Raw genomic sequence first — 72,089 nt, 5'->3', positions numbered from 1 at the left:
GGCTGATGGCTCAGAGCCTGGAGCCTGTTTCAGATTCTGTGTCTCCCTCTCTCTGACCCTCCCCCATTCATGCTCTATCTCTGTCTCAAAAATAAATAAACGTTAAAAAAAAAATTAAAAAAAAATAATCTGGATCACTTGAAGCAAACACCTTATTCTATGGGATATCATGTTCCAACCTTTATGTTGGAAGAGTTGAAATAAATAATCGCTAAGATCACTTCCAGCCCCAGGTCACATGTTGTAAGAATACTCTGGACCAGAGGTTAAGGAAGCTCTTCCTTTTCTGAACTGTTCACCAGTTGTGGTCACTAACAGAAATATCCTGCATTGTGGGAAATACATTCATTCATAATCAGGTTAAATCCTTTGAGATTCATGTAAGTGAATCACAAATAAAAGCCCCTATATTTTTGCCATTAACTTGTTGATGTCTGTTTTGACAGCAAAACTTTTATTTACCTTCATTTAAATCCTTTAAAACAAGATGATAACCCAGTGACCCTGATAGTATGTCCTCCTTATATAAGTTTTAATCCCTAACTCATTAATGAATCATGTACTTCATGAAAGAAAACAAATTGTGAGCAAGAAGTAGAAGAAAAGGGTATTACTGAAACAATATGCTGAGCACAATGCAGTAAAAAATTATTACAGATTCCTCCTCTCTTCCTTATGGGTTCATCATGCATGGTAAGGTAAAGAAAAATAAATTTAAATATTGCCATGATGCACAAACTCTTATCTAAGTCAAAATGGAGCATCCATAGACAAAGCATGAGTGTGGTTGTGTTCCAATAAAACTTTAGTTACAATGACAGTGGGTCATATTTGGCTCTGGGAGCTATGGTTTGCTCACGCCTGTATTAGTATGTACTTTATTAGGCAGACGTCATATTTGAGTAAAATGAGAATAGGACAGTATTCAAGTTACAGAACCAGACATATTAAAAAATGATTGATTTTTCAAAGCCACTTTCCGTAACACTGTAATTAGCAAGTCCCTTGTTTGCAAATCACTCCTGTCTCCAGAATTTCAGTGATGTCTAAAACAGATTTACCAAGTCATGGAACCTAAAGAAAAATGTCTGTGGAAAAGAAACATATATTATCAACATAGTTAAAAAGTATGTAGAACTTAATATTTAGCATTTCAATTTACATCATGGAGTGGAGAGCAACATTCAGGAAAGGAGTCAACACTGCATTCAAGAATGGTGTCTATTTTAATGAAAGATCACCTTAGCCTCCATTTTTCCAATGCACAGTATGGAATGTTAAAGAATAAACATACATATTTGGTGCCCCAGAGAGCAAGGCTAATTGTAATAATTTATATGTCAAAGCATAAGAAGCTCATGGGAAATATTAGTCTATGAGGATGTAGTCATGGTGTTCTAAACAAATGGTAGATTGATTCCAAATGGAGGAGATAGACCAATATAGTGGCAGGAGAGAGATGAGGCTAAACTGAATATCAAGGAGGATACAAAATGAGAGAGCAAAGTTCTATTCCAAGATAATTTGTATGTTAGAGATATTATGTTAAGTTGCCTTTTTATTTTTAAGCAGATCAACATTCTGTTGACTTACATTTCTGGTGGCAAATAATAAGATATGTTTGATTTTTCATTTGGCCAGCTTCTCAGGATCTCAATATTTTCTGTCCTTCTAAAAAAATATATTTTCTTAAAGTCTGACTTACAAAAACCATGGGAGGAAGGTGATTCATTTTCAAATAACAGATACATTTTCTAGTATAAACATCCTCATATTGATAACACTGAAATAACTCATCACCTAACTAGTCGTGTTTCCTATTCAATATGGTCTTGAAGGCTACCTTCGGGCTTGAAATTTCTATTATTGAGTGTTTTTTGCAACTCTTTTCTCTCCTTATGACCTTCACTAATAGAAGATTGGATTACTGATAATGGCTGCATGCCAGAATAATTAGTGTGTCACTCCAGTTTCTCAAAAGGTCTTCCACTCTATCATTTAAAGCTGCACTTAGTCAAGTGTCATCAACATTAACTCAAGGGAAAAGATGTATAGTTGATTGGTTACAGCTGCATAAAAACAAGTCCTAGATAAACAAGCTGAAATTTTACTCCATTATATGGACCCTGAGTGGAGAAACATTTGAGCAGTTTACTTAACCCTTCTATATATGGGGTTTTTTTCCCTATAAAATAAAGAAAATATTAATCACCTTGCCTATATTACAGCTCCAAACTAATAGGTGTAGCCTTTAATTCCTTAGAGAAGTACAAGATGACCACATAAATTTTATACTGCTCTTTGGTAGTTTTGGCCAAGAAAATAAAAATTTTAATAAGACTATAAAATGAAAATACAATAAAATATTAAGATGGAAATAAAAACTACGATTTCTTTTTATCTTTGCTTTTTCTAAGAAAGTAGAGCTTGAGACAAGGGCTTGCGTTTATATGGAAAGAGCAGGAGAAAACCAACACAAAAGGGCATTTTCAGATTGGTTGCCATGAACAGAATCCTGCTGGATCCTTCTGGGAGCTATGTAGAATGTGCCACAGAATGATTTATCTGTGGACTGGAAGAAGAGACCATTTGTCCATTGGCTGTTTCCCCCCAACGGTCTAGGCTTATACAAGGGGTGATTACCTTCCTAGCGCATTTAGGTTGTGCAGGCATTGAATGATCAGGATTACTTTGGGTTTCCACATTGAGTGTCAAAGAAGCCCCAGAATGTCAGAGTCTGCTTCTGAAGTGAAGTGCGGCGTGGTAATATGTACCTAAAGACAACTGTCACAGAAATGGCTGATAGAAGAGGTGCTAAGAGATCATGAGTCAGCACACAACAGGAACTCAGTATACTGTACAAAAGTAGTATTAAATAAGCCTTCCTGACTCTGCTAACAACCTGGGCATGTTCCTTCCTCAGTGGATTTTTATCTTGTTCTTCCCCACTTTGCTTGGAATCTTTTGCCACCTGTGAACACTATATATGTTCTCCATCACATTTTTAATTATTATTCATTCACAAATATTTATTGAGCACAGACCATAGGCCAGATACTTTCCCAAGCACACATGGTTGCATCCAGTGTCTCTCTGATTATTACTGAGGTGGAACTTCTTTTCATAAACGTATTGTCTATTTTATAGTATTTTTCTCAAAAAGTAAATAGGTACATAAATATAGGATGGTAGGTATCTCTCAGGCATATTCCCCTCAAAATTGATATAGATACCATCAGGGAGGTGGAGCATAATTCCTTAAATGTGAGCTGCACATAATAACATCCTTTAAGAAAGCATATATTGAACCGTCTGGGAAAAGAGTACCTTAATGGAGGCAGGACCTGATAAACCTACCTCAGCTGGGTGATCAAGTTTAACAACCGTAATAACACATCTTCAGAGCACATGCTGTTGATAGGAAGTGTTGTGAACTATACCTGTCCCCTGTGGTCTTATTTCCCAGTAACATAACTCTAGGCTCATCATAAGAGAAACATCAGGCAAAGCCTAACTGGAGAACATTCTACAAAATTTCTGACAAATACTCTAGAAATTACTAAGGTCATCAAAAACAAGGAACACCTCAGAAACTCTCACCAAGGGAGTCTTAAGGAGACGTGATTGCTAAACATAATGAGGTATATTGAATGGGATCTTAGAGTTGAAAGATGTAAAACTAAGAAAATCTGAAAAAAGAATGGACCATAGTTAATAGTAATGTATTATTGTTGGTTCATTAATTGTGATAATGTACTATAATAAGAGATGGTAATAAGATAGGAAATTGACCCAGTCTACTTGTGAAATCCTGCTATGATCTTTGCAAATTTTCTATAAGTCTGAAACTATTTTAAAATAACAAAAAGTATTAAGTAATATTTTTATATTTTAACACACATTATTTTTTAATTATTTACCAGAAATTACTATTAATTCCCACTGTCACCTATTGTTTTGTTTCTTCAATATAGGGTTTATGTCACAGAGAAGTAAACCCAGGACAATATATAATTTACAATAACACCTATTTTATAGATTTTATGTTAAATTAATAATGCATACTTATATTTACTTCCTATATATTATGTCATTTGGGAGGTGGGATTTTTGTTTGTTTGCTGGTTTTTATTTTTGTTTTTGTTTTTGTTTTTAAACTGGTGTGGTTGTGTCCTGGGTTCAACTTCTAAAAAGCTTGTCACCATAGATGCAGGTCAGGATTCAGACTTTAGTGAGTCTGTTTCACTTCATGGTGAATATATTCAGAAGACCAGTTTCTAAAAAATAATAAATAGGTAGGTAGGTAGGTTGATCGATGTAGTTTTAAATACTATTATACTTTTGAAATTATTGAGCAAACCATTAACAATATTTAATCCTTCCAAAGTCTTAACATAACATTTTCTTCTACCTTGATAAGAATTTATTCAAAATATTGGATGAAGATTTTTTAATTATTGGTGTAAATGGCTAGGAGAAGAGACATACCCTACCGTAAACTTTAAGAAAACAAATAGGAAACAAAGGCAATATTTGCGAATATCAGATGATATTTATAAAACCTCTACACAAAACATAAGATCATTATTATGGTAAGACAATGAAATATGTAAAAATTTATAAATTAAAATAAAATGTTGACTTTTTGACCATCAATGGTTGACACTAAAATAAGTATGGCAAATGTATCCTTACAGTTTTAAAAATATAATAATGCTAAAACCTCTTCATATGTTATAATCGTCCATTGTAGTCCACCAAAAATGAATTAACTGATTATTAAAAGGAATTAAATTTTAAGTAACAGGAGTAACTTTCTGGTTATGAAAATGAAAGTATGAAGTTTGTTATTAAGGGAAGTTGAACAGTGTTACTATCTGGAAATACTCCTCATCTATGCACCCTGGTTCTTGTGTATTGTGGAGAACTGTGCCCCAAAAGTTTACATTTCTAGGCTTCTTTGAAAACTGGTTTCTGGATAGAGCCAGCCAATGGGAGATTTGCAAGAAATTGAAAGGCAAGAAGGAGTATCTCAGAGAATTTCTTCCCACTGCCGTTTATCTCTTCATAATTCTAATTCCCTCCAGGTGATTCCAGTAGTAGGCTATGACTCTCACTGTTTCCCTCCAACCTCTAGGAAAGACACTGGCCTCCTGCCAGTACTTATTCCTGCATTTGGCTTTCAGTTTTTCCAATATCTTTGTAAACAAAATCCCTCTATCTGTTGGGCTTTCTCATCTTCTTGGCCACTGTGAGTACCCTGAAATCAGAGTGCTCAGAGAGGCGCTATGCAACCCGCTGCCTGACTTCCCCAGACTCCAATATGCTCACATTGTGGTCCGTTACTTCTAGCTCTGTGTCTTCCCATTGTTCTGATATGCCACTATAGCAACATCTGTGCTGCCTGCTGCAGACTTCACCTTAGGGAAATCTTCACCACTACAGGAAGGCAGGCTTTACCTTGCAGAGCTCTTTGGCTGTTTGGGAAACAAACGTGTTCTTCCAGATGGGTTAGCAGAGCATTTCAGAATTGATTCCATGTTGGCTATTCTCCAGAAATCTCAGGAAGGCAGCTGCAAGAGAACAAGTTCAGAAGATTCTGACCCCATAGCCTACCTATACTATATGCATGTTCTGAGGCATGTGTTCTTTCTCTTCCATAAACCATAAATTCCAGCAAAAGTCTCCTGACCTAATGTCAAAACATGTTTGAGAAAGAAAACTCAAAAGAAACAAAATCTACTTTGACAGTTAAAATCACTCTATAATTTAAAAAAATAGTATATTTACTACTATTGGCAAAAACTTGATACAATGATTTTTTTTTTTTTTAATGAAGCTAATGTTTAGTTTTTCGGGCCATACAAACTGTGGAAGTTCATCTTGATAACATGGATAATGTGGACTGGAATAGAAAGTTACATAAATAAATATGTCAGAGTCTCCAGTCAATTACTATTAGTTACTAAAATTAAACAGGTATCAAAAATGATGAGTTTTAAATTACAATTGTAAAAAAATAACTGTTAGGAAGACCACATCTTTCTGAATATCAGCAATCTGGTTCCCCTTCTGCCATACATAGTTATGGTTAAGTTTAATCTGGGGCTTAGACACAATAAGACATGATGTTTTCCTGCTCCTGTGATGTGACACTGTTACGAGATTGCTCTTCTTCCCTTTTATGCTGTATAGAATGGATGATGACAGTGTGAGGAAGGAGGTGACATTAGCATGCACTTAAGTTTACATCATGCCGATAATGGCAGTATAGAAAATGGCCTCTTAACCTTCAGTTCTAATGCTGATAAACAATAAAGCTAAAAGGTCTTGCAGTATCAAATGATCCTAAAGTCTTAGAACTGAGAATCTTTATGGATGGATCAGACCAAGATTAAAAATAGAGTGTTTTGATTAAATATGCAAAGAAGTTCACATTCATGTTAGGTGATAATTACTAATGCTAAGGATCGGTGAAAATTTTATCAAATTATACATAAAGGTTTCCTTTACAAATGGGTTTTTTAAATGTATTTGAAGTCTTTTTAAAAAATATTTTCAATGTTTGTTTATTTATTTATTTATTTATTTATTTATTTATTTATTTTTTGAGACAGAGAGAGAGGAGGGGCAGAGAGAGAGGGAGACACAGAATCCGAAGCAGGCTCTGTGCTGAGCTGTCAGCAAAGAGACCAATACGGGGCTCGAACTCACAAGCCATGAAATCATAACCTGAGCCAAAGTCAGACGCTTAACCAAGTGAGCTGCCCAGGGACCTCAAAGTCTTTTTTTTTTTTTTTAATGTTTATTATTTTGAGAGAGCCAGAGAGCACGACTTGGGGAGAGCCAGAGAGACAGGGAGAGAGAGAATTCCAAGCAGGCTCCAAACTGTCAGCACAGAGCCTAACCCTGGGTTCCATATGACGAACCTGAGAACATGACCTGAGCCAAAATCAAAAGTCAGATGCATAACCATTTGCGCCACCCAAGCACCCCTAAATGTATTTGAAATCTTGACATGATGTGAGGAAATTAGTAAGAGTAGAACTTCTAAAACACATTAAATTAAGAATGAAAACTGATTAATGGTACCTATTTGGTTTTAGGTAAGCATACTGTATATTGGTACCTGGAGACTTAAACCTCTTAACCAAAGTATCTACTTAATAATATAAGAGGTGTAAATGTATTTTTTCCTTTTCTTTTCTCCTTTCCTCCTTCATTTCTTCCCTTCTTGCGGCCTTTCTGTGGTAGTCAGTCATCTTCAAAGTGAATCCATAATCTTAAACATTTAAAGTTATAATCACATTGTCACTGTGCATGCAAAAGCAATTATCCTTATAGTCAAATTAACTGTCTGGTGGTTGTAATGTGCTTGGCACTCTTGTTGAGGAGATGACTCTCTCATTAACTAGTGACAAATGTGAAACATATTAATAAAGTGATTCTTGGAGCAATAATAATAATTAAGATAATAATAAATGTGCTAACTATCATATACTATGTAAGTAGTTTCAAAAATATTATCTCGGTTGCATAAACCTTGGGTATAATTTGACCCAAATTTCAGATCAGGAATATTTCGGGAGCCCTTATTGCCTATCTCCTGTGTTTGCATATTGAGATACCGCTGTTGGAGTAATTCCTTAGTATTTCTTCACAGTTTCACAACCTCACCCCTACAGAAGTAATGTCATTTGTTAAATTTTGAAGAAAGAATTAGACATGCCTGCTTCAACATTTTTCTCTCACCCCTCTTCTGTGATCGGCTGCTTACAGATAGGATATAAAAAGCTCATTAGCTCTTTTGGCCACAGAGTCAATTCTCATTGAGGGCTTTGTCCCCAAGGTGTAGGATTGCAGCTTTCCAGTTTTACCTGTGACCAAGCTGGTAATATTTCAGCAGTTGCAGGTGGTGGGGGGGGCAGGGCTCACAATCACCATTTGTCTGCACCTGAACTTTGTCCTGCTGACAACTTTATTAGTAATATAAGGGCTTTTTGATGTCTGTCTGAACAACATCTATTTCTATCTTGCATTCAGATGGGAATTCAGAGAAGAAACTTGCTTTCCAAGTTACATAACAATGAGTGACAGAACAACTGTAGCAGCAAAGGATATACACGTTTTATAGAGATTTTAGATAGAGAATGATTGACCTGGGCCAGCCTATAATGATTATCAAATGGTGTTCTACAAAGCCCCAAGATTTAAAGGTGGCATTTTAATATGTCCTGGAAATAAGGAAAGGGCTGAGGGAGGGGAACAGGGCAATGGATGCTCTTTTTATGTTTTAATTTCCATACAACTTAGTTGACATATAGTGTAATAATGATTTCAGGAATAGAATTTAGTGATTCATCACTTATATACAACACCCTGTGCTCACCCCAACAAGTGTCCTTCTTTTTTTTTAAATTTTTTTTCAACGTTTATTTATTTTTGGGACAGAGAGAGACAGAGCATGAACAGGGGAGGGGCAGAGAGAGAGGGAGACACAGAATCCGAAACAGGCTCCAGGCTCTGAGCCATCAGCCCAGAGCCTGACGCGGGGCTCGAACTCACGGACCGCGAGATCGTGACCTGGCTGAAGTCGGATGCTTAACCGACTGCGCCACCCAGGCGCCCCAACAAGTGTCCTTCTTAATGCCCCTTGCCCATTTACCCCATCTCCCCACTCAACACCCCTCCAGCAATCCTGTATTTAAGACTCTGTATTTAAGACTCTGTTGTGGTTTGTCTCCCTCTCTCCTTTTGTATTATTTTTGTTTCCTTTCCTTTATGTTCATCTGTTTTGTATCTTTTTTTTTTATATGAAATTTATTGACAAATTGGTTTCCATACAACACCCAGTGCTCATCCCAAAAGGTGCCCTCCTCAATACCCATCACCCACCCGCCCCTCCCTCCCACCCCCCATCAACCCTCAGTTTGTTCTCAGTTTTTAACAGTCTCTTATGCTTTGGCTCTCTCCCACTCTAACCTCTTTTTTTTTTTTTCCTTCCCCTCCCCCATGGGTTCCTGTTAAGTTTCTCAGGATCCACATAAGAGTGAAACCATATGGTATCTGTCTTTCTCTGTATGGCTTATTTCACTTAGCATCACACTCTCCAGTTCCATCCACGTTGCTACAAAAGGCCATATTTCATTTTTTCTCATTGCCACGTAGTATTCCATTGTGCATATAAACCACAATTTCTTTATCCATTCACCAGTTGATGGACATTTAGGCTCTTTCCACAATTTGGCTATTGTTGAGAGTGCTGCTATGAACATTGGGGTACAGGTGCCCCTATGCATCAGTACTCTTGTATCCCTTGGATAAATTCCTAGCAGTGCTATTGCTGGGTCATAGGGTAGGTCTATTTTTAATTTTCTGAGGAACCTCCACACTGCTTTCCAGAGCGGCTGCACCAATTTGCATTCCCACCAACAGTGCAAGAGGGTTCCCGTTTCTCCACATCCTCTCCAGCATCTATAGTCTCCTGATTTGTTCATTTTGTCCACTCTGACTGGCGTGAGGTGATACCTGAGTGTGGTTTTGATTTGTATTTCCCTGATAAGGAGCGACGCTGAACATCTTTTCATGTGCCTGTTGGCCATCTGGATGTCTTCTTTAGAGAAGTGTCTATTCATGTTTTCTGCCCATTTCTTCACTGGGTTCTTTGTTTTTCGGGTGTGGAGTTTGGTGAGCTCTTTATAGATTTTAGATACTAGCCCTTTGTCCGATATGTCATTTGCAAATATCTTTTCCCATTCCGTTGGTTGCCTTTTAGTTTTGTTGGTTGTTTCCTTTGCTGTGCAGAAGCTTTTTATCTTCATAAGGTCCCAGTAATTCACTTTTGCTTTTAATTCCCTTGCCTTTGGGGATGTGTCGAGTAAGAGATTGCTACGGCTGAGGTCAGAGAGGTCTTTTCCTGCTTTCTCCTCTAAGGTTCTGATGGTTTCCTGTCTCACATTTAGGTCCTTTATCCATTTTGAGTTTATTTTTGTAAATGGTGTGAGAAAGTGGTCTAGTTTCAACCTTCTGCATGTTGCTGTCCAGTTCTCCCAGCACCATTTGTTAAAGAGGCTGTCTTTTTTCCATTGGATGTTCTTTCCTGCTTTGTCAAAGATGAGTTGGCCATACGTTTGTGGGTCTAGTTCTGGGGTTTCTATTCTATTCCATTGGTCTGTGTGTCTGTTTTTGTGCCAATACCATGCTGTCTTGATGATGACAGCTTTGTAGTAGAGGCTAAAGTCTGGGATTGTGATGCCTCCTGCTTTGGTCTTCTTCTTCAAAATTCCTTTGGCTATTCGGGGCCTTTTGTGGTTCCATATGAATTTTAGGATTGCTTGTTCTGGTTTCGAGAAGAATGCTGGTGCAATTTTGATTGGGATTGCATTGAATGTGTAGATAGCTTTGGGTAGTATTGATATTTTGACAATATTTATTTTTCCAATCCATGAGCAGGGAATGTCTTTCCATTTCTTTAAATCTTCTTCAATTACCTTCATAAGCTTTCTATAGTTTTCAGCATACAGATCCTTTACATCTTTGGTTAGATTTATTCCTAGGTATTTTATGCTTCTTGGTGCAATTGTGAATGGGATCAGTTTCTTTATTTGTCTTTCTGTTGCTTCATTGTTAGTGTATAAGAATGCAACTGATTTCTGTACATTGATTTTGTATCCTGCAACTTTGCTGAATTCATGTATCAGTTCTAGCAGACTTTTGGTGGAGTCTATCGGATTTTCCATGTATAATATCATGTCATCTGCAAAAAGCGAAAGCTTGACTTCATCTTTGCCAATTTTGATGCCTTTGATTTCCTTTTGTTGTCTGATTGCTGATGCTAGCACTTCCAGCACTATGTTAAACAACAGTGGTGAGAGTGGGCATCCCTGTCGTGTTCCTGATCTCAGGGAAAAAGCTCTCAGTTTTTCCCCGTTGAGGATGATGTTAGCTGTGGGCTTTTCATAAATGGCTTTTATGATCTTTAAGTATGTTCCTTCTATCCCGACTTTCTCGAGGGTTTTTATTAAGAAAGGGTGCTGGATTTTGTCAAAGGCCTTTTCTGCATCGATTGACAGGATCATATGGTTCTTCTCTTTTTTTTTGTTAATGTGATGTATCACGTTGATTGATTTGCGAATGTTGAACCAGCCCTGCATCCCAGGAATGAATCCCACTTGATCATGGTGAATAATTCTTTTTATATGCTGTTGAATTCGATTTGCTAGTATCTTATTGAGAATTTTGGCATCCATATTCATCAGGGATATTGGCCTGTAGTTCTCTTTTTTTACTGGGTCTCTGTCTGGTTTAGGAATCAAAGTAATACTGGCTTCATAGAATGAGTCTGGAAGTTTTCCTTCCCTTTCTATTTCTTGGAATAGCTTGAGAAGGATAGGTATTATCTCTGCTTTAAATGTCTGGTAGAACTCCCCTGGGAAGCCATCTGGTCCTGGACTCTTATTTGTTGGGAGATTTTTGATAACCGATTCAATTTCTTCGCTGGTTATGGGTCTGTTCAAGCTTTCTATTTCCTCCTGATTGAGTTTTGGAAGAGTGTGGGTGTTCAGGAATTTGTCCATTTCTTCCAGGTTGTCCAATTTGTTGGCATATAATTTTTCATAGTATTCCCTGATAATTGTTTGTATCTCTGAGGGATTGGTTGTAATAATTCCATTTTCATTCATGATTTTATCTATTTGGGTCATCTCCCTTTTCTTTTTGAGAAGCCTGGCTAGAGGTTTGTCAATTTTGTTTATTTTTTCAAAAAACCAACTCTTGGTTTCGTTGATCTGCTCTACAGTTTTTTTAGATTCTATATTGTTTATTTCTGCTCTGATCTTTATTATTTCTCTTCTTCTGCTGGGTTTGGGGTGTCTTTGCTGTTCTGCTTCTATTTCCTTTAGGTGTGCTGTTAGATTCTGTATTTGGGGTTTTTCTTGTTTCTTGAGATAGGCCTGGATTGCAATGTATTTTCCTCTCAGGACTGCCTTCGCTGCGTCCCAAAGTGTGTGGATTGTTGTATTTTCATTTTCGTTTGTTTCCATATATTTTTTGATTTCTTCTCTAATTGCCTGGTTGACCCACTCATTCGTTAGTAGGGTGTTCTTTAACCTCCATGCTTTTGGAGGTTTTCCAGACTTTTTCCTGTGGTTGATTTCAAGCTTCATAGCATTGTGGTCTGAAAGTATGCATGGTATAATTTCAATTCTTGTAAACTTATGAAGGGCTGTTTTGTGACCCAGTATATGATCTATCTTGGAGAATGTTCCATGTGCACTCGAGAAGAAAGTACATTCTGTTGCTTTGGGATGCAGAGTTCTAAATATATCTGTCAAGTCCATCTGATCCAATGTCTCATTCAGGGCCCTTGTTTCTTTATTGACCGTGTGTCTAGATGATCTATCCATTTCTGTAAGTGGGGTGTTAAAGTCCCCTGCAATTACCACATTCTTATCAATAAGGTTGCTTATGTTTATGAGTAATTGTTTTATATATTTGGGGGCTCCGGTATTCGGCGCATAGACATTTATAATTGTTAGCTCTTCCTGATGGATAGACCCTGTAACTATTATATAATGTCCTTCTTCATCTCTTGTTACAGCCTTTAATTTAAAGTCTAGTTTGTCTGATATAAGTATGGCTACTCCAGCTTTCTTTCGGCCTCCAGTAGCATGATAAATAGTTCTCCATCCCCTCACTCTGAATCTAAAGGTGTCCTCAGGTCTAAAATGAGTCTCTTGTAGACAGCAAATAGATGGGTCTTGTTTTTTTATCCATTCTGATACCCTATGTCTTTTGGTTGGCGCATTTAATCCATTTACATTCAGTGTTATTATAGAAAGATACGGGTTTAGAGTCATTGTGATGTCTGCATGTTTTATGCTTGTAGTGATGTCTCTGGTACTTTGTCTCACAGGGTCCCCCTTAGGATCTCTTGTAGGGCTGGTTTAGTGGTGACAAATTCCTTCAGTTTTTGTTTGTTTGGGAAGACCTTTATCTCTCCTTCTATTCTAAATGACAGACTTGCTGGATAAAGGATTCTCGGCTGCATATTTTTGCTGTCTAGCACCCTGAAAATCTCGTGCCAATTCTTTCTGGCCTGCCAAGTTTCAAAAGAGAGATCAGTCACGAGTCTTATAGGTCTCCCTTTATATGTGAGGGCACGTTTACCCCTTGCTGCTTTCAGAATTTTCTCTTTATCCTTGTATTTTGCCAGTTTCACTATGATATGTCGTGCAGAAGATCGATTCAAGTTACGTCTGAAGGGAGTTCTCTGTGCCTCTTGGATTTCAATGCCTTTTTCCTTCCCCAGTTCAGGGAAGTTCTCAGCTATGATTTCTTCAAGTACCCCTTCAGCACCTTTCCCTCTCTCTTCCTCCTCTGGGATACCAATTATGCGTATATTATTTCTTTTTAGTGTATCACTTAGTTCTCTAATTTTCCCCTCATACTCCTGGATTTTTTTATCTCTCTTTTTCTCAGCTTCCTCTTTTTCCATAACTTTATCTTCTAGTTCACCTATTCTCTCCTCTGCCTCTTCCATCCGAGCCGTGGTGGTTTGCATTTTGTTTTGCATTTCATTTAAAGCGTTTTTCAGCTCCTCGTGACTGTTCCTTAGTCCCTTGATCTCTGTAGCAAGAGATTCTCTGCTGTCCTGTATACTGTTTTCCAGCCCAGCGATTAATTTTATGACTATTATTCTAAATTCACTTTCTGTTATATTATTTAAATCCTTTTTGATCAGCTCATTAGCTGTTGTTATTTCCTGGAGATTCTTCTGAGGGGAATTCTTCCGCTTGGTCATTTTGGATAGTCCCTGGTGTGGTGAGGGCCTGCAGGGCACTTCCCCTGTGCTGTGGTGTATAACTGGAGTTGGTGGGCGGGGCCGCAGTCCGACCTGATGTCTGCCCCCAGCCCACCGCTGGGGCCACAGTCAGACTGGTGTGTGCCTTCTCTTCCCCTCTCCTAGGGGCGGGATTCACTGTGGGGTGGCGTGGCCCGTCTGGGCTACTTGCACACTGCCAGGCTTGTGATGCTGGGGATCTGGCGTATTAGCTGGGGTGGGAAGGCAAGGTGCACGGCGGCAGGGGGGGCAGGCTTAGCTCGCTTCTCCTTAGGTGATCCACTTCAGGCGGGGCCCTGTGGTAGCCGGAGGGAGTCAGATCAGCTGCCGGAGGTTTGGCTCCGCAGAAGCACAGAGTTGGGTGTTTGCTCGGAGCGAGCAATTTCCCTGGCCGGAACCGGTTCCCTTTGGGATTTTGGCTGGGGGATGGGCGGGGGAGATGGCGCTGGCGAGCGCCTTTGTTCCCCGCCAAACTGAGCTCTGTCGTCCGGGGGCTCCGCAGCTCACCCTCCCTTTGTCCTCCAGCCTTCCCGCTTTCCGAGCAGAGCTGTTAACTTATGACCTCCCAGACGCTAAGTCGCGCTTGCTGTGGGAACACAGTCCGTCAGGCCCCTCCACTTTTGCAAGCCGGGCTCGGGGGCTCTGCTTGGCCGGCGAGCCGCCCCTCCGCTCCGGCTCCCTCCTGCCAGTCCGTGGAGCGCGCACCGCCTTGCTGCCCTTCCTACCCTCTTCCGTGGGCCTCTCGTCTGCACTTGGGTCCGGTGACTCCGTTCTGCTAATCCTCTGGCTGTTTTCTGGGTTATTTAGGCAGGTGTAGGTGGAATCTAAGTGATCAGCAGGACGCGCGGTGAGCCCAGCGTCCTCCTACGCCGCCATCTTCCTGTCCTCCCTGTTTTGTATCTTAAACTCCACATATGAGTGAAGTCCTATGATATTTTTCTTTCTCTGATTAACTTATTTCGTCTAGCATAATACACTCTAGTTCTATCCACATTGTTGCAAATGGCAAGATTTCATTGTTTTTGATCGCTGAGTAATATTCCATATATATATATATATATATATTCTATATATATTCCATATATTCCATATATTCCATATATATATATCTCCATCCCACATCTTCATCTTCTTTATCCATTCATCCATCGATGGACATTTGGGCTACTTTGGCTATTGTTGGTAGTGCCGCCATAAACATTGGGGTGCATGTGCCCCTTCGAAAAGCATTCCTGTATCCTTTGGATGAATACCTAGTGGTCCAATTGCTTGGCTGTAGGGTAGTTCCATTTTTCATGTTTTGAGAAACCTCCATACTGTTTTTTAGATTGACTGCACTAGTTTGCATTCCCACCAGCAGTGCAAAACGGTTCCTCTTCCTCTGCATCCTTGCCAACATCTGCTATTGCCTGAGTTGTTAATGTTCGCTCTTCTGACAGGTGTGAGGTGGTATCTCACTGTGAATTTGATTTGTATTTCCCTGGTGATGAGTGATGTTGAGCCTTTTTTCATGTGTCTGTTAGCCATCTGGATGTCTTCTTTGGAAGTTTCTATTCATGTCTTTTGCCCATTTCTTCACTGGATTATTTGTTTTTTGCATGTTGGGTTTGATAAGTTCTTTATAGATTTTGGACACTGACCCTTTATCTGATATGTCATTTGCAACTATCTTCTCCCATTCTGTCAGTTGCCTTTTAGTTTTGCTGATTGTTTCCTTCGCTGTGCAGAAGGTTTTTATTTTGATGAAAGACCTAAACGTAAGACAGGAAGCCATCAAAATCCTAGAAGAGAAAAAAAGCAATGACCTCTTTGACTTCGGCCACAGCAACTTCTTACTTGACATGTCTCTGAAGGCAAGGGAAACAAAAGCAAAAGGGAACTATTGGGACCTCATCAAGATGAATGCTCTTTTATTTGCTATATATAGTACATGTATAATGCTTTTTTATTACATATAATACTTATTTTCAAAATAAAGGATGTGACATTTCAAAAACCACTTTAAAGTTACTCAACTAGAATAACTAATATTGTTGGAAGAAAGAAAGCCTTGGTAGCCCTTGAGTGCTCCTTGTTTTTGAGGATTCATTTATAATTTATATATGTTATTAGCAGTTGTTTAATTGTTCCTATGGAGGCCCCAGAAACAACAGGACTATCTAGACAATATTTCCATCTTAAAGAAATAACAATCCAGAAAAAGTATGAGTAGGGGTACCAGTTCTCTTACATCTTTAAGCATTTTGTTTTTAATTCAAGAAATGGATATAGAAACAACACTTACAGAAGGATCAGATGCATAGTATTACTACATGAAAGGTACACGGGTTCCTTATTTTTTCTTTTATTTTATTACTTAATTTCTTTTATTATTACTATTTAGCTTTAAATATATGCTCACAACTTTCTAGTAAGCAATAATCACAGCATGTATTATTGGCATTTTCTGCATTCCCCTTGCATTATGCTTATCAGTTAAATCATATTTCCTGACATACACTGTTTTGACCTAAAATCCCTGATCTCACATGAGTTCTGCCTTCTTTCTGCCCACATCCTAATCACATCTACCCAAACCTGTAGTCACTCACCCCCTGGATTGTTGAAGCTTGGCGCTGTTTGGGACTGGAAGAAACTAGAGGCCAGCAATACCAAGTTCTCTTTCCTCACTCATAATTTCTAGATTTGAGGTGAGTTTTGGTTCTTTTGTGGTCACCAACACCCTAAGATAACGTTCAGATTTGGATGTGAAAAGCAGTACAAATAAGGCTACTCAGTTCCTGAAAGGAATTAGTCATTTCGTGGGTATCATCTTTTTTTATTATTTTTATTTTTTAGAGAAATAAAGCTGTGGGATATTGAAGGAACATGATTAAAGTAGACAAGGAATGGTGCTCTGAGATCCACACCCCTGTGGTGGGAATGATCAGTGTTAGACTAATCCAATCTACACCACCTCTTTGCCTACACTTTCATATTTGCTCTACCAAAAAGAGGGGAGAAAATCATCTCTATTTCTTATATATAAAAATCTCAAATGCAATATATATATGGAGAGAGAGAGAGTAAGAGAGAGACATATTTCAGTCCCCTTTCAGTTCTGTCTATATCTTTTTTTTTTTTTTTTTTTTTAAAGACAGAGTGTGAGTGGGGGAGAGGAGCAGAGGGGAAGAGAGTGAGAGAATCCTAAGTAGGCACCAATGTGGTGTTCAATCCCACCACCATGGGATCGTGACCCAAAATAAAATCAAGAGTTGGATGCTCAACTGACTGGGCCACCCAGGCACCCCGATCTGTTCTTGATCTAAGCATTTCTTCTTTTTTTTTTTTAATGTTTTTATTTATTTATTTATTTATTTATTTATTTATTTATTTATTCATTTAGAGAGTGCAAGTGGGGAGGGGCAGAGAGAGAGGGAGACAGAGTATCCCAAAGTGGCTCCACATTGACAGCTGTGAGCCCCATGCAGGGCTCGAGCTCACAAACTGTGATCATGACCTGAATTGAAGTCCGCTGCTCAACCGACTGAATCACCTAGGCACTCCTTGATCTAAGCATTTATATCCTTGTCATTGCAGGGCTAAGGAAACACAAATACGACACTGATTTGGGAATGTTTCCCCCACATTTGGCCAATGTGTTGGGAAAGGCACACCTTGATTATCCTTTTGCCTTTTTTAAAATCATTTTTAAATCCTTTCCATAATTATATATATATACATATATGTATATATGTATATATATATATGTATATGTGTATATATGTGTATATATGAATATATATGAATTCTAGTGAAAAAGGAAAACAAATCTGAGGGGAAAAAAGACATGGCAACAGGTCATAAAAACTAGAAATTAGTAGGATTGCAATATGCTGTAATTAGAGAAGGTGACAGGTGAGTACCTCCTTGGTCCATTTCACATTTTGGCTTGCGGTTTAAATTCTTTGAGAATGAAAGTCAAAACTAATAATTAATTTATAGTTAAAATCTCAATAAGTAGTGCAAGGAAGGGGGAAGGAAAAATATTCTTTTCTTCTAATGTGAAACAATGAGAGTAAATTGAAGAGAAACAAATTGTGTTTAAGAACTTTTAGTTTAATTCTGATAATGAAATTAGAAAATAAAGTTATTAATAGAAGAGAGAGTTATGAAGGCTGAGAGAATCTAATAGAACAGAAGAAGAAGGGAGCCAGGCCTATAGACACAGAGGGCTTAAAATGAGAGATTATAGGTGCACCTGGGTGACTCAGTTGGTTAAGTGGCTGACTCTTGATCTCAGCTCAGGTCTTGATCTCAGTGTTGTGAGTTTAAGCCCTGCCTTGACCTCTATGACCAATGTAGAGCTGACTTTAAACATAAATAAATAAAATAAAATGAGAGATTAGGATGGATGACAAATATGATTTTAACCTCAACCAAATAAAATATATCTTAGGAAAATATACTTTATTAAAAATGGATAATAAGCTTGAAAAAATATTTATGGAAAGTATTTTTTAGAAAGTTTTAAAAGGTCTTCGACAGTGTAGGACAGGGCTAGATTGTCTTATAGGCATATTACTTATTTATTTATTTATTCAACAAGCTCTAATTAAATCAAACAGAGCTCTAAAGAACTTTCAGGGAAAGGTAATTCTCATGCTTTAGAAATTATATAAGTTGTTCCAGAGAAAATCCTCCTTTCTGTTAGAAATATTTGCCTCCTCCAAGTTGCATTGACCATAACTTATGTGCTTCTCAGCACATGAGATGGACTCAATCCCAAGTTTCACTCTTAGTAGACTAAGGTGTGCTGGGTTATTTGAAAAAAAAAAAAATGTTTGCAATGATTTTGCCCATCCCAATTTGCACTCCCCTTTTGCAATATGACTGTCCTACTCCTTGAGTTTAGGCTGTCCTGTCATTTTCTCCAGCTGACAGAATATAAGAGAAGTGATGTTACGTGAATTCTTTGCCTAAACACGTAAGTGTCCTTGAAACTACTGCTCTCACTTTCTCACTGCTGCCACCATGGGAACAATCCTGTGTTAGCCTACTGGACACAAATGGCCCAGTGTCAAAAAGCCTTATCAACCACCAGACCTGTGAACGAGACCAATTTGGATTATGAAGCTGTAGGAATTGAACCACAAGGCAACTGCAGTCACATGAGTAAGCCCAGCCATCACAACACAGGACATAGACAAGTCATGTTACCTGAGGCCTTGCTAAACTGCTCATCTGTGGATCATGAGTAAATGAATTGTTTTACATCTGAACTTTGGAGTGGTTTATTACATAGCAATACACAATTGAGAAAGAAATTAGATCTAAAAATAAGGTACTGCCTTAATAAACATCTAAACTTGGGGCATTGGCCTTGGGATTAGGTAGCAGGTAGATGCAGGAAGGGCAGCAAAGAGGCTGCCCTAAGAGGTGTGAAGAAGTACAGTAGTATAGAGTAATGTAGTTGTAGCAATTATCATGACTGCTGCTTACAGTAACTTGGAGGTCCAGATATCTACATGACTATTGATACTTCATATATGCTCAGATACATCTTTCCTTTGCTAGTGACTAGTAGCTCATTTATTGAATGACAGAATGCATGACTAGTTGAGAATGAATGGAAAGGAGAGATGAGCAATTCACATTGAAGATGACATTTGAATTGGACTTGGATCCCAGGGATCTTTTTTTTTTCCCCTAGTAGATGAGAGCATTCCTATGAGAGGATGTAGTGGAATGAGCATGAACAAAGCCACAACACCCTAAAATGTCCAAGCATGTTAGGAATTAAATTAGATATGGTGAGGAGGAGAGTGGTGGGAAATGAGATTAGAAACACAGTTCAGCACTTGGGATGATTCTTGAATGTCATGGGTCATGGTAGGTAATTTGAGTTTTGTTTTGTAATTGGTAGAAAGATATATATATATTTGCCTCTTCCTTTTGTAATATTGCATTGGAATGGGCTTTGGTATTTATATATTTGGCACTGCTCTTGTGTTATTACCTGTATTCAGCAGTTATTTGTTTAGCACATGCATGTACCCTAGACAATAATAGGCATTCTGAGAGATTTCTTTTATTTTCAATTAAAAAAATGTAGTCCTAGCTTCGGAGAAGAACTTGTAGTTGCATTAAGAAAAGGCACAGATAAATAATTTTATTCATTTCAATATCATATCATATTTTTAAACCATTTTGCGTTTATCCTCAGTTGATACTCATAAAAAGTAATTGTGCAATAAGTAGAACAGGTGTAATTAATACACATTGTTAACAAATAATATAAAGCTTCAAGATATTTAAGGATTTGACCAAGTCAGCACAGGATTGATTCAGAGATAACACCAGTCCCTGGTTTCCTCTTCTGGCGTTCTTTACGTCATAATAACAAACAGTGAGGAATACTTATCAGTGTCTGTACTACTTTAAAGATGCATTACTACTGTCTCCATGCATCCTCTAGTTATGTGTTTATATCTACATTGTCTATTTTAGATTATAAACTCCAAGAGGGTAGAGAATATATTTTGGAAATTCTTTTTCTAGGGCATTAAAAACTTTAATAAATTACTTTTAAAAGTTACTTTCCACAAGGCAAAAGATTTTCAAGAAGAAACTGTTTTCTTCTCTTAAAAAAAGCTTGCATCCCGTTATACCATTTCTGTTTATATGTCAGAAACCTACTGAAAGAAATAAAGGAAGGAGAAAGGAAGGAAGAAGAGATGGAGGAAAGGAAGGGAGGGAGAGCAGGAGGGAGGGAGGAAAATGAGAGGAAAAGGCCGTAAGGGGGAGAAAAGAAAGAGGAAGGGAGGGATAAAAGAAGAAAGGAAGGAAGGAAGGAAGGAAGGAAGGAAGGAAGGAAGGAAGGGAGGAAGGGAGAGAGGAAGGGCTTGACAAAAATTAAAATACTACATTCGCTAGGCCTTGGATATTTTAGTATCAAATGATCTTTGCATTTCATTAACAAGTGGTTCCATACATTAAATGTAATTATAGCTAAGCAGATAAAGCATGTTGATTCAGCTATATGAATCCAAGGGTTATGCTAATGCTTTTCCAAATCCAAGTGAAATATCCAGTTGCTAAATCACTTCTTCTTTTTCAAATTCCACAAATAAATATTATTTATGGTGCTTTGACTATTCCTAATAACTTTGTACCGTGTTAAGAGACATGATGTTATGCTTACAAAACCAAAATGTAATGAAATTTCTCAGATTATTTGTAGAAGAATACAATTCTTTTTAGTTTTGTCTAACAAGAAATGTAACTTTTTATTTTCTTTAATATTTTTTTATTTTATTGTTTTAACATTTATTCATTTTTGAGAGACAGAGAAAGACAGAGCATGAGGAGGGGAGGGACAGAGGGAGAGGGAGACACAGAATCTAAAGCCAGCTCCATGCTGTGAACTGTCAGCACAGAGCCCAATGCAGGGCTCTAACCCACAAATCTGAGATCATGACCTGAGCCAAAGTGGGACACTCAACCAACTGAGCCACCCAGGTGCCCCTTTAATATTTTTAAATATGTATTGTATTTATTTTGAGAGTGAGCAAGCAAGAGAGAGAGAACATGCATGTGTGTATGTGCAAAGGGGAGAGGGGCAGAGAGAGAGGGAGAGAGAGAATCCAAGCAGGCTCTGTACTGTCAGTGCAGAGTTCGATGCAGGACTCAATCTCATGAACTGTGAGATCATGGCCTGACCCAAAATCAAGAGTTGGGTGCTTAACCAACTAAGCTACCTAGGTGACCTCAAAAATGTGACTTTTTAAAACCTCCCTATCTTCCACTGATGGAGGAGAAAACCATATAGCTAAGTTAATTAATTAATTAATTAACAAGTAAATAAATTAGGAATCTACACAAGTGGATTAAATGAAGTTATTTTCAAAATAATTATTCAAAGAACAGTACTTAATAAAATGAAAAAAATATGTCTGAAGCTTAAAAAAGATAATTAGTTATTTGTGACATCAGATTAATTTTTACAGTATTTTCTTATCACAATCTAAGCCTGTGTACTAAAAAAATATACAAACAATATCTGCAAAACATGAGCGTTATTGATAAGGATAATATGCCATTCTAGTAATAACAGCCACAATTTATTGAGAATTTAGTATATCCTAGAAATTGTGCTAATTTCATAAAGATTATTAGTTTATGGTAGCAATAATACACTGATCTGTAGAGTACATGTGGCATATAGAAACAATCAGATGTATAATTATTAAGTTTACATAAAGTGCTTTCATAATCTCCACCTCCTTGATTATTTCAATGATACTATGTGGCAGACAGAACAAATAGTATTTAATTTACACTGTAGATCACAGATATGAAATAATGATATAATATTCAGATTCAAGCAATGTTTCTTAACTTGTGTAATATACCAAATGTTTTCCTAATGTTTGCACAAGCACTACCACATCTTGAAAGTAGCCCTGTCAGTCCAATTCAAAGATTTTTGTAACCTCCTCAATGCATCATGACTCTAAAACTTACACAGACTGTTCTTAAACTTAAAACTTCTGACTAGAGATTGAGAAATAGACCCATATGATCATGATGTTGTCAACAATGAGCATAGCTGGATTTTTGCATCGGTGTGGAATAGATTAGAAGCTCACTTTTCTCTGAGCATGTGTACCTTGATTAAGTACCACGTGATAATAATGAAGATACTGAGAAACAACTCATCTAAATGTTGTAATACCCTATTGTTGAAGTATGTGAGTGATTGTCAATGTGTTAGTTCTTTGCCTCCAGAAAATCTAGTCAATCCTATTGCAAACTCCTTTTTCCTTAGCCTTTCAACGGACAAATGAGTCAATGGACTCTCCAAAGTGAGCAGCTTTGCTTGTTGAGTACTCACTGACTACATGATTACTGATTTGCTCATTATTACTTTGGTGTACTAAATGATACTTTGTTGGCTTGAAATAGTTAATGATTCTGCTAATTGCCTAATTTACTCCTGGGGAACACACTTTACTAGGAGGAGCTGGCTGAATACAAAACACCATGTGCCAGATGCTTTAACTCTCTTCACTGAAAAGACCTAGGGAACTGCAGAAGTATTTCCCCCTTGTCCTTACTTACCCTGAGGGAATTACAGTGCAACAACGATACTCAGAGCCACTGAAATTAACTCCACATAATACTGTTATTATTCCTTTATCTGGCTTTTTGTGGAGATAAAGTAGATACAGAATGATAAATACAGTTACAAATAGAAAGTAAAAAGCAGAACCCGTTTTGTCTGAAATTAAATGATGAAAATATTTTGAAGATGAATGACATGTATCTTTGATGTATTAAAGAAAATACAATAAGTAAATTATAATCTTTATTAGTGACTTTAGGTTCATCGTTCTAGCTTAAGACAATAATTGATGTACACAATTATATTGTTGATGAGGCTAGCATGTAGGACTATTTCTTCAAATGTCTAGACAGTGCAAACAATTTGATAATTTTCTTGATTCTGCCTATTCTCATCCCTCCAACATACCTTTGGTCAATTATAATATGTGGTATGCTATATTATTTTATTTTTTTTTTTAATTTTTTTTTCAACGTTTATTTTTATTTTTGGGACAGAGAGAGACAGAGCATGAACGGGGGAGGGGCAGACAGAGAGGGAGACACAGAATCGGAAACAGGCTCCAGGCTCTGAGCCATCAGCCCAGAGCCCGACGCGGGGCTCGAACTCACGGACCGCGAGATCGTGACCTGGCTGAAGTCGGACGCTTAACCGACTGCGCCACCCAGGCGCCCCAATATGCTATATTATTTTAAAGAAAATATAGTTAGAAAAGGAAAATCAAAACCAAGCTTATAAAATAACTTGTACTATTTTTTTTTTGTTATGCAGGAAATGTGGAAAAAACAAACATTTTTGAAATGTCAAGTTAGAAACTTTAACCAAAATGTTGGATGTATGGTGACCAAAGTAGCTAATAGAGCACTGGACTTTATTACTAGAACTGCAAGGTACCTGTAAAATCAAGAGTACTTTTCACATTACTGGGGCAACAATGGCAAATTCTAGATACCATAGAGGACATTGGGCAGAAAGGTGCATAAAAGTCAAACCAAACCATGAACAAAATTGAAGTGAGATTAAAAAAAAAAAAAAAGAAATACAAACAATTAAGTAAGTCAGTCACTCAGTCAGTAAGTAATTTGAGGAATATCTTCCTTTACAAGGTAGAAAAAAGAAAGATAGGGGCGCCTGGGTGGCTTGGTCGGTTAAGCATCCGACTTCGGCTCAGGTCATGATCTCACGGTCCGTGAGTTGGAGCCCCGCGTCGGGCTCTGTGCTGACAGCTCAGGGCCTGGAGCCTGTTTCAGATTCTTTGTCTCCCTCTCTCTCTGCCCCTCCCCTGTCCATGCTCTGTCTCTCTCTGTCTCAAAAATAAATAAATGTTAAAAAAAAAATTAGAAAAAAGAAAGATAAAACATTATGGGTAGGGTAGGAAGAAAATCTGAAAAAGAAATATCGAAGAAACTTAGTAGAGGAGACAGAAGCAAGACAGAAACAGTTTAGTTTCAAGGGCAGCAGAGACCAAAGGATGGTGAATATAACAAGGCCTTTGTTTGGGTAATTGATAAACTTAGAGTGGGTGTTTAGCCAAATGACAGATGTGGAAGAATAACAGATGTAGAGAATAACCAGGTAATACTTGGTAATGAGGAACTAAATTAAGGAGTATATAACTTTTTCCAAGTAGTCGACTATAGCTTGAAATGTTCACCTGATTTTTTTAAAATCATTAATTTTCCAAATAAGCAAGAGACACATGTCACAGTGTTTTGATTTAAAAGGTAAAAATGATGCATCGCAGCATAAAAGTACTTTCTTCCTTTTATTATTCCACCATGAATGTGAGCACTTTTCAAAACAATAGGCTCTTTGAAATCCGAGATACACCAAGTGGGTGTGCATGTAGCATGTATTTGGAAACATCTGTTACTGTGCTTGCACAGGTAATTCTACTGGCAAAGCCAAATTTTTCAAGAGCAACAATAACACACATCACCCTATCTCAATGAATAGTCAAATGCATCCTACCATATCAGTTAATGGACAAATGTTATGTTTAATACCGGCTGCCTCCTGCATGTGCTGAGCCATAATGGATGAGTGAGAAGCAGCTTTTCATTGTTAGGGATGAACTCAGAGGACACAGAATAACTTAATCATAGAAACCAAACTGATAAAATGTTTGAAAGTATTTCATCCAGTCTCTTCATTGTTCAGATAAGGAAATTCAGGTTTCACAATGTTATGTGAAGTGTCTGAAGCCACTTAATGGGTTTGTATCAGAGCTAAGAGTATAACTCACATTTTTAAGTTCCACAATCATCTGGAAATTGCTCATTTTAGCTGTCTTTTCTTTTTTGGTTTCTATAGTCAAGTCAATGCTTAGGTATCACAAGGTAATAAGGAATTTGACATGAGCATAAGGGTGAGAAATGGTGGGAATGTGTTTGAGATAAAGGGGACTATAAAGCAGTCAGAGCACAGGGGGATGTCACAATTACAAACCACAATGTAATTCATAGATGAGGCACCTGGGTGGTTCTGTTGGTTAAGCATCCAACTTTGGCTCAGGTCATGATCTCACGGTTCATGAGATGGAGTCCTGCAACAGGCTCGCTTCTGACACCTCAGAGCCTGGAGCCTGCTTGGGATTCTGTCTCTCTCTGCCCCTCCACAGCTTGCACTCTGTCTCTCAAAAATAAGTAAATAAATAAATGAAGTAATGATACAATTTGAGGGAAAATGACTGAATGTATATTTATGTATTTATGTTGTACACTTAGTCCTCTACTAGGCATATTGGAAGACTCATGAGAAACACATATTGTGACCCTGCCTTCAAGGAGAAATTTTATCTGCTCTGATAATTATACAGGAGAATTACTTGACACTTATTAAAAGCCAGCTTGTCACACATGGTTGTTCACTATAAGTCTATCATATAGATATTGCTATTATTATCTCTGTTTTGCAAATGAGAAAAGTAGGTAAAAAGAGGTTATATAATGAATGTTTCCCAGGGCTGCAATAACAATGTACCACAAACTGGATGGTTTAAAATAACAAATATTATTTTTCACAGTTCTAGAGTCTCTAAGTCTCAAATCTAAGGGTTGGCAAAGCCATGCTTTCTCTGAACCTAAGGGGTAAATCCTTCCTTGCCTCTTCCTAGCTTCCAGTAGTGGTCATCATTTCTGGCAGCTCCTTGCCCTGCAGATCCATCACTGCAACCTCTGCTATGTCATCCTATGCCTTTCTCCCCGTGTGATTCTGTCTTCTTATAAAGATATCAGTCATAATTGGATTAAGGGTCCAGCCTACTCCACTATAGCCTCCTCTAAAATAATCACATCTTCAAGGACCCTATTTCCAAATAAAGCCACACTCTGAAATACAGGTTAGAAATTCAATACATTTTTTCTGGGAAATATGTCAACTAAACATGTAACTTACCCAAGTTCGCATAGCTACTAAAAGGAGGAGCCAAGGAAGCTTATACCAGAGACTTCCACCTCTGAAAATAGATAGAAAATACAATATTAGCATCTATGCTAATAGATGATTAACTACTGCACTCGGATCTCATCAAATGGAGCAATGACTGTGCATTAGAGTACTGCAAGGAAGCTTAGGCATTGGGGCTACAAGCAGACTATGGGCAAAGATGAACTCGGTGTAGTTGGAGGAGAGGGATGACAAAAATTCCTAAGTAGGTGAGTCCATAAAGAGCTATAGGCTAGGTGAAAACAAGTGGAATAATGAATATAACACCCTGGAAAAGAAAATGTTACATACTAGAATCCTGTGATTGGAAAGATCTCTAAATGGAAAAGTAACTTTAACAATAGACAAAAAAATGAACCCATTCAGTCAACATCTATGTCTTCAAAATGCTTAAAACTGAATCATGCCTGCACCTCCAATAACAATCAGAGCAGCCTTTCTTTCTTTTCTTGTGAAGGGAAGAAGGTTAGGAAATGACTGCGGAAGTAGAAGTGGCATTACAATTTGAAAACTGATAGATCTGACTTCTGGTAATAGTGAATGGCAATTTGGACCACTGTCCTATTGAAGATAACCAAAAACTATTGCAAAAAAAAAAATTAAAAAAAAAAGAAAGCTGCTGAAAGGCATTAGTAAGGCAACATGATAGTAAAGAATGATTAATCTAAGATCTGGGAGAAGACAGAAATTCATGTAAGTGATCCTTGTGTTTAGGGCTTCTTTTCCTCTAGTGGTCATTTACATAAGGGACTGAATAGGGATTCTGAGAGCATAGCATGTTTATGGTGACAGCTGGAGTTTGGAAGCAAACCAGGTTGGGAGCTGGTTGAAACCTCTGTGTTTGGGGAAAATATTCCAAAGGGCTAAACTTTAGAAGTAAGGGTACAGTGAGAATACACTAGCTCCCCTAAAGATTGCATCTCATCTTTGTATCACCTCAATTCCCTGATAGTGTGAATGAAATTCCATGTTAAGAGTATCCACAGAAGTCCACCCCAATCAAACTAGCAAACTCCCTTTAAGAAGATAGTATTAGTCTGGTTCTCGAATCATTTCCACAGGCAAAAGAAGAAAGAAAAAGAAAATCAGAGACATTTTTTAGTACACAATAAAAATAACCAGGGACACAGACCCACAAGAAAACATGAAGTTAATAGCAGACACAGATAAGAAAGACACATGAGCTCCTGTTTTTGAGTAAATCAGATACAGATTTTAAAATAACTATACTTACCATGTTAAAGAAATAAAATATGAGGTTTAGAATTTAGGCATATAATTAGAAAAGATAGAAAAGTAACTAGAAGCCTAAAATAATTGAAATTTTAGAATTTATAAGCACAATAAACAAAATTAACAACTCACTGGTTTAGACACATTCAAAAAGAGAATTAAAGAACTGCAAGAGAAGTCAGGGGCGCCTGGGTGGCTCAGTTGGTTGAGTGTCCAACTCTTGTTTTGGCTCAGGTCATGATCTCATGGTTTCTTGGGATCCAGCCCCAGGTCAGGCTTCGCATTGATAGCACAGAGCCTGCTTGGGATTCTCTCTCTCCCTCTCCCTCTCTCTTTGCTCCTCCCCCACTCATATTTGTGCTCTTTCTCTCTCAAAATAAATAAACCTGGGGTGCCTGGGCAGCTTAGCCAGTTAAGTGTCCAACTCTTGAATTCAGCTCAGATCATCATATCACAGTTCATGGGATTGAGCCCCATATCAGGCTCTGTGCTGACAGTGCAGAGCCTGCATGGGATTCTCTCACTCCTTCTCTCTGACCCTACCCCACTTGTGTGTGTACTCCCTCTTTCTCTCTTTCTCTCAAAATAAATAAACTTAAAAAAAAAAAAAGAACTGGAAGAGAGGTCAGAAAACACTATCTAAAACTATTAAAGTAGAAAATAAAGAAGACAGAGTAAGCGTGATTAAATGAGAAGGAAGTATAGAGCCGAAGCAATATTTGAGAATTTCCTAACACTGAAGAAAAATGTGAATGTATAAACTCAATAAATCTCATGAAGAATATCATGATTAAAATTAATTAGTCAAGCATAAGCAAAAAACATAAAACATAAAAATACACAGACCTCTATTGATTTCCCAGTGAATTATTAGATGCTTAAAACAGGTTCATAGTATTTTAGAAATGCTAGATATATACATTTTAAGAAAGATGATGTAATGTGGATGGAAGTTATAAGAATGAATGTATGAAGAACGCTAAAAACAGTAAAAAAATTGTGTGGGTAAATCTAATGAATATTAGATTTATATATTTCCAGATATATATGAAGGTGTTAATATTGAAAGAAAAGCAAGAAAGTGATCATACTGTGTTGAAGTAGTGGTTTAATAAAACCAAGGCAGAGACCAGGGACAGGGAGAGAGAGCAAAAGGGGCCCACTGTTGGTGCTAAAATTTTTCTATTTTTGACCTGGTTTATGATTCTTTGATGTTCATTATTGATAAGTTGTAGAAATGCACATTTTTGTTATTTAACCATTATTTGCATGTGTTATTTAAAAATTTTAAAGAAAAAAATCATTAATGTCTACACTTTTAATGACAAGTTGTAAAACCCAGCCCCTAATGTAGATAAGAGGCTAGGTAAATATAGATCCAAATGTAACAATGGACAAACATATTACCTAATGATGAAGAATCTAAAGTGAGACTCATACATAGAAAATGTTTCTTGATTCCTTCACGTAATTAATAAAATGTGCTGTCATCAAAAATTCAATGTCAGTTTTGTTTAACTGGATGGTAATAGTTGATACAGCAAATATATTACAGCTTGTTAAAGAAGCTGTACAGGTTGACCTTGTAGCCATGGTAACAAGAGATATTTTTTACATAAATGAAGTCAATTTGAAATTAATTAAACATGCACTTAATGATATGTTCTATATGCTAGACACCCTGGTAGGCAAAACAGAATTTAAGAAGTTCATAGTCTCTGAGGCACCTGGGTGGCTCAGTCAGTTAAGTGTCCGACTTCAGCTCACTTCATAATCTCATGGTTCATGAGTTCCAGCCCCACAGCAGTCTTTCTGCTGTCTGTGCAGAGCTTGCTTCAGATCCTCTGTCTCCCTCTCTCTCTGCCTGTTCCCTGCTCATACTCTATGTGTCAAAAATAAATAAACATTAAAGAGAAAAAAAGTTCATAGTCTAGTGTAGGAGATAGACACATGCAATGGAAGTCATAGTAAAGGGCAAATAATAAACACTATAGTGGGGGCGCCTGGGTGGCTCAGTCAGTTAAGCGTCCGACTTCAGCTCAGGTCGTGATCTCACAGTCTGTGAGTTCAAGCCCCGCATCAGGCTCTGTGGTGAAAGCTCAGAGCCTGGAGCCTGCTTCAGATTCTGTGTCTCCCTCTCTCTGCCCCTCCCCTGCTCATGTTCTGCCTCTCTCTGTCTCAAAAATAAATCAAAACATTAAATAAATAAATAAATAAATAAATAAACAAACAAACAAACACCACAGTGGCTTCTGCATAGCTTCTTGAATTGTGCATTTTTGATGTATAAGCCATGGTCTGAGGTTAAGAGGAAGGAGTTGTGTTCTCTTACTCCTCTATCATACCTCAATAATATGTGTTTGTGGATAGGATCAAGAAGAGCCCAGGAAGGTTGAAGAACGAGGTAAGACAGGAGCAAGTGGGTCCATAAGTAGGAACATGACTCATATGGGTTAAAGACAGAACCCAGCAGGCTAACACTTGCAGTTCTGTGTGTGTGTGTGTGTGTGTGTGTGTTCCTGATGTCATATTTTCTTTTTTTTATGTTTATTTATTTATTTTGAGAGAGAAAAGGGAGAGAGAGCAAACACATGAGTGGGAGAGGGGCAGAGAGACAAGGAGAGAGAGAATCCCAAGCAGGCTCAACACTGTCAGCAGAGTCCATTGCAGTGCTTGATCTCATAAACCATGATAAAACCAAGAGTCAGACATTCAAACAACTGAGCCACCCAAGCGCCCTCCTGGTGTCATATTTTCATTGCTATTTAAATCAGTTTTGATGTCCTCTGAAGGAACTCAGTGATTACAATCAGGATCCTACTCAGGAAAAAAGTGAGAACAGGTAGAGCATGGAGAACCCAACACCTAAATGTCAACAAACCATCAGTAACATGTTTGTGTTGAGATTTATAAACATCTGTCACAGTTTCAAGGATTTAAAATAAAAATTCTCCATACCTGCTTTCCCAGCAAGCTTACCTTTTCTATGAAACAATCACACCAAAGAATTCAGGAGTTAGATGGGCTTAACTCTGTATGGATAAAATCTGCTATAATTTCTTGAACTTGCCGTAGAGAAAATAAAGATAAAAATCCATCTCTTGAAAGATATCCTATTGCTCTGATGAATTACGATAAGTGTTAATACATTTATTTTGTTCTTTGTCTCTTAATGTATATTAGAAAAAAATGCTCAATTCCTCTTTTGTTGTTGTTTCTTTACAAAATTGTCAATAACCTAGAACTATAAAGGTCATTTTTTTAAAAATCAAAGCTAATTCCCATGTGTGACATGCTTTTATAAGCAAAGCTCAAATGAAATAGGAAATGCTTCAAATGGGTCTTATAAAAAATTTATATTCATCATGAAAAAATCTAATTGTCAATAGTTTCCCAGAAGATTCTCTTTTTATTCTGCCTTCAATTACTTCTGTGATTATAGGTGTAAAAATATGTCTAGGGCTCCTGGGTGGCTCAGTTGGTTAAGCATCCGACTTGGGCTCAGGTCATGATCTCACAGTTTGTGGATTTGAGCCCCGTGTCTGGCTGTGTGCTGACAGCTCTGAGCCTGTAGTCTGCTTTGGATTCTGTGTCTTGTTCTCTCTCTGCTTCTCCCCTGCTCACACTCTGTCGCTCTCTCTCTCTCTCTCAAAAATAAATAAACATTTAAAAAAATATGTCTAGCAGTTTGTTGTTACTTTGCTGTCCCCTGATTTCTTTGTAATTCATCTCTTTTATATCTCATCATCTGCACGATTGCAAAAAGTGGTCATAATTTTCTTCAGCACCTCCCAATAAGAGGTAATATCTATTTCACCACCACCATGTGACTTGCATTGGGCAATAGAACGTACCAGAAAAGACACTGTGCACTAACTCAAAATGTCTTGCATACCTGAACTCAGGATGTCTCGTATACCTCCCTCAGTCTATGAAATCTGCCACCACCCAAAGCTACCACATTAGAAAACAACAGATATGTGTCTCTGTCACTTCCTTCATCTCACTGATAGCTGTTCAACTGCCAGACACAAAAGGTCTTCATTGACCAGTCAGCCAAGCAGGAATGTGTTAAACCAAGCCAGTGTCAGTCTACCTCAGGACAGATCAGCTGACCAAAGACTCCTGAGCTAATGGCTTTGATTTTGGGCTGCTACATTTCAGCTCATTGGTTACACAATAGGTAACTAATATACTACCTCTGTTCTCCATTCACCCCATCCCTCTTTCTGTCCTCATCATCAGGGGTATTATATTCACCACTCAATGAATACCCATCCATTCAAATACCCTCTTGTCTGCTAACTTCATCTTAGCTCTATTTGTTAATGTTTTAGTACATATTGCATGTACTGTCTTTGTAGCCGTGAAGCTAAATGATATTTTTGTGTGTCTAAAAATACACTATTATTCATTATCTAGTATTATTGGGAAGATAAATTTGGGTAACACAACAATGCCTGGCATAGCATAACAATTCAACAAATATTAGTCACAATTATTTGGAAGAAATCTTAGGGTCTGTGTAGTCCTTTGCTCTACACTGACCGATTCTTTAGTCATGGACAAGTCACTTTTTTTTCAGTTTCTTTCCTTTTTATTTGACAGAGAAGAGGGCAATATAAAATCTTGCTTCTAGTGAGTTCTAAAAGTTTTTGATCTTGATAGAGTTTCTATATTTCTTTGTTTCCGTATCCTCTCTACTGCACATATCCATATTCATCCCTGTGCTCTTCCATAATCTTAGCTTCCACATGGTTTATTTGCTTTAGGTATTTGTTCAGTTGTCTGTGTTACTCATGTCAGCATAATACAGATTCTACAAAAGACGTGACAGGTTTTTAATAAATCATTATTGAATTATTTTCTAAGACTGGTGTTTCAAGGGATCAGAGACTATGTTAGTTTATTTTAGACTTAGTGCTATGTTGTACATATACATATATGTGCATATATTAACTGTTAATATACTTAAAGATTTACTTCATTTTATAATAGGAGCATCTATAAATTAAAATACATAAAGCACTATTAATATCATTTATCAAGTTCCATTATACACTTTTTTAAATTAGCTTTATTACCAGATTTAGAAACTATACACATGAGATAGAAATGTATTTCATGTTATGGAAAATGCCTTCACTTTTCTTAGCTGATCTCCTTTACCTCTTCTTATTTTTTCCAACACTGAATACTACTAATACTAATTTTTTTTTACTAAAAAAATAGGAATATCTCGATATCTTTCTCATGCAAAATGACATTGTAAAAGAAATTTGTTTCTTAGGTGGCTTGCCAATCAATGTGTCATACTTTGTGCCAAGTACTATATTAGTTACTATAATACATAAATAATGAATTGAAGTGATTTACCACTTAAAATCATGTGACAAATATTTTATAAGGTGAATCTATTTTAATCATGATCTTAAGGTAGACATTTTGGTATTTCACAGATCCAGTTTGCATAAAGTAGAACGCACATTGACTCTTAAACATTGTACTCCATTAGTGACCTTAGTATGATGGTATGGGAAATATTGGACTTTCTGATTGTGAAAATACAGGTACTTTTACCAGTTCCTTTTCATTAGGAGACATTTTCTTCTGTTAAATTCACTGAATGAGTGACTTCTAGACCAGGTGTTTCTAATTCACTTCTGTGGAATTGTGCTTATGATAAAATAATAAATATATATTCATCAACCAGAACCATATTGAAAGTGCTTTAGGCAAGTGTACAGTGTAAAAAATTTGGCCTAGAGAAATGAGGAATCACTTCACCTCACTTTTATGCCTGTCTTACTCATCAAACTTAGCTAGCTTCCCTGAAAAACTAAAATTTTCTCTGGGTCATGATTGGTGCAGGGAATAAAACAAATAATCAGGTTTTAAAATATGAGTAAACTAACTGCATTAATTAGTTTTGGAACTATTTTTGTGCCACTAATAATAGTCAAGTCTCTTGAGGGGAAATGACATTGGCTAAGAAAAATCATAACCATGTTAATTTACTAGCAAATTTTTATCTTCAACCACTAAGCAGGTATTATTAATGTTGTGGGCAGTGCAAAATGGCAATATTTAACTAAATAAATATTTCATGTCAGTGGTTAGCACAACTCCATTAAAAAGCTCATAGGGATATTCACCTTAGATGAAACAAAAGGTACCTGGAACTGTTATTGTATAGATGCTGGTAATATCTTCTTTTTTCCCCCATATAGATTAAGGCAGTGAAATAGTGCTAGTCTAAGAAGGAACATAGAAGCTGATCTTCCACATGTCTTTAGCAAGTAAAATGGATGCTGGCATAGGTAGCTAAGGCATTCACTGTAAGCCTACACCTGAAATGGATGACCTAAAAGAAGTATAGATTCTAGATGAGGTTTCCTAAAGAGATCAGCCATAGTAGTTAGAGGAAACAGGATTAACGTATACAGTCTTACAAAATGGCCATTATAAGGAATGTGAGGGGCGCCTGAGTGGCTCTGTCAGTTGGGCATCCGGCTTAGGCTCAGATCATGATCTCGCAGTTTGTGGGTTCGAGCCCCACATTGGGCTCTGTGCCGACAGCTCAGAGCCTGGAGCCTGCTTTGGATTCTGTGTCTCCTTCTGCCTCTCTCTGCCCCTCCCCCACTTATGCTCTGTCTCTCTCTATCAAAAATAAATAAATGTAAAAAAAGAAAAAAAAGGAATGTGAGAAGTATAAGCTCCACTCTCCAGATACTAACAATCTGATGGAGACTATATAGCATAGACCCAGAAAACTAAAATGAAAGAAGGTGCCTATAATACAAACACTGTATTTTATAGGAGTTGATAAGTGGAAAATGTATTTTCATTCATTTACCAAAAAAATTTTGGGTGTCTCTTATGGTCCAGACACTGTGATAGAAGCTGGGGTTTAGAGAAAGAATAAGGTGAGTTCCTTGTCTCCACTCAGCTTATAGTCTAATAGATAATTATAACAGATTATGGTAAAACAATAGGGAAGAAATGTTATCTACAAAGAATACTTATGTGAGCTCAATAATAATTAAAATTTATTAAGCACTTACTATGTCCTGTGTACTGGTCCAGGTGTCTTGCATGAATTAACTTGTTTAATCTTATGATAACCCTGTGAAGTAGGTACCGTCATTATCATCCTCTTTTAGAGGTGAAGGAGCTGATGTATGCCCAGGTTCACACAGCAGATAATTGACATATTTTGTCTTGGAATGACTAATGATAGCCTTAGGTCCTCACTGTGCTGGACAACAGCATTCTACCGTCTTACATGAATAAAATTTTATCTGACCCAGAATCTGAAAAGAAGTTCAGTCGGGGTTGTTTCTTGCTGAAGAAAAAGTCTTTCTGGTGTAAATATGAAAAACAGACTCAATAAAACTTGTGAAGTGTTAGAAATGAGGGGAGAGCACAGGGTGAACATGTCAGACAGAGGAGAAAGCAGCAGCAGGGTTCCAAGAGAAGGATAGTGTCTATTGGAAGACAAATGTATCTGGTGTTAGCATAGACAGGGCCTTGAAAGCAAGAAAGAGGCTGGTTTACTGATGCAGATTGGACAGGGAAAACGAAATAAATAATTATATCTATACTTACCTACTAAGGGTCCTGGAAAAACAGTCTAAAGAGCCTGAATAACAAAGAGAACTGAAGAAGTTACATGTTTTTATTGTTTGTTGGTTTTGCTATAGAGTTGTAGGAGTTCCTTAAATATTTTGGATAATAACCCTTTATCAAATACATGGCTTTCCAATGTTTTCTCCTATTCTTAGTCTGCCTTTTCACATTGTTGATTGTTTCCTTTTCTGTGAAAAAGCTTTTCAGTTTAAACCCATTTGTCTATTTTTGCTTTTGTTGCCTGAGCTTTTGGTGTTATAGCCAAGAACTCATTGCCAAGCCAATGTCAAGAAGCTTTTTCCCTGTTTCTTCTGGGAGATTTACAGTTTCAGATCATATGTTTAAGTCTTGAATCCATTTTGAGTTGATTTATGTATATGATGTAAGATAAGGGTCCATTTTCATTCTTTTGCATATAAATGTCCAGTTTTCCCAACACCATTTATTGAAGAGACTGTCCTTTCCCCATTGTCTATTCTTGACACCCTTGTTGAAGATCACTTAAACATACATGCATAAATTTATTTATGAACTCTCTGTGTTCTATTTGTCTATATGTCTGTCTTAATGCCAGTACAACACAATTTTGATTATTTTAGCTTTGTAATACATTGAAATCAGGAGGTATGATGCCTCTAGCTTTTTTTTTCTTGCACAAAAATCCTGAATAAACATGTCTGCAAAGAAGACATACAGATAACTAACAGCTACATGAAATGGTGCTCGTCGTCACTAATCATCAGGGAAATGCAAAGGAAAACCACAGTTAGATATGAACTCACACATGTTAGGATGGCTATCATTTATGTATATTAAAAAAAAAGATAGCAAGTACTGACAAGGATGTAGGGTAAAGGAACCCTTATACACTGCTTGTGGAAATGTAAATTGGTGCAGTCCCTATGGAAAACAGTATGAAGTTTCCTCAAAAAACTAAAAATATAACTTCCATATGACCCAGCAGTTCTTCTGGGTACATACCTAAAAGAATTGAAATCTGGATCTCAAAGAGATATCTGTACTCCTGTGTTCATTGAAGCACTATTCATAATAGCTAAGTTATGGAAACAACCTTAATGTCAGTGGATGAATGGTTAAAGAAAATGTGGTAGTTACATACAATAGAATATTATTCAGCCTTATAAAAACAAAGAAATCCTATCATTTGCAATAACATGGATGAGCCTATTTACTAAACGAAATAAGAACAAATACAAATGATTCTACTTATATGAAAAGTCTGAAATAGTATGCATATAGAACATAGAGTAGATGATAGTTACTAGGGACTAAGGGGAGGGGATAATGCAGAGGCATTGGCCAAAGGGTACAAAGTTTCAGTTATATAAAATGAATTCGTTCTCGGGACCTATTGTACAACATAGTGCCTATAGTTAACAATACTATATTATATATTTTAAATTCTGCTATGTGGGTAAATTTTACAATAGGTATTCTTATCACAAGAAAATAAAAATAAAGAGGCTGGAAGGAAACCTTTGGAGAGGATGGATATGTTCATGGCATAAATTGCAGTGATGGTTTCATGATGTATACTTACCTCCAAAGTCACTAAGTTGAATACATTAAATATGCACAGTTCTTTGTATGTCAGTCTCAATAAAGTGGTTTAAAAAAATAAGTAAAAGCAGCTCTTAAATGTCACCAACTTAAAACCAGTTTTTAAGAACAGCTGGAACCAGTCTGTGATTATCCACTCAGCAGCTCCAGCCTATGAGGATATATCTCAGCTGCAAGCCATGCAGTCATGATAGGCATTCCAACTCTTGAGTGTTTTACCTTGTATTATTTTCTTCCCATTATTCTTGTAGAATTCAAGCTGTTTCTTACATTAGCTCGGTTAATTTTTTAATGTTTATTTTATTTTATTTTTTTTTAATTTTTTTTTCAACGTTTATTTATTTTTGGGACAGAGAGAGACACAGCATGAACGGGGGAGGGGCAGAGAGAGAGGGAGACACAGAATTGGAAACAGGCTCCAGGCTCTGAGCCATCAGCCCAGAGCCCGACGCGGGGCCCGAATTTTATTTTACTTTTGAGGCAGGGGGCGGTGGAGAGGGAGAGCTCGAGTCGGGGAGGGACAGAGAGAGAGGGAGACACGGAATCGAAACAGCCTCCAGGCTCTGAGATGTCAGTACGGAGCCCAACATGAGTCTCCAAATCGTAAATTCAGAGATCATGGCCTGAGCTGAAGTCGGAGGCTTAACTGACTGAGCCACCCAGGCACCCCACCTCCATCAATTTTGGTAAGTTCTCGTGCACTGTTCTCCTATTTTATTTGTTTTCACTTCTAGCTGTTCAGCCAAAATTTTGGTAAATAATCTATGAAGAATATGATTCAATCTTGAGTGTATGCTAAGGCCAGTTTTCACTTTATTTCCCCTTGTAATGGGCATTTGAGGATATAAATGGATTAAATCCCAACAGTTAAATGGAAATAGAGGCTGTCTGCACATCTCTTCTGATGCTCCAGGAGCTTTGGGACTCATTTCCTTCTGAAGAAAAAATATAGCCTTTTAGAAAAGACAATTGAACTGCTACAATAAAAAATGCATACCTTGAATAGTTCTTCTTGTTCAAACTTGAATTCAGCTTCTAAATTTCTCTGTGACCTGGAGAACACTCATTTGAGCAGTTATATCTGAGGCATAATTAAATAGGGGCAATTTGAGCAATAAATAATATGAATTTAGATCAGTATTTTAAAGAGGATCTCTAAAGTTCTTTTTTATATAAAAATAAAGAACTGTATCCAAATATAGTGCATCCTTTGAGGAAGGATGGCTGGCATGGATTGAGCAAAAGCACTGAGCCAAGCCCTCTGCTGGGCACTTTAATCTTCAAAAGAGAAGTGCAACATAGTTGCCATCAATCTTCTTTCTGCAGGTCAGAAAATAAAAGCTATGATAAATTAAATAGCTCCTAAGTGATGGATCTGTGTTTCAAATCCAGAGTTATCTGAATACAAATTTCTTGTGGTTTCTATTTTGATACTCTGATTCAAATCCTAACTTCTGTATGCCTTCTTTGTCTGTACCGGCCTGCACCAATCTCTTTTATATGAAATCCTACATGCTTACAATTTATGCAGTCCAATTCACTTGAATTATGTGGAGCAAGTATTCTTCTCTCGTTGCCCAATTGTCTCATTTCATTTACATTCATGCACGTTGGCTGAATACCTATAGCCCTTAGGCTAGGTACTAGTGATTGCTTGTTTTTCAGAAAGTTCCACAGACTTGTGCAGTGTTTCTGGTTCCAGTCTGCAGTTGACTTGCATCAGAATTATGCAACAATATACATTTTAAACAAGGTGATTGCATTGCATCTAACTCTAAGAATCTCTGGTCTACATCAGGGCTATCTCCTAACCCCAGATAGAAACTCTCGTAAGGCAGAAATTGTGCCACCATTTTTTAGTGTCTGTTCTATGCCAGAGGCAATCCTAGACATGAAATAGATACTTAGTATTGGCTGAGAGCAAACTGCCAGGCATTGTTCTTAATGTCCCAGTCATAGGAATTATAGTCTTTCAATGCAGCTACTTTTTAACTTTATTACTACACATAGATAGCAAGGTGATTTGTACTTAGTTCGGTTGGGAAAAACTCATTTATCCATCTTTACCCTGGCCTTGGGAGGATTGCAGATGGCTTCTTAGAAGAGACACCCAAGCTGACTTGTGAAAGCTGCATAAGAAAAGCCCAGGGTACAATAGTGAATGGATATTCCAGGGAGGGGGATTAACGTGATAAAACAACATATGTGAGATAATGCACTGAGTAAAGAACTATAAGAAATTCATCATGATTAGAATGTAAACTATGGAGCCCCTGGGTGACTCAGTTGGTTGAGTGTTGGACTTCGGCTCAGGTCATGATGTCACAGTTCCTGGGTTCGTGCCCCACGTTGGGCTCTGGGCTGACAGACCAGAGCCTGGAGCCTGCTTTGGATTCTGTGTCTCCCTCTTTCTCTGCCCCTCCCCCACTCAAGCTCTGTCTCTCTGTCTCGAAAATAAATAAACATTAAGAAAAAAAAAGTTAAAAAAAAAGAATGTAAACATTTCGACTTGTGCACAAGGGTAGAGAGGTTCAAGGACCTCAAGGTTGGCTTTCACACTTAGGGACCCAGGCTATGTAAGGCAGTTCTGCATGTAAATGGCATATTTGTGTTACCTTCCCAGCATGGGTTTATCAAATGCTCTTTATATCAGCAGATCCAACTCTCAACCAAATTGCTTATATGACTACAGCTTGCCTTTTGTCTGCTTTCCCCTCAATGGAGATCCCTCTTCTCTGCCCCACATTAGTCAGGGCAGGGTACTGTAACAAATGACCCCAACATTAATATGGAAAAACTGTACTTTTGGTCATGGAGCAATTCCGTGCAGATTGGTGTAGAGGGGGGAAGAATAGATGGACTTTGTTCCACAAAGTCATTGAAGTACCCTGGTTTCTTTCTTCTCGTGGCTATATACCACTTTAGATCCTCAGGGTCTTTTCCATTAAACTTATAGATGAGGGAAGAGAGTAAGGATTGGTGCAAAAGATTTTTAAGGGCCAGGCAACTTCTGCTCACATTCCATTTTGTAACTCAGTCATATGATCAACTCTACTGTGAGAGAGGATGGAAAATATAATTTGAGTGCCAACACAGAAGAGAAGAACATAGATATTGGTAAGCTTAATAGTCACTTCCCAAATGTAAAATACCTTCACAGTCCTTGGCTTAGCCACCTCCAAATAATGCTTTTAGAGGAGCATCTTATACATTCATTGATACTGAAAGACAAATGACCCTCAGAAAATGTCTTTTGGACTTGTGATTCTCAGGCTGACGTGTAAAGAGCTTGGAAGTTGTTACGCTTATCCTCACAACAAGAAAAAAGCCAAATACACTGAAAATCAGCAACTCTTCTTAGGTGCATCAGAAAATTTTGGTCGCAGGACAGGCTGGCTCCCAGCAAATTGGACAAACAAATATAGAGAATCTCAGCTTGGCAGGTGCAGAAGCCAGGAGCAGAAGCTCTCTGGTGGAGCCAGTTCCTGTAAGAACACTTAAACTATGGTTGACAAATTAATGGGGGTTCAGCCTGAATCACCTTGAATGACTGGGATCCCATTCTTAGCAGGTCCCAGTCTTTAAGGACCCCACCAAGTTCTCAGGTGAAGATTAGAAAGAAATCTCATGTTTCCAACAACAGCAGGGAAAAATTAGCTATTTTGAAATATAGCCAGAGTATGTTACTGTCCTTTAAATTTTTTTTAATGTTTATTTATCTTTGAGAGAGAGAGAGAGAGAGAGAGAGCATGAGCAGGGGAGGGGCAGAGAGAGAGGAAACACAGAATCTGAAGCAGGCTCCAGGCTCTGAGCTATCAGCTCTGAGCCTGAAGCAGGGCTTGAGTGCCTGAACCATGAGATCACAACCTGAGGGGAAGTGGGACGCTTAACCGCTTAACTGACTGAGCCACCTAGGTGCCCCTGTTATTCTCCTTTAAATAAAAAATCAAAGACCTTCTCTCATAGGAGACTGTCTTACCAGAGCCTAGCCAGGTAGAAGGCAAATAGCCAGCTCTAGGCCCATCCATCTTTCCTCCCTCACTTCAGGGGTAAAAAATAGTGAAGCATTTGTGATGTCCAGTCTGGTGGCACCAGCTCACTGAAGTCTGAGATCTAATGCTTCCCTTCCCTCGCACCTTATTACCACATCAGTCAGGCTCCTACTAGTAAAAGAGGATTACAGCTGAAAGAATTGCAATCCTCATTTGCTACTTAAAAAGGAGCGTCTAGGAAAACAAAAGACAACAGAGGAGACAAAAACACAGACGCTAAAGGAAATTTTAGACTCTGGCACCTAAAGTTACAGCAAACACTAAACACGATCTTACACCTAACCAGGTAAACATAAAACCCCACACTTTATGAAGGCCTATTTGTCTCAGTTCCTCTTACCTGAAAGAATATGTCTATCTATCAGCAACAACAACAAAAAGTATAAGGCACACTAAAAGACAAAAGCAATCTCAAGAGGCAAAGTTAATGTCAGAACCAGACTTAGATATAGCATTATCATACCAGGAATTTGAAATAACTATGATGAATATTCTAAGGGCTCTAATGGAAAAAGTGGAAAAAATGCACAGATGGGTAATATAATCAGAGAGATGGAAACCCTAAGAAACTTTCATTCTAAGGATATTTAAAATATCCTTAAAATCAAGGAATGGGTCAATAATTAAGACATCTTATGCACTGAAATTAGTTATCAAGATTTTTTTCCAACACAAAACCACCTCTTTTAGCTTGTTCTTGATGCAGTCCCACATAGAAGGGCCTTCCATTTCTCCCAAGGAAGGATACTGTTTATTTTCACCTGCTGATAATGATGACAATGCATGAATGGTGTTATAGGATAAAATCATGACTTGTACCCTTAGGATTATAAATAAGGTTTTTGATCATGGGGATTGAGACACAAGTGATGTGTCTCAATGTGTCAGATTCAAGTTTAATATGGGAAAGAACCATATCTGTTCTGTTCACCACTGAATACCCAAGAAGCTTTGTACATACTTCTGGTTAATCTGTTGCCCCATTTACCAAGCATTCCTTCAGGTAAATCCGAAGCAACTCAAAAATGCTTCCGTTTTCATTAACACAATCAGAATTTTTCAGCGTTAGACTCTCCTAACTCAAAATAAGGAACTGTCCTTTCCTGATTCAATGAAATGCATGCAGTGTCTGCTATATGCCATCATAGGAAAGTGCCAGTAATAGAAAGGTAGAAAGATTTGGTCCCTCCATTCAATAAAATCATAGTCTAAAAAAAACCTTGTGAATCTTTGATGAGATTGTTCAAAGAATCCTATCATGAGCACTAATTATGTGATGATGAAAAACTGAGTCAAGTATTAGAGCACCAATAATCCATTACCCACTATAGCATCTCTGGCAAGTGAAATCGTACATAGGGAGCAGTTTCCAAGAACTCCGAGGACAAAGGGAAAAATAGGATTCTCATAGACTTCCTTAACAGTCTAACTACCCGGAAATATCTAATGATGTTTCTTTCTTTTCAATGCAGTCTTTAGTCTTTAATCCTTAGTTGATAAATCTCAACATTTCTGAAAAAGGACTCTCAGCTGACAAAAATTCCTCTTGAATAGAATGACCTACTGCGAAGTGTTTTGCCATATGTGAATTTCCAGGGCCATGTGTCACACTCAGAAGCAATAATGTTGCTATTTCCATTCAGAATACATTTTGTGGATTGTGTGACTTGACCCCACTAAACTGGCAATAGCCACACCTATTTCATAAAGTTGTTGCTGAAATTAAATGTAATGATACTTATATTTTTTTAAATGTTTTTGTGTTTTTGCTCTATGCCAACTATGTGTGATTAACTGTATAAAACAAATTGCTGGGGCGCCTGGGTGGCGCAGTCGGTTAAGCGTCCGACTTCAGCCAGGTCACGATCTCGCGGTCCGTGAGTTCCAGCCCTGCGTCGGGCTCTGGGCTGATGGCTCGGAGCCTGGAGCCTGCTTCGGATTCTGTGTCTCCCTCTCTCTCTGCCCCTCCCCTGTTCATGCTCTGTCTCTCTCTGTCTCAAAAATAAATAAACATAAAAAAAATTAAAAAAAAATAAAACAAATTGCTGTCAGATTTGCTCAATGCAATTTTGTATTTACTTCATTTAGCCACAGATCCTCTTCTTCTTGGTAATGATAACATTTATTGAGTGAAAACCATGTGCCTGACAGTCTTCTAAGTTCTTTACACAGATTTATCTCATACAATCTCTATGATGAATCTATGTAGCAGAATTGGGAGGAAAGTGGAGTGAAAAGAAGTCAAATAACTTGTGCACCATCATACAGTGGTCATGTATGGTATAACCGCCAAACACCTAAGACTGTGCTCTTAATATTTACACCCTTATTGGGGCACCTGGGTGGCTCGGCTCAGTCGGTTAAGTGTCCGACTTTGACTCAGGTCACGAGCTCATGGTCCGTGACTTCAAGCCCCGCGTCGGGCTCTGGGCTGATGGCTCAGAGCCTGGAGCCTGTTTCCGATTCTGTGTCTCCCTCTCTCTCTGCCCCTCCCCCGTTCATGCTCTGTCTCTCTCTGTCTCAAAAATAAATAAACATTAAAAACAATATTTACACCCTTATCAAGAACTTATCAAGAATCTGAACTTTACCCTACTTGAAAGCTAACAAGAAAGTCTGCCATACTTTCACAGGTGCTGTTGGAAGTCACAAGACTTATGGATCAGAGACGAACAAGAATTTATTACTTGTGCAATAGCAGTAACCAGAGTATCACTGCTTTTACATTGGTTCCCAGACCCCTAAATTCCATAGGGCCAGAGTGTACCTTTATATTCAGCAGTTGCACTGTCAGAAATTAACCCTAAAGTTAAAAAACTTGACTTAAAAAAATGTTTTTTAATGTTTATTTATTTTTGAGGGAAAGAGAGAGATAGAGTGTGAGCGGTGGAGGGGCAGACAAAGGGAGACACAGAATCCAAGCAGGCTCCAGGCTCTGAGCTGTCAGCACAAAGCCCGATATGGGGCTCAAACTCACAAGCTGTGAGATCACAACCTGAGCCGAAGTCAGACGCTTAACCGACTGAGCCACCCAGGTGCCCCAACTTTGTTTATAAATGTTTATTTATTTTGAAAGGGAGAATGTGTGAGATCAGGGGATGGGTAGAGAGAGGGAGAGAGAATTCCAAGCAGGCTCCACACTGTGAGCTCAGAGTCGGTTGCAGGGCTCAGACTCATGAACCCTGAGATCATGACCTGAGCCAAAATCAAGAGTCAGATGCTTAACTGACTGAGCCACCCACATGCCCCCAAAAGTGGGCTTTTTAAAAAATATACAGGCAGAAAGCATGTCTGTTTGTCCTTTGCTATTAAGCAAGATACTATATCATCCAAGGCTGTTCACTATACAAACATCTTTGAAAAGATAGTCCAGAACAATAGGAAGTCAGTGCCTCCCTCATAAGATTTGCAGAAATGCAAATCAGCTATGAAGAATTTCCTCCAGACAACTGTTCCAAAAATCATGAACCTATTTCTTCTTTGTGATGTTTTGTGTTACCTAAAAGGAAATTCAATGTGGAATATACCGCAATTTATCTCCTATTCATCATTATTTCATTCTCTGTCATAGTAACAAACCCCCAGCATTCATAGGGCACATGGATTTCCAAAATAAGTATATCTTCCAACTCTCCTGCAAATAGATTTGACCATGTGACAAATGTCTAGCCCAGTACATTCTGATAGACATATACTTAAAAGTGTGTATGTAATAGAAAATTATCTAGTAACTATATATTTCTTAAAAAGAAATATACAAATGTAATTTTAAGGATATATTTTAAGTCAGTATATCCAAAAAATTATCATTGTAACATACAATTGATGCAAACATTCAAATGATACATTTTACATGCTTTTTTCATACTAAGTCTTCAAAATCCATTGTATTTTAAACTTACAACACATCTCAATTTGATATTGAGATATATTTCATATCCTCAATAGCTACATGTAGCTTGGGGCTGTTTTATTGGACAGTATACATCCAGCCAATGAGATTTGAGAGGAAATGATGTGGCTAATTTCTAAGTTGTATTTTTGAGAGGAAAATAATGACTTTTCTCTTGCCTCATCTATTCTTCTGCCTTAAAATGGTAATGGTGACAAACCGTCTTAGGCATAGTGACACAACAAGATAGGAGATGGCTGGATTTTAGGAAAAATAAAGAAGATAAGCCGTAACCTGCTTATTTTGTCTACACTGTTATCAGAGAGAAAAAGAAACTATATCGCTTAAGCTACTCTTACTTTATTGTCTCTAACAGCAATTAAAACTACATCTTAAATAACATAAATTGTGTTTTCTTCACTTATGTATTCTCATTACCAAATGGAGTGTAACTCTGAAAATGCTTATTGAGGTAAGAAATGAGGGTACAGCAGTGACCTAAATCACAAGGTCACCTGAAAAATGAACGTGTAGTGGCTGAGCGTCACACTCACAAGTGGATACTAACCAGGATCCATTTCTTACTTAAATTCCAGACACGAACAGTTCAGTGATTGCTGTACAGGCATCTCTCAGAGATACTGTAGGCTTGTTTTCAGACCACTGCAGTTGAACAAATGTCACAATAAAGTGAGTCAAATAATTTCTCTTTTGTTTCTCAGTGAATATAAAAGTTATGTTTACACTATACTGTTCTATGAAGGGTGCATAACATTATGTCTATAAAACAATGTACATACCTTAATTTAAAAAATACTTTATTGGGACACCTGGGTGGCTCAGTTAGTTTAGTGTCCGGCTTTGGCTCAGGTCATGATCTCGTGGATCATGAGTTTGAACTCATCATAGGACTCTGCACTGACAGTGCAGAGCCTGCTTGGGATTCTTTCTCTCTCTCCCTCTCTCTCTCTGCCTCTTTTCAACCCACCCTCAAAATAAATAAACTTTTAAAAATTAAAAAAAGCAAAAATAAAATATACTTTATTGCTAAAAATGCTAACCATCATCTGAGCTTTTAGTAAGTCATAATCTTTTTGCTGGCAGAGGGCCTTGCCTCAGTGTTAGTGGCTGCTGGTTGATCAGGGTTGTGGTTGCTCAATATTGGGGAGGTGTGCCAATTTTTTAAGAACAACGAAGTTTGTCACATAGATCAACTCTTCCTTTCATGAGTGATTTCTCTGCAGCATGTGATGTCATTTGATAGTATTTTACACAGAGTAGAACTTCTTTCAAAATCGACGTCAATTCTCTCCAACCCTGTTGCTGTTTTATCAACCGAATTTACATAATATTCTAAATACTTCTGTTGTTATTTCAACAATCTTCACACCATCCTTTCCAGGAATACATCCATCTCAAGAAACCATTTTCTTTGCTCATCCATTCAAGTTTTATCATATGATTGGCATCATTTTGAAACATATCCAGGCTCCACTTCTAGTTCCGGTTCTCTTGCTATTTCCATAACATTGGCAGTTACTGACTCCACTGAAAGTCATCTCTGAGGGTTGGAATCAATTTCTTCCAAACACTTGTTCATGTTGATATTTTGACCTTTTTCCATGAGTCACAAATGTTCCTAAAGACATCTAAGCTGGTGAATCCTTTAAGAATGTTTTCAATTTACTTTGCTGAGATACATCAGAGAAATCACTATGGTACCTATAGACTTACAAGATGTATTTCTTAAATAATAAGACTTGAACGTTGAAATCACTCCTTTAGTCAAAATTACCAGGTGCATTGTCAAAATTACCATGTGCATTTCAATGTCTGAAAGGAATCTTTTTTTCTTGAGCAGTGGGTCTCAAGAGTTGGTTTAGAAAATACACTAAAACATGATACAAACCATGATACATCCAGGCTTTGTCATTCCATTTACAAAGCACAGAGAGTAGATTTGGTATAATTTCTTTAGGGCCCTAGGACTTTTGGGATGGTAAATGACCATTGGCTTCAAATTAAAACTCATCAGCTCCATTAGTTCCTAATAAAAGTGCTAGCTTGTCCTTTGAAGATTGTAGCCAGTCATTGACTTGTCCTGTCTAGCTAAGAAAGTACAGGTGTCATCTTCGTCCAATAGAAGACTGTTTTGTCCACATTGAAAAATCAGTTGCTTAATGTAGCCACCTTCACTGATTATTCTAGCTAGAATTTCTGGGTAATATGCTAATATACTTTAGCACTTGCTGCTTCACTTGGCATGTTTATGTTATGGAGATGACTTCTCTTCCTAAGCCTCATGAAACAACCTCTACTAACTTCACACTTTCCTTCAAAGTTTCCTCACCTGTCTCAGCCTTCATGAAATTGAAGAGAGTTAGGGCTTTATTCTGGTTTAGGCTTTGGCTTACAGGAATGTCGTCATTCGTTTAATCTTCCATCCAGACCACTAAAACTTTCTCTGTATCAGCATTAAGGCTGTTTCACTTTCTTATCATTTATGTGTTCACTGGAGTGGCACATTTAATTTCCTTCAAGAACTTTTCCTTTACATTCACAACTGGCTAACCATTTGGCACAAGAGACCTAGCTTTCAGACTATCCCAGCTTTCAACATGCTTTCCTCACTAAGCTTAATTATTTCCAGATTTTGCTCTAAAGTGTGGGACATGTGACTCTTCCTTTGACTTGAATGCTTAGAGGCTGTTGTAGGTTATTAATTGTCCTCATTTCAATATTTTTGTGTCTCAGAGAGCTGGAAGGCCTGAGGAGAGGGAGAGTTATGGGGCAATGCGTTGTCGGTGGAGTAATCAGAACACACAACATTTATCAACAAATTTCATCATCTCTTATGGGTGTAGTTCATGGTTCCCCAAAATAATTACAATAGTAATATCAAAGATCACTGATGACAAATCACATTAATAAATATAATAATAATAATAATAATAATAATAATAATAATTGAAATATTGTGAGAATTACCAAAATGTGACGGAAATACAAAGTGAACAAATGCTGTTGGAAAAATGGTACCGATAGACTTGACAGACGATTGCCACAAACCTTCAAAATGTAAAACATGAAGCATCTGTGAAACAAAATAAAATGATAAAATGAGAGATGCCTGTATGAATAAGTTTAAAAGTATTTTTAGAAACAATAATATATTTAGCCCTTTCCAAAAACATAAATAACAAAGAGTAGTATTTATTCTTGCTATTCTATAAATATATGCAGTAATTATTTGAATTAGTTTTTAAAAAGTTGGATTAATTGGGATTAGCATGGTCTACAAAGAATTGTTAAAAGAACTGAGACTTGAGTAAGATCCTGGAGGAAAGGTAGGATTTAGGTGAACACATACATTCTCAGTTATATATACTCTTATTTTAAAAATGTGATATTTTCTCTTAGCCCTTTGGTTTGAACAGTACATCAATATATAACTTGTTCTCTGTCTTAAAATAGTCTTAACCCTTGGTTTCTATTAGGTTTTGCTTTATTATTACTAATGAGAAAAATGATGCATGAGCTATAAAAATAATATATTCCCAGTGTGGGAAACAGCAAGCTCAGAAACTTATGAATAACATTTTAAAAATCACCAGTAATCTCACCACTCAAACAATCACTCTTGGGGCACCTGGGTGGCTCATTCAGTTGAGTGTCCAACTCTTGATTTCAGCTCATGTCATGATTTCAGGGTTGTGGGGTACAGGCCCATGTTTGGCTCTGCGCTGGGCCTAGAATCTACTTACGATTCTCTCTCTCCCTTTGCCCCTCTCCCCAACTCACACATGCACGCTCTCTCTCTCTCTCTCTCTCTCTCTTAAAAGAAAAAAAAAAAGATACACACACACATACCTGTGTTTATTGCAGCATTATTTACAATACCCAAGATACAGAAGTCTGGAAGCAACCTAAGTGTCCATTGATAGATGAATGAAATGAATGGATTAGAAATATGTTATATATATAATGGGGTGTTATACAGCCATAAAAAAGGATGAGATCTTGCCATTTATGACAACATGGATGGGTATTATGCTAAGTAAGTAAGACAGACAGAGAAAGACAAATACCTTGATTTCACTCTTATATGGGATCTAAAAAACCAAAATAAGTGAATAAACAAACAAATAAAAAGCAGAATCAGACCCACAAATATAGAGAATAAATTGATGGTTGCCAGAGAAAAAGGTGTGAAGGGTTGGATTTAAGTGAAGTGATTTAAGTGAAGTGGGAAATACATATTTCCAGTTATGGAATGAATAAGTCACTGGAATAAAAGGCACAGTATATGGAATATAGTCGATAATACTGTAATAGCATTGTACAATGGCCAATGGTAGCTACTATGCTTGTGGTGAGCATAGCATATAGAGATATTGAATCACTAAGTTGTACACCTGAAACTAAGAGAGCATTTCTGTCAACTGTACTCAACTAAAAAAAATTAAAATAAAAATTGTGTATAGTGATGTGTGAACTAAATGCTATATTATGGGCATTTCCATTCCGTTGACTCTTTTTTAGTGCATATTATTTTTACTAGTTATGTAATACACAATCAAATGAAAGTTTCATCACTTATTTAATCACCGTTTTTATGCTGGACATTAGCAATGTTTTGTTTGTTTTTTTTTGTTATTTAGCAATCTTTTTACTTTTCACTTTTACAACTGAGTTTTGTTAAGCTTGTGCAAACAATATTTATCTAAGTCTCTGACTATCTCCTTGGTTTTTATTTTCAGAAAGCTTACTCAACCAAATATTCTCAAAGATTTTGATACATATTTTTCAATATATTGCCATAAATGCACTTAAACAAAAATATAAAAGAATATATATAAGAATATAAAACAAGAATATATAATCAGTTTCTCTGCCTGTTCACCAGGTGTCATTCATTTTTAATTATTTTCCAATTACATTGTTTTAATTACACAAGGACTATGTATATGAAAAAGTACCAAAGAGAGGTAAGAGAAAATATCCATTATTTCTCCCTCTAGAAATAATACTATTGGGTTAACAAGGTGCATATTACTTTCTATCCTAAATGATCATTCACTGTAAGGAACACTTTTCCACACAAAAAAATCATGTTATTTTATTTTATAAATACATAATAGTTTGTTGTGTGGATGGCATTATTAAATATATTATGGGATATTTAATTCCAAATTTGTGCTATTGTATAAATGTGCAAAACAGACATCCTTGTATGTGTGTTTTGAACACACATGTAGACTAAATTTGAACAGAACTATTAGATTAACAATTATTAGCTTCTTGAAATATTTTGATAATTATAGCTAAAGTGTCTTTTGAAAAGGTTACATAAGTTTCTGCTTAAATAGCAATATATGAGACCATTGCTTGCTCATATGTTGCCTGATTAATAGGCAGAAGTAGTATTTCATTATGTAAGTTGTAATTCTTTGATTAGTTATGATGTTGAATAAATTTTTTATTCATTGATCCTATATTTCATGATATATAGAAGCTAAGACTCAAGAATCTGATTTTTTCATAGGTTCCTTAGACATTTCCCTATGCACACAGAAGTTGAAAAATTCTCCCTCAGGGGACTTTTTAGGGTTCATCCCTCTGCAGATTTTTACTTTGTCTTTTTTGGTTTTTTGTTTTGTTTTGTTTTGTTTTTTTAGATCAAATTATTTCTCAATTCAATAGACGATAGCTTTTGATATAAATCCTTACATTAGTGACCACATTTAGCTCTTAATTTTGCTTTTGAATTTAGAATATCCAATAGAGTCGCTTCCTCAATAAAACAGAATTGTTTTTGTTACCATCACCTTCAGTTTTGTTTTCCTGTTGCATTCCTAGAAATAGAAGATGTTCTGCCAACAAAAGTATAAAATGACTTGAAATTAAGCAAACCACTTAAAATTTGTCTGTGGTTTACTAAAAAAATCAGTTTGGAGTACGCTCTATTTTAATTACTACATGCAATGTTTTTATGTAAAGGCCTGATTGTACCAAGAAAGACACTGGAGACAGAAGCAGGCTAATGCGCTAGAGAAGGGTGACATATGAAATGAGTCTGGGGTTCTATACAAGTTGGAGTAATTGCTTTTCTGATAGATTCTTGTTTCTTAGAAGTAAATTTTAAAACTACAATTTCTGAATAACTGTAAAGTCAGGATCAGAGGCCAGCACATGAAAAGAAATGAAAAGTAGCAAAAGTGCAGTTCCGTGCTGCTGAGTCAGATGTAGGTGTCAATATGTGGTCCATTGTGGAGCCTGCAGGGACCAGAAGGAAATTTAATTATATCCTATCAACCTAATAGCTTTTATTCTCTTATAGCATTTGTTGCCATAAATGTCACATGCCAACCAATTTAGTGCTGTAGAAATATCCCAAGAGCTGGTGAAAGACAAGGACTAAACTTTAGTTTTTAAGACAGAGCTAAGTGTTTGGACACTGTAACCTATAAGAGATATAGAGAGAGCTGTCATTTGGCTCATTCCATGGAGGAGAGAAAAGCATCAGAATCAAAGGACTCTTGTTACTCTTTGTGAAATGAGTTAGTCATTTGAAGCCAATTCCTCATGGACAGATGTCCGGACAACTGTTGCTGTGGTTACTGTTAACAAACAGCTTTTTGGAAAGTGAATCAAATCTATATGCCTGTATGCAAGATAACATCATTATAATATGACATACTTGCACAGAATCATGAGAGTTAACTTAGTAATGCTCTATATTAATACTGCATAGCATGTTGAGACAATAGAGTTGATCCTTGGTCTCATTGTATTTGGGCCAATGGAAACAGCTATAGAATTTAAAAATGATTAGGAATCAAAGAAAGCCTCAAATCTATTTCTGGCACCAATGTCTTTTAAGTCTACAAGAAAACATACACCTTATTAAGAAAAAAATACATAAAAATAGGTTTGGTAACTTTCCTTGACAGAATATTAAAAATTAGGTTAAGAAAATATTTTTAAGTTTATTCAATATTCTTTCTGTGTAGCATAGGGTTTTTTGTTGTTATTTGTTTCCTTTTCTTCTTCTAGTTATAAATAGCTATAAATACCTGTAGGCTATTATTAAATAACTCATCTTTTTTCTTTAAAAATCATTTTTTTAGACAATTTACCAGTTTTAATTTGTGATTATTCAGATGTATAAACACAGCCAGCTCATTATAATGCAATATCAGGAAATAACCAGTTGCTTTAGTGTTGTTTTTGCTCTAGGCTACCATGCTATTGAAGAAAATTAACTTGCATGTGCGTATAGGAGAAGCATCTAAACATGATTTATTGTATAGAAATTAGTGATTAGATTTACAGGTTTTGAATATTGATGACAAAGTTATTTATACCATTTATTTTAATTGGTAGTGCTGGTTTAAGGGTATATGGGCATCCTCTATATCCTCTTTGCAACTTTTCTGTAAGCCTAAAATAATTACCAAAAATTTTTAAGTAAAAAGTAATATGGGAATTTGTTTTAGTAATTACTTATAGACTTGTTGAATGATACATCTAAAAAGAATTTTAAAGATGGTAATCATGGTTTTAAGGACATGATGATTGATGATGATTATGGTGATCATGATGACAAATATTAAGTAGGTATATCTACCTAGCACTAAGAAACACTTTTTAAAAAAATGCTTTATCTCACTGGCATATTGTTATCCTTTCTTTTTTCTTTTCTTTTCTTTTTTAATAACTACTGCCTTATTGAAAGACACCAACAAGTTTATAGCAGACTTGCTGCTTTCTTAGTTATTAGCATAATCTTCAACCCAAGTCTAAATTTTTATGGAATTTTGAGAAATTAAATACATTGTTTTATTAAGGGAAACTCTAACTGGATAAATGTGAATGGCTGATTTGATGAATTAATAAAGTGTGAGTTAAAAATATGTTTTATCATGCATATTAAATTTATGCATAGGATAGCAGGAAATTTATTTTTCAATGACTGAATGAAGAGAAGTAAGACACTGAATGATGAAAGTTATAAGATTTCATAAACTGTAGAGTGATTTCAGTTACTGCTGAATAATGCCATTGTAATCAAAGAGAAATATTATACATGTAAACATGGTTTCACAGTGTTTCTGTTGGATTGTTAATAACAAAGCAATACATATATCCTTCAGTTCTACTGCTCTCTGCTGTTTCAGGCACAAAGACACTGTCCAAACAGGTAGCTTTCAAACTTGTCTCAGCCTCAGAATGCTTCCTTCAAAAGCTCAAGAGGGATGTGGAGTGTCTGTGTTTAATCTAGCATGATGTCCTAGAACTTTGTCTCTAACTTTCTCTTCTCTCTTGGTAACACATGAACGAGGGCACTGTTTCGATAGAGTTTGGTGTATAGTTTGAAAACTACTGTTAAAACAGTTGAGATGTAAAACCTGGTTGTATACTTGGATAGAATGAGAGAGCGAAGAAATCTTTATTGATTCCTTTCCAATAAAGCCTTAGTGATTTTCCCTTAGTATCAGTTAAGAAGCCTTCAACTGCAAAATATATAAAGTTTAAACAAAAATGATTTAAGATAATGGAGAAATTTTTGTCACACATAGATAATAGGTCTCAGAATAGGGCTGGCTCCAAAGCCTTAGACATAGGTGTTAATGCCAACATCAAGGAACTGCATTTTTCCATCTCTCAATTCTGCCTTTGGCTGTATATCTCTCTCCTCAGTTACTAAGGGATGGATGGCCTCCAATATAGTCACAGAATGACTACAGCTCATCCAAAGCCAGTGTTTTCTCAGCTTCAGTCTGTGAAAAATAACACAAATATCATTCTAAAGATTTCTGTAGGAATATGCATTGTGTCTTTTTGTATGTATCCGGGACATGAAGCCAATGCACTGTGTGAGTGATGCATTAGCTGACTTGCACGTAGGTCACTGGCTTTACCTTTGAAACAGATAAAAGCTGCACTTTAAGCATGAGAGCTGAGTTTGGGCTAAGGGTGGTACCTAGAGAAAAGCAGAGTTAACAGGAGAATGAGGAATAGACACAAGAAACCAAAAACTGGCAAGTGCTTACTACTTTTCCTAAAATTGATGGAGTTTATTCGTTAACTCATTTCCTATCAAAGCTATTCTGGGGTGCCTGGGTGGCTCAGTCAGTTGAGCATCTGACTTCGGCTTAGGCCATGATCTCACAGAGCCCTGTGTGGAGCACTGTGCTGACAGCTCAGAGCCTGGAGCCCACTTCAGATTCTGTGTCCCCCCTCTCTCTCTCCGCCCCACCCCTGCTTGTGCTCTATCTCTTTCAAAACTGAATAAACATAATTTTTTTTAAAAAGCTGTTATGAGTTTCTGTTGTGTTAGTTCTGTGTTATTTCCTGTCTATGTGTTGTCTATATCTTAATAGAATGTACTGTATCACATAAATACATAACAATCTATATTCCCCTATCTGGTAAATTACTCACTGTGTGCATTTTTTTTAATTTTTGTGTTTTTTTTAACATTTATTAATTTTTGAGACAGAGAGAGACAGAGCATGAACGGGGGAGGGCCAGAGAGAGGGAGACACAGAATCTGAAACAGGTCCAGGCTCTGAGCAGTCAGCATAGAGCCCAACGCGGGGCTCGAACTCACGGACCACAAGATCATGACCTGAGCTGAAGTCGGCTGCTTAACCAACTGAGCCACCCAGGTGCCCCTCACTGTGTGCATTTTTAATAGAATGTATGCATTCCCTAAATATTTGAAGCTGAAAAAAGTCCTCACCACCATCCCTCATTTCCACACATTTAAGTATTACTGGCAGAAGGCTGCAGATGACTTTGGGCTTTACAATACCCATTGTGATATGTTAACCAGATTCAGTAAGAAATAAAAGAGGAAAAATTGTGCATTCCATGTGTTGACCATTAGATTAGGTATAAATTCTGACCAAATACTTGCTGCCAGTTTATCTGAAAGAAACATCTGAGGAATTACATGGACCCTTTTCTTGCTTAATATTCAAACATGAAAAGAACATGATGATGAATAACTTGTATATAAATAAAACCATATAAATCATAAGATGTAATAATTCTATTCTGAAGAAAATGATAAATATAACTGCTTATGAATCAAGGAAATAGGAAACAGATTACATGATAGGTTGAAAAAAAAGAAATGTGAATTACTTTTTTTTTAATGTTTATTTACTTTTGAGAGATAGGGTGGGGGAGGGGCAGAGACAGAGGAAGAGAGAGAATCTCAAGCAGGCTTTGCACTGTCAGCACAGAGCCTGATGCAGGGCACAGTCCCATGAACCATGAGATCATGACATGAGCTGAAATCAAGAGTCAGATGCTCAACCAACTGAGCCACCCAGGTGCCCTGAAAATTACATATGAATTTCAATGGGATGTTACATTAAAAGTCAGTGCTATTTCAAAAACAAATGGACAAATAATGGTCCTCTTCAAAATGACATCTTCCATAATTATTAAGCTCAATTTTTTACTATCTATGAAGGAAAATCAGTAATTAACAAGGGAATTTTTAGAAAAGTTTAATAAAAACAATGGAGTAATTGTCATAAGATTTGAATATATTAACATGCAAAAAGTTTAAAGTTTACTGCACAATGTATGTTAAAAAAGATGAAACATATAATATTATGTGATCTCATATGCAATAAACAAGTCTAAGTGTGAATCCCTTCATAATGTCTTCATCTATGAATAATTTTATAACCTCTTCTTAATAGGAGCAAAATAGTTAAACAAGGGCACTTTAAATGGTTCATGAAGAGGGATGCTTGGGTGGCTCAGTTAGTTAAGCATCTGTCAGACTTCGGCTCAGATCATGATTTCATGGCTCATGAGTTCAAGGCTTGTGAGTTCAAGCCCTGCTCATGCTCTCTCTCTCTCTGTCTCTCTCAAAATAAAATAAACATTAAAAGATAAAATAAATGGTTCATGAAGAATGAATTGAAATAATAATCAGAAAAATCAGAAAATCACAAAAAGAACAAGTAGAAGACTCTTGCCAAACACACCAGAGCAAAGTATAAAATGTGATGCATTGCCATGACATGTTTGCCAGGTCACAGGATGTTTAGAAGAGAGGGGCATCTTTGCACAGATAGACACGTCATGGGCAGATAATACATGAGAACAAATATTTTCACGGATTACTGGAGTCAGGAAGTATCCTTCTTAGCATCAGAGGAAATTACAGCAATAAAAGTATACCCTTTAGGTCTTAGAATATGACATCTGAACTTTGTGTGGTTGCAGTGTGATGGAGAGTTCTCGATAGATGGTATAAATGTCCAGGCCAGTAAGGTATGATAGTCTTCCAAACCTTGACTGCATAAAGGGAAGTTCCATACATGCCCTTACCTTGCCTTTTGAATACTTCATGGCTTTTCCATTCTGTTGAGTACCAGGGCATAAGGTCTTACTATCCACACACAGAAATCTTTGCTTCCACACATTGTTCTGATACACAACAGACTCTCATAGCTCCTGACCTCTCTCCTTCCAATTTCTCTTCTTCTCTCTCCTTATAAATTGTAACAGTTAGAATTTTACCCTTCCCAGCCCCGAGAACTGTGCCTTAGCAAGACTCCCAGGAGAAGTATGTGTATATTGAGTCTCTCCTATGAAGAAACTATCATTTCAATTTGCATTTGTTTGGTCTAAAAACACTGTGGCACAGAAAGGACAAAGATTAACAAATAGGATAAAAAAAGTAGAATTGATTACAATTCTAGAATCAACATAGAAGGCAATTCTTTAATGCCATATAAGAGCTTCTCTATTTCCAAGCAGAAAATGTTGCAAAGTAATTGACTAAGTACCCGGTCCCATTAATTAGGGATAGGAGAGGATGATTGAAAGAAGGAACTCAGGGCTAAATTGCGGTCTGCTATGGAATGGCATGGGTTAGAAATTGTATGGAAATTTCTCATTCAAGACATATCATACTATCAGAACCAAGAAAGTGAGCAGAACAAGGAACCAGTAAGAAATTAAAAGAAATAATAATAATAATAATAATAATAATAATAATAATAATAAAGTCCTGAATCACAACTCCAGAAGGTCTACCAGTGGAAGAAGCTTATTACCACCTAAATATAATCCAAGGTACCTTGTCATCTTCATATAAGCTATATTCATTCATGGAAACATAGACTAATAGCTAAAACAATTAGCAGGGCATCTCAGTTTTTACCTGAACAGTTAAAGGAAACCCAAATCATAATGAAGTGGATACTTTCCAAAATGACCTTTACTCTCACCCAACATTGTCTTTCATCCTTGTAGTAGATGCAAAGGATTTTCTCAAGCCTATTCCTACACACGGTGCCCTCTCCTGCCTCTTCAGCCAGCAAGGCTTTTGTGACTGTATTCTTCCTGCTTTTCTTTATGATTATTTTTATTATGTAGCTTGACAGACTTTCCTGCTTGTAGCTTTTTTTCTTTCTGCTTCATTTATTACCTATATTGTTCACAAACTAGTCACTATTCCAGAAAAGCCAGCAGTATGATTGTTATATTTAGTAGTAGTAGTAATCTCTTTTCCACTATCTCTACTCTGCTTTATCAATTCTTTTTATTCTGTGTTATAAAAACCGCAAACTGGGCTCATGTAGGTTATGTTCTCTTACAGTACTATGAAAGATAAGAAGCTAGTGTGCAGACAAAATTATTTTAGGGAGCTAATGGTGGGGAGAGAGGACACGAGGTTTCTCTACTTATTCTGCCATTCTGATATTTTAATAAATTCTAAAGTCTAATAATTCTAGAGTCTAAAACTTAGAGCAGGGAAACAGACACAAGCTAAAGAGGGAAGTGTAAACATGGGAAATATCTCCCTAAAAGGCAGATACTTCTTTTTTTTTTGTTGTTAAAGTTTCATTTATTTATTTTGAAAGGGGGGGGGCAGAATGAGGAAGAGAGAATCCCAAGCAGGTTCTGCACTGTCAGCATGGGGCCCAACATGGGGCTCCATCTCATGAACGGTGAGATCATGACCTGAACCAAAATCAACAGTCAGATGCTTAACCAACTGAGCCACCCAGGTGCCCCAAGAAGGCAGATACTTGCTGCCTAGAAGTAACAAGAAGTAACAAGAAGATTGTTACTTTCATGAGCTGATCTGTGTTTGGGGAAGTGAAGCACAAATTTGGTTGATTCCAAAAAGTCAGAAACAGACTAGATGTACTACCTGCACATTTCAAAGCAACATATCCTGAAGTGTATCCCACAAACCACAGTACTATGAAACATTATGGTGGGGGGAGAGGTTTAGCAGTCAATTTTGAGAAATGCGTTTGTCTTTTGGTTAGTCACAAGGCATAATTGCATATTAAATTCCCCTAGAATCTTGCTGGAATAAAATCTGATTAATTTTGTTTATGTGAGTGCTTCTCAAGCTCAGTGAGTCAAGATCCTATTTCCTTTTAGGGTGCTTCTCTGTCAAACACTGAATTGGGTTGCTTTTCTAAAGGCAAATTAAGTGCTCATGCAGAGGGATACCTGACATATTTGAAAACATATGCTGACTTCTGATCTTACTTGTGAACTGTGTTATAGCTTTGGAAAAATATCCATTCATCCAGCTCAACCCCACTTGCTATCAAGTGATTTAATTACTGCAAACTAAATTATAATCCTCTTCTTTTGATGCATAGTTGTTTCTAGTCTGACCTTTAATGACTCTCCAAACAGTAATGTTTGGCAAAGAGAAATGTTGTCAGTCAAGCAGAACCATAAACATCTGTTTTATGTAGAGTAAACTAACCTATTTAATTAAATATATAGATATACCAGGAAAATTCCATGTTACTGGAAATTCTACTGGAAGAATGTCAAATCTTCCAGAAATAGTGCGTGCTACCTGAGAAAGTCAGTTTCTCTCTCATTATTAAAGGTTCAGTTTCTTGTGACTGTTTTCAAAATGCATGTGTCTTAACTTTTCACCTTCCAAATGATTAAAGCTATTCTTTACTTTCTAGGACATAAGAAAATAAATTTTAAATATGTGGGAATAGAGTTATAAGCAGAAGTTTTACCAAAGGGTGTCCAATTTTTTTATATTCTGCCAAACTCTGTAATCTTCAGTCTGTCTTGAAAAATACTTTTGCTTCATTTTATAACTAGATTCTGATAAAACAATGGCAATGTATTCTCAATTGTTCACTGGTCTAAAAATAGTTCATTAGCATGAATATTAGGCATGATTAAATGCTGCAACATAATTATTTTGTCCTAGGCCACATAATATCCACTTGTCTTTTCCCTTGAAATCATCCCAAATCTATTTTTTATATCCCTAAAAATTTAAGAAATGAAATATTGATATATTAAAAATATAGAAATGTGTATATATATATATATATATATATATATATATATATACTTAGACAATACTCTGAAAAAAATGAATGCCAATAATTTAAACAGTTTTAACAATCATCAAATGAGTAGGTTCTCGTAGATTGGAAAGGTCACATATCATTAATAATTGTTAGGATTGTGTGTCTTGGCAATTCAACCCTATTTCACAGAGGGTAACTATCACAACCTATAAGCAATATCAGTGTCATCCTCATTGTGTGTGTGTGTGTGTGTGTGTGTGTGTGTGTGTGTGTGTATTTATATAATATGTATGATCAACAGGAACACTTTATTGAATATCAGATAGACTTCTGCCATTATTTTCATTTTTTTTCTTGAAGACATGGTGCTGTATTATAAAAGTTAATTACATTAGAAGGAAAATTCTGAGATAGAATGATTTGTAATAAGATTTTTTTTTCCTTTTTCAATTGAGAAAAGATACAGATGACAGATCTTTGTTCTGTGAATTAACACTTATTTGATTTCATGAGGTAATTTCTCTAAAATAAGATGCAGAGTTTTGGTTCCATGGTGTGGGCAGACCTCCATAATGACTAGTTTTAAGAAAAGTGTCTCTTTCATATCTGGAGTATGTCATTGTAAATGGATTTTGACTAATTTTACTGAATTTCCATCTGTGAAATTTAATGATTAAAAAAAAATGAAACATAAGGGACAAAGGAGGTAGAATATAGGTTTCAAAAAAATCTCACCATCTCTGGTCTTAGACCTTATGCTCACCCTTATGAAATATTGCAAGGGAAGGACAGCTCATAAAGACCCCTGTAGTAGCATCAGAGGCTTCTTCTGTAAGCAATTAAGCACTTCTATCTGCCAAAGATGGGTAATAAGCTGAAATAGAAGCTGAACAAATTAGTCCTCTACTGTGTTTATCCTGCTGCACTGAAATGACTACATATTTCTTGTGTCTGGCAGCCCCAGCTGAGTCTGGAATCATAATCTTACTCGTTACTCTGGCTCAATCTTTCTCATCTTCCCCTTAGCCAGTATAGCATGGCATTTTTCAAGGGAGTACACCTGAGGTAACCTTGCTTTTTTAGGTGTTTTTTATTAGACTCTACCAGGTTCTAAATCTCCCTCAGTATCAATATCATGGCATACGTTGTAGTCTACTTTTGGACTTGTTTTGGATCTGATATTTGTTCCTGGGTCAGTCTCATTCTTGGTGTTCCACCTATTACTTTGATTCTACTAGATCCAAATCTCTATCTTACCTAAGCCCAGGCACTGAAATCTCATCTTGATGGTGAAGTCCTTGCAATATTCTGGCTGACTGACCTGCTGCTGAGTTGCCTGCCTGGATTTCAGGCTGTTAGTTTTTCACAGACTTTGCTTTTGTGTTTTACTGATTTGTTAAAATAGACTCGCACCCTTGAGCTTAGGAACCTCCTCCAAGATGTTATAATGACTATAAATGCTAGATATATCTACTACCTGCTACATTTCACTTCTGCCAAAATGTGATTGTGTGTGCAAATCCTCAGATCCTTCTGTACTCAGTTCATGCATAAAATTCCAGATTTTGTTGGTGTTGGTATTGAATGGGGTTAGAACATGAAGAGCTCTGTCACCCAATTCAAAGTGGAGTGTATAAAATTTAGGAGAACTGGTTAAATGAAAATCACCAAACCATAATGCTTTTCTTCACATTTTACTACAATTAGCACAATTGGTGATTGAAGTTTTATTACACAACCACAAACACCAGCTGCTTTCCTGTCAGAAACCAACCAAATATGCCAAGACAAGATTGGAATTTGGGCTTTCCCATGACCAGAGAATTAAGTAATTGGAAAGGACCAAAGTCCATCTGGTCTAGTCACCTGCATACTTGGATATCAATTCTGAAATCACTACATCAAATCTGTTTTTAGAGTTTCCAAGGACAGAGGTGCTACAAAGTTGTTAGTATATTTGAGAGAATATAATTACACTCCAAAGTTAAAAAAATTCACCTTCATAGAGCAATGGTCCCCTTATTTCTGAAATATTTACTGATTTTGTGTTTCATCTTCTGTGGATGTAAAATGTATCTTCCTTGTTGTCAGTCTTGAATACTTAGTCATTACTGTGATTTCTTCTGTTGTAGAGGTTACAACTTTGAACTTTTTTACTGTGATCTTTTCTCTGATACCTTATATTTTTTATATAATTTTTTTTCCTTAAATGACAACCTTGGTGTGAAGGAGCTCTGACACCTAAGGAAATTAGGTACTCTACTTCCCCATTCCACTCTGCCCAATAGCAAGGATCATGTCAAATTATAATAGGCCTTGTTTTCCTCCAATTAATTTCCAAGAAATATAAGACAGTGAGACTGTGGATATGTGCTTTTTTTTTCAAAACTGATGCTATGATTCTTAAATCTAAAGAAATAAAACATGTTTAAGCTAGCTTAGAAGACAATAAACTCTAAATAAAGAGTAAATTGGAGATATAGCAGTGATGTTTACCAAAGTCAACTTATAAACAAGTGAAATTAGACAGAAATTATAATCCACACCCTCAAAGTCATTGAAAAATTAATGCCAGTGGGAAACAGCCTATGAAGATATTTAGCTTTTAACATGTAATACTAAAGACATCATTTTGCTGTTGCAATTGTGGAAAAGAAAAGCCTAGACATTTCAGAAGGTCTTATTCCTTGAACTGCTACTTGGAAATAACACTTGGGAGCTAAATAAATCATCACCACAATAAACTAATTTTCTTGATTGAGCATCCACCCAGACTGCTGAGGCAAAAGTCAGTCACTTGTACTATTGCTGTTGCCATCTGTTTCACTATTTCTCAAAGCAGGAATGATTGTTGATTAATGTGCACTATGCAAATTCATCCACTGTACAAGTACTGACCTACAATTACTCATGCAAAACTATCTGATGGAGCAAGGAGGCAGTCGATCAATGCCAATAAAACACCATTAATGATTTTGGCTAGCCTAATGTTATAGAATAGGTAATATATTTTCAGCTACAAGGGCTATATTAGTCAAATAGGAATACTCAATTTCAAATAGTTGAATTATGCTCTTTAAAGACATTTTTCTGACTTTTGATACATAATTCCTAATGCAAGAAGCACGTTTAAACTTTTTAGAAATTAACCAAGTGATTGGCAATTACTGGACAAAGTTTTTCTATTATCTGTTTCCATTAACTTCCTGAGTTTTTCCTAGAAAATTTATGATTATCTGCATATTTACTGGTTAAAATCCAGACTCTGGAACAAAATTTGGAATTTTGCTTATACAGCTTACTAGCTCTGTCACCTTAGGCAAATTATTATGCTCTCTATGCCTTGGTTATCTCATCTGTAAAATGAGAATGATAATTGGACTGTCTACATTATGAGTTTGTTGTGAAAGTTAACTTACCCATAAATAGCCCAGAAAAAAATTGTATGTGTATAGTTGTGTGTAGGCATCTATATTTGTATGTGAAAGAACAAATAATAAACAAATCTGTGTATGAGAATATATGAATATTCTCTGTGTTACATTTATTTTGCAACTTATTTATAAATTTAAAATTATATCCAAATAAAATGTGTCAAGAACTATTTAATAAGATTTAATTATTTTAAATAAGTTTTATTTAAATAATATTATTTTTAAATGATATGAATCATCATTTGTATTCTGTTTTTTACTTAAATATGGATATTTTCAAAGAAAATTGACATTTTAGGAAACAAAATTATTTTAAAATAAAATTTTGAGATAATGTGTACATTAGTTTTAAAAATTGTATACACTTCAAATATAATTGCAGGTAATTCTTAATCTTTTATATATTTTTTGTCAGAAGAATAAAAATCAGTGAGAATCCTGATTATTCCTACATAGGTAATGTTTTTGCTGAAATGGAGGTAGAAATATATTTTATGATATCTGTATGAATTATACATGTATTTTTTACTTATCTATACATCACTAGCCATTCAACAGAAACCCATGCGCATTGAATCATATATAAATTTGATCATCTTTGAAATCTTCCAGCTTTCAGTCATGTTAAAACTATAGCTTTATTCACTTTTATTTCATCATAATAAAGATATATTTTTTCAAGATTGGAGGATAAAAATATTTTCAGGTAACTTTTCTTAGCTTGAATTGTAACTTTAAAGTATTTAATAATATATACTATGTAGGCATCCTTTTATACCCAGGCTATAGAAATGTTACGGATACTAATGATTGTACTCCATTTACATAAATTATAAAAGAAAAAAAAATAAAACACACAGAAGAAAAACATAATATAAAGTACTAATATAAATCCATTTTTAAAAAAGATAAAAAATGCATACAACCTGATAAAAGAGGTTTCCTGGGGAATTCTGAGATAGAGAATGAGGAATGTAGACAAAGGGACACCTTTTCAGTAACAATTTTATTTTTCATGAACAAACTGTATTCATATATTATTTAACTACACTTAATTTTTTAAAAAGCCTGCCATCATATTATCTTCTAAGTTCTGTTGCCAAGCAAATAATCATAGGTCTTTTTTTATATACACATGTGGTGTAAATGACATTTTAAACTCTAGTGGAAAACTTGCATTCACCTCTTAATTTTGATCTAATTATTTGAGGACTATCATTTTAAATTATTAAAATGATTTTGAGTATTCTTTCTGTCATTTCATGCTCTCCCAGTTTGCACCATTGAATTTGATATAACTTGTCATCCATTTACACTCTTGTAGCAAAAAAGCTTTTGAGTAAAATGGGTTTACCAGTAAGAATCTCCATTTATTTATTTGAACCACTGATTTTAAAAATGTTAACTATAATTAGACCAAGTTACAAAGATCTACCATAAACTGGTGTTTACCATCCCTCTAGACACAGATCCATGAATAACTCCTCTTTTGGTGTGGTTCTGGAATAGCTACAAATCCACCTGATAAAACCATTGATCTGATCCACTAGATCAGTGTCCCAAAATATGTTATTAAATACTTCATCAAATGTTTGACTAAAATCAAACACCTTCATGGTCTGTTTGTCTAACAACCTGTGAAATGGACAAAGGAAGCCCATCTGAAATGAGTGTCTTCTGTGAATGCTCATTGACTTTTGACCATCATCACTTCTGATAAATGCTCACAAAGCATCTATTTAATCCACTCTAGAATTTTGCTTATTTTTGGAGGTGTCAAATTCATGAATCAAAAGTTTATGAGATTCATTATCTTAACCTCTGAAGAAGCCTGTAGAATTATTCTTTCCTGTTATTCCATTTTTTAACCCCTTTTCTATATTCAAGTGTCTCAGCATTACTGGCAGAGATTCCATGTTCATGCCTGTGAGTTGTTCTAGTCCAATGACTTGAATTACTTTTAAGGCCATTACACACTTTTTTTTTTCACTTTTTTACCTAATATACTGTTCTTCCCATACTCTTGGCATTATCCTGGCAACATTTTTAAAGATATTACCTACCAAAAATAATTTAAGATGGGTGTTGTTTTCCCTATTTTACAAATGGGGAGTCTGAGATTAGAAAATTTATATGTTCCAACTTTTATACTATATTGTACAGTTATGACTTAAAATCAGTGACAATAAAAAAGAAAGAGAGACTTCCAGGGACGGTTTCAGGGTAGGTTAGGGTAGGAGGACACTAAGCTCACTAAGCCCATGGATACAACTAGGTACAACTAGATACATCAGTGTAATTAATCCATAAAAGGACCCAAAGACTGTCAGAACAGACTTTCCATAGCTAAATGTAGAGAAGAGGCCACATCAAAGAAGGTAGGAAGGAGAGAGATGCAGTTGGAGGTCTAAAGAGACCCACAGGACTGTCTGTGGGAGTGAGGAATGCTACAGTTACAGAGAGGAGAAAGAACCAGACTCCATGCCAGGTACCCCAGACATGGGGAACCCACATGAAAACCAGAAAGGCATAATTTTTTGAGTTTCTATAATCAGTAGGGTTTAACATCTAGAACTTTAAAAATCAGCAGGCTCAGTTCTGGGAGAACTGGGAGGGCAAGAGGAACCCGACTCCTTGCACAAGACAGCACAAGGAACAGCCTCACAGAGATACAGCATAGAAGCAGCAATTTGGAAAAATGCTTGGAGTATCCAGCAGGGAAAGTTGTTTACTAATCTCACAGCATGGGCTGGAGGGGCACAGATCTTAGGGAGACTTCTCCAGGAATACAAGAGCTGATGGGTGCCACTTTCCTCAGGTTAGATACATGGACACCTGTGGGAACCAGTGTGTGCCAACACTTGTGACATAACCTGCTAACAGCATGCCTCTCCCCTGCGTTCTCCTGCAGACATACTCTGTCATCCAGGATCTAGGTCCTGGTACCCTCCCACACCAGACAGACACAAACCTTGCTAACATCTCGCACTTTGTCCCCACATTGTCCTGCAGACCTGTCCCCTCCAACATGCCCTTGGCTGGAGCCCATACAGAGTAGTATTGCAAGCCAGGCAGCATACAAGCAACCTCAATAGGGGCCATCACCACTCCAAAGTGACTTCTGCCCTAGGGAGAGGGGAAAATAACCATACTCACCAGTCTGACTTAAGTGCCACCACAGGACTGGAAACAGACATCTAGTCTAAGTGCACTTCCCCACTCACCAGGGAAATCTTCTCTAGGGACAACACAAGGAAAGTGCCCAGTAGTTTGGTGTTACTGAATCTCAGGCAAATGCCTGGTCTGTCTCAACTCAAGCCTAAGGTGGCCCCAGACTGGCCCACTAGCAACACAAAGACCGAGCCTTGCCCCCAACAGGGTTTGTTGAGCCATTGCAGATTACTGGACTGAACAAATGTGGCTCAGCCACAATAGTAGGGCATAAACAATATACATAAGAAACACTCCTGAAGCACCAGATTCTGGTGAAAAGGGGACATTGCACTGAAGGGCTCTACAGGACCTCTTATTTATAAGGTCACTACTTTCAAGAGAAGGAGATGTAGCTGACTTTCCTAACACATAGAAACAGACACAGGGAGTTAGATAAAATGAGGAGTCAGAGGAATATGCCCCCCAAAAAAGAACAGGACAAAATCACAGCAAGACAACTACATAAAATGGAGATGAATAATATACCTGATACAGAATTTAAAGTAATGGTCATAAAGATATTCAATAGACTTGAGAAAAGGGTGGAGGACCTCAATAAAAACTTCAACAAAAAGAAAGAAAACATATAATCAGAAATGAAGAACTCAAACAAAATAACTGAAACAAAAATACACTAGATGGAATAAATAGTGGGCTAGAGGAAAGAAAAGAATAGATCAGCAACATAGAGGACAGAGTAATAAAAAGCAATCAAGCTAGGGCCCCTGGGTGGCTCAGTCGGTTAAGCGTCCGACTTCAGCTCAGGTCACAATCTCGCAGTCTGTGAGTTTAAGCCCTGTGTCGGGCTCTGGGCTGATGACTCAGAGCCTGGAGCCTGCTTCCAACTCTGTGTCTCCCTCTCTCTCTGCCCCTCCCCCGTTCATGCTCTGTCTCTCTCTGTCTCAAAAATAAATAAATGTTAAAAAAAATTTTAAAAAAAAGCAATCAAGCTAAACAGGAGAAAGAAAGAAAATTAAAAAAAAGAAAAGAAATTTAGGGGACTCAGTGACACCATCAAGCATAATAACATTTGCTTCCATAAGGAGAGAAAAGGTAGAAGTTTTATTTCAATTAATAGTGCTGCAAACTTCCCAAATCTGGGAAAGGAAACAGAAGTCCAGATTCAGCAGGCACATAAGGCGCCCAACAAAAATCAACCCAAGTGGGTCTACATCAAGATACATAGTAATTAAAATGGCAAAATGTAGTGATAAAGAATTGTAAAACCATTAAAAATCTTTTAAAAAGAAAAAAAAAACAGTAGTATACAACAGAAATTCCATAATGCCATCAGCTGATTTTTCAACAGAAAATTTGCAGGCCAGAAGGAAGTGCCATGATATATTCAAATGTTGGGGGGAAAAATCTGCAGGTAAGAATACTCTATCCAACAGAGCTATCATTCAGAATAGAAGGAGAGATAGAGTTTTTCAGACAAATAAAAGTTAAAGGAATTCATGACCACTAAACCAGTACAACAGGAAATGTTAAAGGGGACTGTTTGAGTGGAAAGGAAAGACCATAAGCAGGACTATGAACAGTAGAAAACACAAAAGCAGTAAAATTAAGTATATCTATAAATAATTAGTTAAGAGATTCATAAAGTAAAAGCGTGTAAAGTATGACACCATATACCTAAAACATAAGAGGGAGAGGAGTAACAAATGGACTCAAACTTAAGTAAGCATCCACTTAATATAGATTGCTATATGCATAAGGTATAATGTACAAACCTAATGATAACCACAAATCAAAACCCAGTAACAGACATGCAAAAAATGAAGAGAAAGGAATCCAAGCATGACCAAAGAAAGCCAGCAAAGTATGAGAGATGAGAGCAAAAGAATAAAGGAACAGAGAACTACAAAAACAACCATAAAACAAGTAACAAAATGGCAGTAAGTATGTACCTATCAATAATTACTTTGAACATATGTGGAATAAACTCTCAAATCAAAATACATACAGTGGCAGAATGGATAAAAAAGCAAGATCCATATGTATGTTGCCTATAAGAGACTCATTTCAGACCTAAAGACAGTAGCATATTGAAAGGGAAGAGATGGAAAAGCATTTATCATGGAAATGGAAATGAAAAGAAAACCAGGGTAGCAATACTTACATTGGACAAAAAGACTTTAAAACAAAGATGGGTATCAAGAGTCATAGAAGAACATTATATAACCATAAAGGGAACAATCCAACAAGAAAACATAACAAATCTAAATATTTATGTACCCAACATGGAAGCACCCAAATACATAAAGCAGCTAATAACACACATAAAGGAAGTAATCAGTAGTAATACAATGATAGTAGGGGACTTTAGCACCCCACTTACATCAATGGATAGATCATCCACATGGAATATCCACAAGGAAACAATGGCTTTGATGACACATTGGATCAGATACGTCTAACAGATATTCAGAACATGCCATGCTAAAAGAGCAGAATACACATTCTTTTCAGGTGTGCAGATCATATATTAGGCCACAAAACAAGTCTCAACAAGGTAAAAAAGATTTAAGTCCTACCATGCATCTTTTCTGATCACAACACTATGAAACTAGAAATCAACCACAAAAAAAATCTGGAAAAACATAAATATATAGGGGTTAAATAATATACTATTAAACAGTGGGTCATCCAAGAAATTAGAGTAAATTTAAAAATGCATGGAGATAAATGAAAATGAAAACAAAAACAGTTCAAAATCTTTGGGATGTGGCAAAAGTTGTTCTCAGAGAGAAGGTTGTGGCAACACAGCCTTAACTCAAGAACCAAGAAAAATCTCAAATAAACAATGTAACTTTATACCTACAGGAGCTTGAAAAACAAAAACAAACAAAACCCCAAAAAGGTAGAAGGAAAGAAATAATAAAGATTAGAGCAGAAATAAATAAAATAGAAAACTGAAAACAAAACAAACAAGCATAAAACAATAGAACAGAGCAATGAATCCAGAGGTTGTTCTTTGAAAAGATCAACAAAATTGATAAACCTCTAGCCAGGCTCATAAAAGAGAGAGATGGAAAATCAGAAATGAAAGAGGAGAAATAACAACTGACATCACAGAAATACAAGCGTTGTAAAAGAATGTTATGAAAAATTATATGCCAATATACTGGACAATCTAGAAAAATTGGATGAATTCCTAGAAACATAAAACATACCAAAACTGAATCAGGAAGAAGTAGAAAATTTGAACAGACTGGTTACCAGCAATGAAATTGAATTAGTAATAAAAAAAACTCCCAACAAACAAAGCCCAGGACCAGATGGCTTCCCAGGTGAATTTTACCAAACATTTTAAAGAGTCAATACCTATTTTTCACAAACTATTCAAAAAAAAAAAATAGAAGAGATGGTCAAACTTCAAAATTCATTCTATGAGGCCAGCATTACCCTGATGCCAAAACTAAATAAAAGACACTACAAAGAGACAGAGAGAGAGAGAGAGAAAGAGAGAGAGAACTACAGGCCAATATCTCTGATGAACATAGGTGTGAAAACACTCAACAAAACATTAGCAAACTGAATTCAACAATACATTAAAGAAATAATTCAACAAAATCAAGTGGGATTTATTCCTGAAATGCATGTGTGGTTCAATATTCACAAATCTGTCAATGTGATACATTGCATCAACAAAAGAAAAGATAGGAACCGTATGATCATTTCAATAGACACAGAGAAAGCATTTGACAAAGTACAACATTCATCACTGAATGTTTGTTAAAAACCCACAAGAAAGTAGATCCAGAGGGAGCATACCTCAACATAACAAAGGCCATATATGAAAAACCCACAGCTAACATCATACTCAATGGTGAAAAACTGAAAGCTTTTTCCTGAAGACCAAGAATAAGACAAGGGTGTCCATTTTCACCACTTTTATTCAACCTAATACTGGAAGTCCTAACTACAGCAATCAACAACAACAAAAAAGGCATCCAAATTGGTAAGAAAGAAGTAAAACTCACTGTTTTTGGATGATATGATCTTATATATGGAAAACCCCAAAGACTCTAAAAAAATACTAGAATTGATGAAAGAATTCAGTAAGGTCACAGTACAAAATCAATATACAGAAATCATTGCATGTCTATACACTAATAATGAAGTAGCAGAAAGAGAAATTAAGAAAACATTCTCATTCACAATTGCACCATAAATAATAAAATACCTTGGAATAAACTTTAACCAAGGAGATGAAAGACCTGTACTCTGAAAACTATAAAACACTGATGAAAGAAATTGAAGATAACATACAGAAATGGAAAGACATTCTATGCTCATGGATTGGTAAAACAAATATTGTTAAAATGTCCATACTCCCCAAAGTAACTTACAGATTTAATGCAATCCCTATCAAAATACATTTTGGATACAAGTATTGTACAAAATACAAGCATTTCTCACAGAACTAGAATAATCCTAAAATTTGTATGGAACCGCCATTTTCATGGAACTTAATAACCAGAGCAAACTTGAAAAACAAGAACAAAATTGGAGGCATCACAATTCCAGATTTCAAGGTACACTACAAAACTGTAGTAATCAAAACAGTAGAGTGCCAACACACACAAAAAAGATGCATAGATCAACAGAAAAGAAGTCCTAGAAACAAACTCATGATAATATGACCAATTAATCTTTGACAAAGGAGGCAATAATATGCAATGAGAAAAAGACACTCTCTTCAACAAATGGTGGAAAACTGGATAGCTATATGCAAAAATGAATGAAATGACCCCTTGTTTATACCATAAACAAAAATAAACTCACCATGGACTAAGGACCTAAATGTAAGACCTGAAACCATCAAAATCCTAGAAGGGAACAAAGGCAGTGATTTCTCCGACATCAACCATAGCAACATTTTTCTAGATATGTCTCCTGAGGCAAAAGAAACAAATGCAAAAATAAACTATTGGGATTGCATCAAAGTAAAAAAGTTTCTGCACAGCAAAGGGAACACTTGACAAAACTAAAAGACAGCCTATAGAATGGGAGATGATGTTTGCAAATGACATATTTGATAAAAGGTTAGTATCCAAAATATATAAAGAAGTTAACTCCACAAATAATCCAATTAAAATGGGCAGAATACATGAATAAACTTTTCTTCAAAGAAGACATACAGATGGATGGCTAACAGACATATGAAAAGATGTTCAGTGTTACTAATCATCAGGGAAATGCATATCAAAACTCCAGTGAGATACCACCTCACACCTGTCATAATGCTGAAAATCAAAAACACAAGAAACAAGTGTTGTTGAGGATATGGAGAAAAAGAAACCCTCATGAACTGTTAGCATTTATGGGAACTGGTGCAGTCACATTGGAAAACAAAGAACTACCATACGATCTGGTAATTCCATTACTGGTACTTACCCAAAGAAAACAAAAACACTAATTCAAGGTGATATTGCAGCATTATTTACAATAGCCAAATTATGGGAGCAGCCCAAGTGTCCATCAATAGATGAATGGGGAAAGAAGATGTGGTATATATATAATGGAATATTATTCAACCATAGGGGAAAAAATGAGATATTACCATTTGCAACAACATGGATGAATCTAGAAAATACAACGCTAAGCAGAATAAGTCAGAGAAGACAAATACTATATTTCACTCATATGTGGAATTTAAGAAACAAAAGAAGAAAAAAAGAGACAAACCAAAAAACAGACTTTTAATTGTAGAGAACAAACCAATGGTTACCAGAGAGGAGGTGGTTGTGTGTGGGGGGAACAGGTGGAATAGGTGACCAGGATTGGGAGTGTAGTTATCATGATGAGCACTGAGTAATATATGGAATTGTTGAATCACTGTATTGTACACTTGAAACTAATATAACACTGTATGTTAACTAGACTGGAATTAAAATATAAAAAAGAAAAAGAAAAGAAAGGAATGAAGGAACAAAGCAAGGGAGGGAGCAGAGGGGGAGAGAGAGAAAGAAAGAGAGAGAGAGAGGAGAGGGAGAGAAAGGAAGGAAGAATTCTAAGAAAAGAATAAAATAACCTTTTTTTTCACATCACATAGTCAAAATTTGAACTTGAATTTCATAACTTAACATGCTCTTTTTATTAAACCACTGTATATCTGCTATACTGGCATAAAAATGGAATATTTAAAAGCAATCTCACTTATCTAAACATACTTTTAAAGCTATAGAAAAGAGATAAAAGAATAAGCATGAATGAATGAGAGGAGATGAATAGGTCAGTGAAGGTTTTTAAATTTTATTTTATTCATGTCTATTATCAAAAGGTGCATGCAAACCAGTCATTTGATC

This window comes from Lynx rufus, unplaced genomic scaffold, assembly GCF_022079265.1.
Source record: "Lynx rufus isolate CCGP_SWC_20201006 ecotype Redwood Valley unplaced genomic scaffold, mLynRuf1.p SCAF_8, whole genome shotgun sequence".
Taxonomy (NCBI): Eukaryota; Metazoa; Chordata; class Mammalia; order Carnivora; family Felidae; genus Lynx; species Lynx rufus.
Note: the sequence above shows the minus strand (reverse complement) of the source record.